Below are 63,489 nucleotides of genomic sequence, written 5' to 3'. Positions count from 1 at the left end.
ATCCCTTAAGTTTAATTAATCTCTTTTAGTCACAAAACTAATTACCAATTAATTCTTGACTAATATTAATTAACCAATATGATTTCTCCTAAAATATATTATTCTCATAATATATTAATAAATCATATTTAATCCTTTCTCTCCATAATTCATCCTATCAAGTTGCTTTGGTGAAGGCAACCCAAAAGGACCATGCACCATCGGGTCAAGTACATACCAAAATAGTTATGGACTTAGACACTAATCCAACAATCCATTCACAAATTAAGGTCATCCTCTAGATTAGAAAATGGATAAATCCATTGGAATGAATAATGTATTTTGACCATTTTGTTTCTAGCTCTCCCAAAATCTGCACATGGGTTGAACCTGTTTTATGATCTTTGATTCAGGTGTGCAATAACAAGGCAAGAAGATACTTGATATGAGTAAAAAGAAAGCAATCATATTTTTTGAGAAGTTTCTAGATGTTGACACGTTGACACTTAGGTTATTACATAATTTGTTGGTGCTTGATCCAATGGATCAATCACTTGTTGAATAAGTATGTTCTATGAATCATCTATCATTTTTGTTAAATTGTTAATTTAAGTTTCTTCTGCTGAGTGTATTTATGTCATTTTTTAGGTATTAGGGGATGATTACTTCAATGGAAAAGGGCCATATTGTTAGAGTAGAAAAGGAAAAAATGTTTGAACAGTGTCAATGTAAGTTCCTCTCATTATTAATACGATTAACTTATCATTTCATAAGAAATTATGATAATTTTGTTGGTCTAACAGTTCCACATAAGAGGCCAGAGGCAGAAGGCAGAGGACGAAGCGAATGTAGAGGACAAAAAAAATTTCTTTGAATTGTACACAACGTATTTCTAGTAATATTTGTGAAATTTGTTATAACACAATACATAAAATAAAAATAAAATAAAAAAAAAACCCCGACCTGGGGCAAAACCCGGGCTTTCTTACTAGTTTTTGATTATTTCGTAATTAATTATTACTATTTCAAATTAATATATTAATCATATAATATATTAATAAATCATTTATTTCAATTTTTAATTAATTTATTAATCATATAATATATTAACAAATCAGTTTTTCTCTCTAAAAGTCATTTTATACGGTTACTGATTATGAGGGTAATCCAAAAAAGATTTTGCTTATAATTTAAGAATATATTAATTTAATTACTATCTTAGATACTTTAACCCAACACTCTTTTGATTAACTGTATAGTCCAAATGAGTGATACTTAACATACATGTTGTCATCAATTGGACGATCCAAATGAGCGGTGTTTAGAATATGTGATTTCATCGACCGGACGGTCCAAACAAGCGATGTTTAGCATATATACTTTCATTATTGTTAGGCAAATTGCTTTTGTCTTAATGCTTCTTTTTCTGCATATATGTTGTTTACTTTCAAACCTACTTTTTAAAAGTTTTTGGGGGTTGTGTATTGGTCAAGGGAAGTGTAAGTACCTTGGCCTACAAGGTGTTGCTCCCAGCTATTAGTTACTAGGCTTTCCAAGTCTAAACCACATATTTTGACAATTAGCGCAGTGATAATGTTTGAGAATGTTGTAGATTTTAGAAAGCCACAAGTGGTTTATTTATTGCTTATGTTATGATGTTTGATTTGATGCGCAATCATAATCTTTCTTTTGGAACATTTTAAACTTTGTTTGTTTATAGGGAAATCTTCGGAAAAGTCTTAATATTTCATTATAATTTACAAAAAGTCCCAAACTAAATTTGGTTTATGAAAAAGTCCCGATAACCGGAAAAAATGACGATTTGACCCTTTTTTTTTTTTCCAGTTTATCGGTTTCAATAAAGTCTTACTATTTTACCATAATTTTCATTAAAGTCCCATTATTTTACAATAATTTGGGACTTATTCGTAAATTATGGAAAAATAATGAGACTTTATTAAAACCGGGTAAGTAATGAAACCGGTCAACTGGAAAATAGGACCAAATCGCCATTTTTACCGGTAATTGAGACTTTTTCGTAAACAAATTTTAGTTTGAGATTTTTTCGTAAATTAAAGTAAAATATTGAGACTTTTCCGGAGATTTTCCTTGTTTATATGTAATACATGGAGACTTTATTTTTACAAGTGTATTGTATTTAATGTTTTGATATGACATTTATAATTTCTCAAACCGTTTGACCTATATGAAGGGTGTTTTAGGAGACAATCACAATCGAGGGGAGAGGACGAGAGGACGTCCGAGAATAAAATGAGCTAGATAGTGTAAGACATGACCTTAGATATGATACAACTAAGACTTAAGATCAGGGTAGCATAGTAGTATTTAGGTAGTTTAGGGTGTAGCTCTCTTTTCTTTGTTTGGGCTATAGATATGATAGGCGATTTTGGCAAAAGTAGTTGTTAGTTAGAAGCGGGTAGCGGTTAGCTGGTAGCGTGTAGCGTGTAGCGTGTAGCAGGTAGCTGGTAGCGGGAAGCTGTAGCTTTTATTTGTTATATGAATGTTTGGCAAAAGTAGCTGGAAGCTTTTGAAATATATAAAATTATATAAAAGGACAACCGATTAAAAATAAATAAATATATAAATATATTTTTAAGGGTAATTAGGGAAATTGATTTCAAAAGCTCAAGAGCTTTTTGTTAAACGCTACATAAAGTAGCTTTTAGAATCAGAGCGTTTTGTTAAAGCTAAAAGCTAAACTTTCGTACTACCAAACGAAGTTTTTTGTTTAAATTAGAGCGTTTTATCAAAAACTAAAAGCTAGAAGCTCCGAAACACTTCCAAAAGCTCCGTGCCAAACACGTACGATATTTTATCATGTTTTTCTTACGGAGCCTTGCCCCACTTTACGTACAAATTTATTTTAGCTCAATGTGAGAGCTTTTATCATTCTTATTTTTATTTATTTTTTTGTTTATGTATTTGTACCTTTTTTTTTTCTTTTTGACGGAAGTTTTTTACAAACGTAGTTTCATCACCATATGGTAGGAGTTGTCTGACTATCCTACATCTCCCTTACGCCTTTCTTATGAGACTCATATAGTGTTCATGTTGACCTGTAATTACTTTTTTATTCTCTACAAAAGTAAAAAACATATTGTTACAACAATAATCTATCTTCAATTAAAATGATTTAAGATGTATACATTAATACTACACGTTAAACGGGTTTCGACTTAAACGATAGCCCAAATGAAGCTGGGCCAAAACAATTCACAATATGTGAATATGACACATGATATCAAAAAAGACACGAGACCATTTTATTTCGATATATCATCCATAAATACATGGAATAAAATTTTGCATGTTACATATATATCACCATCTTACCTTGAAAACCTTACATTCATGTATTTAGATTCTTGCTTTTGGTTGGGTAAACATGCCTCGGAATCATCAACATACAAACTGAGCGAGGATTAAAACAGGTAAATATAACAAGGTGGAATGAAGAACACCACCACGTCATGCAAAAGTTAACTACGTCGTTGGATAACATGATGATTTTGAATCATTTGATCATAGTCGATGAGTGAGGTAAGGATAAGTTGCGCCGGGACCGGCGACAGGCCCAAAAAATAGCGTCGTGAACCACCCAGCCTGAAGCTGTTCTTCCCGTTCCAACATGATTCGTTTCTCTTCTTCCACGATCTTATCGTACAACTTCTTGCTCATATACACCATCACCGCTTCCACACCTTCCGCCACCACCTCCGGAGGAGGATCCATCAACGGATTATGGTCAACTACGAGTCTGTTTAGATTCACGAGACGAGCGAATGTGATTGGAAGTTCGCTGATTTGGTTGTTGCAGACGTCCAGTTCCCTAAGGCTGGTTAGATTTCCGATTGAATCCGGGAGGTATGTAAGGTCGTTGAAGTTGCTACCGATGTTAATGATCTCCAGTTTTGTTAACTTTCCGATGGAGGATGGGAGACCTTTGAGCTCGTTGAAGTGTACATCTAGAATCTGAAGAGATACCATTTCGCCGATGGAGGTTGGAAGGGTGCGCAACTTGTTCAAAGGCATCATAAGCTTTTTTAGATTCACCAGTTCATACCCGATGTTGGCGGGGAGATACGAGATCTTGTTGAAACTTGCATCGAATTCTACCAATGATCTGAATTCAATTAATCAACAACATTAACTAGTTTGTGAGTTTAGAATGATGCAGAGGGAGGGAAGAACAGAAATTAAATTTGGTTATATTTACCTGCATTTACAAAGTCCATCGGGCAATGAAGTGAGCTTGTTCCTCGATACATTTAAGATCTGCAACTTCTTTAGCGATCTGATGGCATCTGGTAGTGATTCAAATAGATTAGCAGAAACATCAAGTGCCTCGAGATTCGTGAGTCCTGCAACTGAATCTGGAATGGCCTGTTTCGATACAAAAAAGTTAATTAGAGCAGAATCGAGAAAGCTGAAAGATATCTGTGATTTGATTCCTTTAGATCGATCTGAAGATGATTGGAATAAGAAATAATAGAATGTTAGAAGACGAACCATAAGTTTATTGGAGGATAGGTTAAGGGAAACCAATGTACGAAGCTTCCCGAAGGCTTCAGGGATGAAGGGCAACCGGCGACGAGACAAATCAATCCGTTCGACACCGTTAATTAACGCATCCTGAAGAATATCAGCCATCTCCTCCTTAACCTCCTCGGCGATGGTCGGAAGCATGGAAGAAGCCCTCCGGTCAAGGACGTTTAACTTTCCTGCCGCCTTAGCCGTCTCATAAAGCTTCTGAAGCCTCCTCTCGGCTACAATCAACAAATTGGCATAGCTGTCATGCATCTCATCCAACGAGATCAGGGCCCTGAACATCTGTTTCTCCCTCTTTACCGCTTTCCTCCTCGATTCCACCTCCTCAACGCCGCCTTCGGCCATCGCGATCTCGTCCAACTGCTGAGCGAAGGGCGAATCCATCTCATGAAGTTTCACCCTAGCGGAATCAACAGCCTCGGGGTCGGGACGCTCGCCAAGAGTTTTGAGGACGGACCGAATCTGAGAGACCTCGACGACGACCGAACGGATGGTGGCGAGGATGTCATCGTCCGTAAGTTGAGCCACACGTTCGGCGAGTTCGGTGTAGGATTCACGTTCGGAGAGTTCGGAATAGGTTTCCGGTAAATAAGACGCCCGGATTTGTTTTTCATTCTCAAGCTCCTGCAATTGCCGGCGTTTGAAACTAGGAATTTTTGTCATAACATAAGAAAGAATTCGCATCTTCCTTGGGCTTGGATTCGGATCCATGGCGCTAACGCTAAGCTAATTCAAAAGATAAATATATATGATTCAGAGAGATGAATGAACGTGACGCAGGCCTGATCGATCTAGCTTCTAGTTATTGATTATATGTTGATCGGTGCGTCACGTATGTCTCATCCGAACGGGAGAATCAGAGAAAGAAGGAAGCCAACAAATAATCGAAGGCCGATGACAACGGCATTATGACCATGATTGCATCAATTTGAAGATAACTTTTTGCAACCATGGCTTCCATATTTTCAGGTCATCTTTTCGAACATTTTCATTCATTCATTCATTCTATGGTAGTAATAGAATTTACATTTTTTTTTTTAAAAAGAAAAAGAAAATTGGAATAATTCTTACACTAGTTTTAAGTTACATTAAAATTTAACCAACCGAAATATACATTTTTTAAAATAATAACGAAATATAATGAAAGCATGCATCGTATAATTTGCGTATAACAATGGAAAATAATAGATTAGTATTGTTTGGTATAGATGTCCGTTTGATCATAGATAAAAACGGCTTGTATATATGATCGTAATTGCAACGAGATTTTAAATGATTCTTGATCTTTTCATTGAAATTTTAGGATATAATATCAAGAATTATACGATAAGGGTGCAACACCCACTTTGGGATAATTCTTTTATTTAATCTCTCTTCTAATAAAAGAATCTCTAGCATGCCACATGTCTGTTTTTTACCCTCTTCTTTGCCAGGTGGCACTTTCTCCTAAGCTCTGACTCTTATTCCCGCCCATTCCATCAACCAAGTTAAATCCCTAAATATCAGCTTCTTTTTTCCTACCTTTCCAAACTCATACGAGTTTCCAACTTGATGAGGAGAAATCAACTATTGATCACCGAGATTTCTGGGTTGATTAGCTGGAAAAGGCTAGATATACGCTCTAATTTTCTACAATTTTTCTTTTTGTTCGCAATTTTTTTTCCTGGTGTTCAACCCTTCCGATAATCTTTCCCTTGTCGTGGCTGATTTTTGGTTCAATAAGTAATAATTATTAGGCGAAGAAGGTTAATCACCACCAGGCCCCTTCTGTGCATCGAGTCATCGTCCTCCATCTCCCATATTGCTCCTTTATCCTCACCAAAAACTGATTATCTTCCTCCTCACCAGCGACTTAATGCTCATCCGTTAATGTATCTGCTTATAGCTCTACCTTCTGTGCTATATCACCACGAGATGAAGGCTCTCAAAGCATCATTACTTTGCTTCTTCTACTTTCAATTCTCTCATTTTCTACACTCACCATAAAAACCATGTTTTTATTTCTCTCTCGCGATCTATCCCTTTCTCTTTATCTATCTATCTATGCATAGAACACACATCACTGACATTACATGTATCTAACTTTACCGCTAACAAGGCAAGAGCATCTCTCTTTCATTCTAACTAACAACTATTTCATAACACATGCCAGCTGTTCGATAATTTTCCCAAATGAAATCTTTCATGTATGTGTTATCGCAAAAAATGCTATCTTTGCCTCCTTTAGTGTTTCTCTTTAACCTATTATTGTATGTATGTGTGGAAACTGTGAAAGTTGATTATCTGAGCAACTATTGAGTAATGACAATGAGCATATTTTGTGAGGACTTGGAATTAGATGTCTAATTATTTTTACTTTTAACATATATAACATGTACGTATACAATGTAAAACTAGAAATATGTATTTCTTTGGACAGCTGAAATCATGGATTCATGAAATTTACAAATAAATGTAGTTTAACTTAAACAACTTTTATGGGATAATCACTATAATAACCAAAATCATAGGCTTTTCATGGAAGAACATTTATCACATGATATCTATAAGGCTTACAAAATGGATTTAGTGAAATTCTTTTATTTTGTTCATTTCTTAAAAATGGTCCATGTTATGGTAAATCACATATTACTAGCAAATATTGTGAACGTGTGAATTTTGAATATTTTTTTTACGAAATTACATAGTTCAGCCAACCTCTATGGAATAAAAGTCTAGAAACTTCTTTTTTACGATAAGTATCTTTTCTTGCAAATTAATATGGTTGTTGGTATAAATACATGTTTTCTTTATATTCTTTTGACATTAATTTTATATTGATTTTGCGAAAAACTAACATATTTGATATTAATGATTTTTAAATAACGTGAAGCATTGGAGTCGTAACTTCCAGCTAATGGATGAAGACGAGTCTCTTGAATATAAAGCTGGAATAAACAGTGGAAGTCTTCCTATTCAAATTAAAAAGTCAAGAAGCAAACTGCACATCAATTTTGCTATTGACTGTTAAATATTACAATATTAGTTGACTTTATAATTATATTTTAATATATGTTTATTACAATAAATTAATTTATATTTTGCCATATACTAATTTTCATTTATTTCATTGATTGTGGTTGTTTTATTTTATAATCAGATTTATATTTTATTATAATATCATAATTTTTTTCATTAATTTACACATAAATAATGTCTCATGTATCTTAAAAAAAATCATATATTTATTTGAAACAATCATGATAAAGTTACATAACAATTACATAACTCTGCTACTTAATAATTTTTGAAAAAGATTAATTAATAATTAAGAATTTTAGCTATCAAAATTCGTTTAGTTTTTAACCGTGGTTCCCACGGGTTATAACCTAGTTAAACTAATTACGATTTAGTTAGAAACGAAATTGAATTTTGAAACTAATATATAGATGAAGACGAGTCTCTTGAATATAAAGCTGGAATAAACAGTGGAAGTCTTCCTATTCAAATTAAAAAGTCAAGAAGCAAACTGCACATCAATTTTGCACTTGACTGTTAAATATTACAATATTAGTTGACTTTATAATTATATTTTAATATATGTTTATTACAATAAATTAATTTATATTTTGCCATATACTAATTTTCATTTATTTCATTGATTGTGGTTGTTTTATTTTATAATCAGATTTATATTTTATTATAATATCATAATTTTTTTCATTAATTTACACATAAATAATGTCTCATGTATCTTAAAAAAAATCATATATTTGTTTGAAACAATCATGATAAAGTTACATAACAATTACATAACTCTGCTACTTAATAATTTTTGAAAAAGATTAATTAATAATTAAGAATTTTAGCTATCAAAATTCGTTTAGTTTTTAACCGTGGTTCCCACGAGCTATAACCTAGTTAAACTAATTACGATTTAGTTAGAAACGAAATTGAATTTTGAAACTAATATATAGATGCCTTATGATTTAGAAGAAGTGGGTAAGAGAATGTGCTAAGATTAATTTTTGACTTTCACTAGGTTGGACTATACTTGCAATATAATTTCAAATCTGGTTTCAATTGTGGGTTAGGAGATGTATTATGTTAAGACTTAATATGTTAAGAAAATCATTGCTCTAGTATCCATAGAAGATTAAAGACTTTTGGCGGCGATCCATTTAGCGGCAACATCTAACTTTCGCGTTAGATATCGCCGTTAAAGTTGGCAGTCGCTGCTAAAGGTAAAAACTCACGATTCGCGTCAAAAGCATTATTTAACCCTTATATGTCGATATGGGCCTAATACAACTGCTAGAAATGAAAATCGCTTATACTATTGCGGCGACGTCAATGGCGGCAACAATCGTCGCTGCTAATGCTCGAAAAAAATGCGATATAAGTTCCTTCTAGAAGGTGTCGCCACTAAAACCTAACGTCGATACTAAAACGCTAGCGTCACCGCTATGCTTTGCGCATATATACATTTCTCTTTTCCACTTTCCTATAGTCTGTCCACCCTTTTGCTCTCCTGATTTCCTGCCAAAGTGCAACTAAGACGATCGATTACCACCAGTGGCATGCTCTATCACCGGCGACGACAAGGTCGTAATCACCAGCGGCAGATTTTTCATTCCGATAATGATGACGGAAATGTCCTTCTCTTCCCTTTTTTATTTCTCTTCTCTCCAGTGACCATTTACCGAGTTGAGTGTTTGCTTTTGTGTATTAAGAAATTTTGACCTTTAAGCTCGAGTTGTCACCACTGCCGCCACCGTTGTCGGATTTTCTGCCACCACGGCACCCCCACAACACCACCACCATTCTGATTTCGTTCCACCACAAGTTCTATTCCATTTCATGAAGTATTTTCATCTAGTTCTTCATATTGTATGAATTATGTATGTATGTAATGTGTATGATGTATGTATATGAAATAGTATGCATAAATGTATGTAATGTGTGTATATATGTATGTATAAATGTATATGTTTACCTTGAAAAAAGAAAATATGTATGCTATAATGAAATAGTACAATGTTATAATAGAAAATGACTAAAAAAAGTAGGATTATATAATGTATATGAAAAATATGTAGGATGTATGTTTAAGTGTATTTGTATGAATATGTATGTATGTATTGATGGGAACATCACTTAACTTTTAAGGGCTTATTTGGAAAGTACAATGGTATAATGGAAAAACGATAAAAAGTAGATTGCCATAATGCATATTCAATATGTGTAGGATGTATGTTTAAGCATATTTGTATTTATATGTATGTATGTACTGATTAGAACATCACTTAACTTTTAAGGGCTTATTTGGAAAGCACAATGTCATAATGGACAGAATGAAAAAAAAAAATAGGATGTTGTAATGGAAAGTATATTTGTACGTATATGCAATATGTGTAGGATGTATGTTTAAGTGTGTGTATATATATATATATATATATATATATATATATATATATATATATATATATGTGTGTGTGTGTGTGTGTGTGTGTATGTACGTATTGATTGGAACATCACTTAACTTTTAATGGCTTGTTTGGAAAGTACAATGCTATAATGAAAAAAATGAAAAAAAAAGTAGTATGATTTAGGGGTAGGATCTCACAATCATATTCAGGATCCTCAATATCCCTGAAGTCGCAGTATCCTTAAACATATATCAGGGTCCTGATTGTTATCACTAATATTTCCAAACGCTTATAACATCTATATTCTTCTTTCTTTTTTACCATGTGCAAACTTAGTCAACACAAGACTCATTCTCAACGGAGAATCACTTCAACCAAGCTTAAGACCCGAGAATACAAAGCCAAACAAGATGCAAATGTTTGTTCAAGGAGGATCCTGGAAAATCAGACATCTTGTTATTCAACTTAGACTATAAATAACACCTGTAAATTGCACACCACATACACTATTAACTCCATCATTACACTTGTATTCGTATTATCTTCATCATCTCTGTAATCTCATATTAAAATAAAAAAAAAAAACAACAAGGCAGCTGATCATTATCACCCTAAGGTTTTATGACGGAGATCCTATAAAGAATCAAGGTTTTATGACGGAGATCCATCATTACACTTGTCTCACTTTGATCAGTACTCTATGTTTGCATTATTCTAACACCACGACCTCTCATACAATTTGGTTGAATTACATTTGATCAATTTTTGGCCAAAACAATTTGGCACCCATTGTGGGGCCGTGGTGTACACAATCGTTAGATTATCATGTCTATCCAACCAATCTTATCGTTTTCCTCCATTTCTCTCATTTCCTCTAAAAACCTTCCACCACCTCCAGGCGGAGATCCCAGAAAAGCTTCTGAGGCACCGAAGAAAAACACTTCTTCGGTCGCTACCCAATGATTTCAGGATCCTCCTGTACTGATTTCCAATAATGAGCTCTTTGCTATGATGAAGAGATTGGAACAACAAGTCACTGAGCAGCAGGAGGACAACAGGACAGCACTCAAGGAAACGGACAGAATGAGGGCGAAGATCCACAAACCCTAAGAAGCAGCACCCTCGATCTTGCAACCCAAGATCCTAAGATTTGACAATACATGATCATTAGGAAATTGTTGTGAGATAGGATCCTCAACACTGACCCCAGCTCCCGCTTAGGGTGCATCTCCAAAACAAGGATCCTAGTAACTTTGTGAATAATAATACTTTTAATACTAACTCCATGGATATTGATGTAGGGATAAGCCCGATCATAGCCAATGAACTTCAGCAGTTAAGGTAGATAATCTCAAGTGTGCCCGGGGTGGTGCAACCTATACCGGAAGTTTCCCCAACGAGCCACATGATCTCAAGATTTACTCTAGTGATTACTGATATTGAAGTCCCAAAGCAGTTACAAACTCCCAACATGAAGCCTTATGATAAGACTACGGACCTAAAGAACATGTGGCACAATACAGGGAAAGAATGGAGATCATCCCCATTCTCACACATTTGAAGGAAGGTTGCCTATGCAAGGGTTTTGGTTCGACCCTCACAAGATCAACCTTGAAATGGCTACTAAATGTTCCTCCTTACTCGATTACTTTATTTGCATATTTAGTTAATATTTTTAGCAACCAATTTTCTTGTAGCAGAACATTTGAAAAGATCACTAGTGATCTTTATCGTGTGCTTCATGATCCTAAGGAATCGCTCAGGGATTTCATGAACAGGTTTGGAAGGGAAGCTCAGGGATATGGGAACCGCCATAGAAGCCTTCAAAATGGGCTTAAAGAAGGAGTCTCCTTTCTACGAAGACCTTGTAATGACTCCATGCAAAAGAATGGATGAAGTAAGGAGCAGAGCACTGAGGTTCATAGGGCTCAAAGAAGACAAGGAGATCCAAAAAAAAGCAACCCATATGATAACCCCAATAGGAAGGCCGATTCCTCGGTCCAAAGATTCTATAAATCCAAACCTTATTCCAAATTTGATCATGATAGGGTCCATGCCCTTGAAGATGAAAGGGAGAAAGAAGAATTTCCTAAGATCACTAACTATTATTTTTTATGGATATTTCAGGTTTAATATTTGCTATGCAGGATCTTGGCAACAAAGCAATATAGCCAAGAAAGGGAGAGAAGTCTACCGCCTAGAAAGATAAGTCCAAATTGTGTGCATAGCATGAGGACTTCGGTCACATTACGGAAGATTGCATAGCCCTCCGAAAGGAGATCAAGTACCTACTTAGCAAGGGTTACCTCAAGGAGATCCTTGGAAGAAGAAAATAAAGATCCAAAGAAAAGGATCATGATCCTCATAATATCCTAGAGGAACCAGGATCCCCTCATGTGGACGCCAAGGTAATCAATGTGATCTCTAAAGGATGTAATATTAGTGGTACCTCTTATTCTGCAGCAAAAAGACATGTCAAAGTGTCAAAAACGGAGAAAGAAAAAAGGCCTCAGAAGAATACATCGATCACAAACGATAAGGAGATTACCTTTAACGAAACTGATAGAACAGACGTCCAAGATCCCCACCACGATGCACTGGGTTCACCTTTTACATCGCCAACCATTTTGTCAGAAGGATCCCTAGTCAACATTATACTCCTGGATGCTTTAAAAAGGATGAACATCCCAGAAGCCAAAATAGTCAAAAGATCCACAATACTAATAGGATTTAGAGGCGAAACAAAGCATACGGTCGGTGAGATAAAACTACTTATCTACATAGATGTAGTAAACTCTATGTAATGTTTTTTGTGTAATTGTCACAAATAGGTCGTAGAGGGATGGTACTAGTGCTAGAAAACCTTTCGTTTCGAGGTGCAATATTTCTACCGACTCCCAAATTTACTTGTGCTCAATCTGCCTATTTTCCCTGAGGGAGAGTGTTGTAGATTTTGCACGTTTTCATAATGGGTCAATTACTGAACTGGAATCTTTTTCAGATGACCAATCAATTGGGTATCTCGAATTTGCATGCGCTTAATTAGCCTATTTTCTTGATGTTGGGGCAAGATATATTCGTCATCTGAGAGATACTAATGTGGATCTGCATGCCAATAAGAAAGACTTGTGTGGTCGTCTAGCTTCTTTGGAATGTAATGCAAGTACTTTTGATAAAAAAAACAAAACAAAAAAAAAACCAGGGTTACTTGCGTCAAACAAAGCGGTAGTGGAGGAGCGGGTAGCGAACATGGAGTAGAAAGGGGATGAGATTATGCAGAAGAATGAAGCTTTGAGCATTCGTGTTGAGATTCTAGAGAGGAAGTTGTTGGAGAATGATAAAATTTTCATTAATACAAAAGAATTTGCAGCAAAATTAGAATGTCATCTTAAATGGGTTGTGAATAAGGGTGCAGTGAGAATTATGGATAAGGTTATCGAGCTTCTCAAATTTATTCATGGCATTGGTCTTATCAAGAATATATGTTGGATTGTCGGGGAAGAATCGGGTCGGGAAAGTGTTAAGAGGGGAGTTGTTGTTGGGACATTTCACATTGGTGCAACTAGTTCTTCTTTGAGCCATGTTGGTGAGGTTACAAATTATATTTATGCATTTGTTTCCTGTGATTATGCAACCTTACTGCACTTGGGAGAATTGGATGTTGACGTCCTGAGGGAGTTATGCATTTATGAAGATAATGTTGATAGAGGTATCAATGGTGTAGTTGAGATTACAGGCTTGGATGATGACGATGGCAAAGGAGGAAGATTTGTTGCGTGATAGGTTTGTTCAATTGTGTTACCCTTTTTGGGTGGGAAGATGATAATATCATGAAAACTTTTGTGTTTTCTATCTATCTTTCTTTTGTTATTGTTTTCTTTTGGGATCCCTGTGTGGCTGTGTAATTTCTATAGGGCTTTCGGCCCATGAACAATTTGTTTTCCTTTTTTTGTCAAGTGGTTGCTTGCTTTATTTTATATATTGATGCATTGTTCCTTTTGTTATTGTCTAGTACTATTGAATTACTCCCTGCTTGTTTAGAATAGTTTCCAGTTGGAGCTATAGTTTTTCCTTTGTCCCTCTCTTTCTTTTTTTAGTTTATTTATTTCTTGATGTAGAGAAGCTTGTCGTTGTTTAGTGTTGGATTGCGTAGCTAAAAAATTCTTCGCAAAGGTTGCAATCCTTTCAACCATGTCGAGACGGGGCTGAGTAATCTACCACCGTGAAGAGTTGAGATGAGAAGCCAAGCAACTTGTGGTATAGGTTGCAATCCTTTCAACCATGTCATGATAGGGTTGAGCAGCCTAACAACTCGTGGTAAAGGTTGCAATCCATTCAATCATGTAGAGACGGGGCTGAGCAGTCTGCTATCATGGAGAGTTTAGCTGAGAAGCCAAGAAACTCGTGGTAAAGGTTGCAATTCTTTCAACCATGTCGAGACGGGGCTGAGCAGCATGTCGTCATGGAGAGTTGAGTTGAAAATCCAAACATGTGCATGCATAAAAATGAAAAAAGAGATTTTTGGTAAAAGAAAAGAAATTAGGTGATCAATGTAATAGGGATGCTTGCATAAAATACTAAATAAGCGAAGTCGTTGCAAAATGGTGTAGTATGGGTATTTCCACTTCTTAGAGTTGTCTTCTCTTTGTTGCATTCTTCCTCTTCTCCTCCAATTTTTTAAAAGACTTTTTTATGATCATGGATGTTCCATGTGCAAGGAATTTGTCTTCCTTATAAGGTATCTAACTCATAAGATCCGTTATGATGTGCTTCGACTATTCTGTATGGACCATCCCATGTTTGGCCTAGCTTGACTTGCGGTACACTATGGCTAATTTCATTTGCTCACATCACCAAGTCTCATACTTTAATTACTCGTTTATGTACACGTTTGTTGTAATAGTTTTTTGTCTACATCTTGTATAATGTTTGACGGAGTTGTGCTATTTCTTTCTTCTCTTTTGAGAAGTCGAGGTTGTGGAGGAGATCACTGTCTAATGTGTCCTTGTTGAATTTTGTGACTCGCATAGATCCAATTAATAGCTCTGGTGGGAGTACTACTTATGTCCCATACATCCGGATGAAAGGTGTTTCTTTGGTATTGGTCCGTGAGGTAGTCCGGTAGGACCATAACACATTGGGGAGCTCCTCGACCCAGTTGCCTTTTGCTTTGCCTAACTGCTTTTTGATTATGCTCACCAGGGTTATATTTGATACTTTTATTTAATATGGAAGCTACTAAGTTGTATTTTCAACCCATGCTCTATTATATCCCTATCAACTCCCACCATATAATATGGTTTTCACATTAAAACATGTGGATATTTATGGAGTAATACTATCAGTTTTCCTCTTGTTGTCTTAAGGAGTGTTGTCCCGGTACACACTAGGGATGAAAGTGGGTCCAAACCCAGACCGGATGGACCCGGACCCGGAAAACCCGGAACCGGTTAACGAGATTTTCTAGAACCGGAAACCGGACCGGTATATAGGAACCGGGTACGGTTCCGGGTAAAGTGGGTCTAGAACCGAAAAACCCGAAAACATCAAAGTGGGTAGGTTGGAACCGGATAAAGTGGGTTTAGAACCGGAAAACCCGGAAAAAGCGGAATTTTTTGGTAATTACTTACTACTTAGTAGGTTAAACTTCGAAATTTTTCATATTTATATCCCGACTTTGGGTGACTATAACTCATTGAATATGAAACCAAAATTAACAAAATTATAGTCTAAAATCATGTACAAACTCTAAAATACACTTTGGAAATAACCGCATGTCAATCTTACTTTAAACGAATGATATTTTCATGTGTTAAAATTTTCACATAATACAAAGTACAAAAACAAATAGCTGAAAAGTTGAAAATTTTCAGTTTTGATATCCCGACTTCGGAGGGCTGTAAATCATTGAATGTTAAACCAAAAATAACAAAATTATAGTCTAAACTCATGTACAAACTGTAAACTACAATTTGGAAAAAACCACATGTCAATCCGACTTCAAACGAATTAGATATGCATGTTTTAAAACTTTCACCGAATACAAAAAAACTAAAAACTAAAAACTTCCAACTTTGATATCTCAACTTTGGAGGACTATAACTTAATGAATATAATACTAGAAATGGCAAATTTATAGTCTAAAATCATGTACAAACTCTAAACTACATGTTGGAAAAAACCGCATGTCAATCGGAGTTGAAATGGATGAGATATGCATCTTTTAAACGTTTCACAAAAACCGGTTCCAGCCCTAAAAGTGGTTCCGGTTCCAAACATCGGTTCCGGTTTTTAGACCCGGTTTACCCGGACCCGATGGACCCAAACTCGGATTACCCGGAACCCGAATAAAGCCAATTTTTAAACCCGGAACCAGAACCGATTCTATATATTCCGATTCTAACGGTTCCGGTTCCAGTCTGATTTTGGTTTCGGTCCGGTTTTCCGGTTCTAAATCTCATCCCTAGTATACACCGTTGCTCTGGGTGACTAGCATTGATGATCTCCTTTTCTTTGGGTGTTTCCTCATGCGGACACTTGACTCCTTTGGTTATGTCTAATGCCTCCATAATCTAATAGCATTTGTGTCGTGTTGGTGTTGTGGCGACCACTGTTGTTGGGTCATCTGTTGTGTTGAATTTGACTAGTCCATGCAATGTCGACGTTATAGTTCTGAATTTAAGCAGTGTTGTCCTACCCAAGATAACATTGTGTTCTGTTGGGTGTCGAATTACAACGAATTCTAATAGTACTATTTTCTTCGACTTCCCGTCATGACTTTGTAGTGAAAAGGTAATTTCATTGTTCCTAATGGCCATATGTTGTGACCCGTGAATCCTGTTAGTCTTCATGCTGATGGGTGGAGTTCTTTCCATGCCCTGGACAACTATCTGAAGCAATACTCGTAGATAATGTCGGTTAAGCTTCCTATATCAATATAGACTCTATGAATTTTTGTATCGCATATGTATCCCTAAATGATAAGCGGGTCATCGCTACTCCAGTTATTTGGTATTGGGGCATTAATCAAGAAGCTAAGATTCATCATATTCTTGATCAGGTCTTCACTATTTTTGGCTTGTTTTCTGTTGTATTGCCTTGACTAGATGGCCAGTATCTCTTGAGTTTTCTCTTTCACTGCCTAGTTATCTCGATTTTGTCTTCGTGGTGTCTTGTTTTCATCTAGCTTGTTGCGGAGGTTTCATGCTATTTTTGTGATGTTTCTTTTCTCATCTATCTCCCATCGAAGCATAGTACACTCACATGTGTCATGCATTGTGCTTCAATGATACTCACAATACATTGATCTTCTTCCAGAATGTTTCTCCTATTGCATGTCGGCAACCTCATATACTTATGTTCTCCGCGTTCTTATATCATCTTTGTGATATGGTTGGTATCTTCACGACAACCTGGCTGCCTGGAACGTTTGTCGTTGATGGATACCATGACCATAGTTACTGGGTGATCAAGGTAACATGATTAGGGGCTGGATATTGCTTTGAGATATGCTTGTTTATCTGTCGTTCCCTCTTCCTGCCTTAGGTATCTTTCAACTCGCTCTTTAATCTCATGATGCGTTTAAGGTGGCCTTCCCAAAAACTTCATAGATAATTCTCCTAGCAACAGTCCCCACGTAAATGCTCCAACAACCATGCTTTCGTCTTCAAGGTTTGCTTTGGTGAATTGTTGAAAATATTCATTAACCGATTTGCCCCTCCTTTTGTTTACATCTAATGATAGTGTGATTTTCCCTTTTGCAGCTTCATAATTGCATGAAGTTTGTAAGGACAACATACTTCAATTATGTGAAGTTGTTGATGCTTCATGGTGCTAATGTTTTGAACCAAGTCCCCATGTTGCCATCAAGTGTCGTGGTGAAGTAAATGCACCAGAATTTCTCGTCTAACTTGAGCGATGTCATTATCCATTCATATATATCGATGTGGTTGTTTGGATCGGTCGTTCTGTCTTACGTTTTCAACGTCATTAATTTATAGGTGTTTGGTATTTCATAATACAATAGACCCGGTGTGAAAGGGGAGCTTACACTTCTTCCTACCATGTTTTGATAGGGGAAGGGTTCTTGGAGTGACGTAAACGGTCGGGTGTATGTGTATGAAAGGCTCTACAAAGGGGTATGGGTTTATATATGGAGTATGATGAAGATGTGTTTAGAATTGATGTCTTTATTGTTAAAGACATGTTTTCCATAGGTGTTATTAGTGAGTTTTGTGGAGTAAAGAGTGGCGGCATTGGTGTCGTTAACGGCGGGTTTTGAGGTTGTATTGGAAATTGATCGGCGTTCCTCCCGTGACCAGTGTGCTATGAGGGATGACGATATCGTTCAAGTTTTGACTTGCCAAAGGTTTTTACAGCTCATTCGTCGGAGGAAAAAGTGGTGGCGTCAGGACATGTGTTAACCAGGGCATCCAAATTTTGCTTAATGAATTTATGGATGTTGTTGGAATGTTTGGTTGATCTGATGTTGGTGTCAAGACCGGAGCCGGTACTTGTTCTAGTGGTTGCATAGGGTGGATTTGGCTTTGAATGACTCCACTTCCTTCACCGGTTTCTACCATTGCTACCGTTCAGAAAAGTGATTTGTGTGGATTTTGTTCTTCGTTGTACACAACAAATGGCGCCAATGATGTAATGGCAATCCTAGAGCGCTAACCTCGAGCTTGAATGTCGGAACCGGAACCTCTAGTTACACACAATGTCAGTCGCTTCCTGGGAGGGGGCTACAATGATCTAGTCAATAAGTGAGCGGAGAAGATGAGTATAGGAGAGAATGTCTGAGAAGCGATCCTCGCACCTAAGTTATCTGTGTCCTTATATAGTTAGGGTTTTTAGGGTAACTAATTGTAAGGACCACTATGAGGACCACCTGAACATATTTTTCAGGTCAAAGAGGCCCAGATTCGACCAGTTGTCCTGTGACTGATCGTCAAGGGCGTTGATTGGTGTTGAGGGGATCTCCGTTAGCGTCATGGACATTCCCTCGTGCTGGCGTCTTCTCTCGTGCTCTAATTATTTGGTCTACGTGTCGACTAAGTAACCCATCGGTCCTAAACCGGTTTGTTGTTTGGTTATTTGTATGGATGTTAGGCACGTTTTTCGTCTCTAAGACAAGCCGGCCTAGACAGTAACTTGAGAGAACCTCCTGGCTGGGAAATATAGCAAAGCATATCTTGAGCGATATGGTTGGGTCTCGTTGTTGTCCTTGTTGCGTCGCGACGTATCCACAGGTATACATCATTAATATATATGCTAGATATACATAGTATACTTATATATTTATGTGCTAGATAAACCTTGCAAGTTAACAAGGTTAAATTAGACCTTGCAAAACCTTTCAAGTTAGACCTTGTAACTTGACAATGTTGAGAATCCAACATTAACAAAGTTAAATTGAACCTTACAACTTGATAATGTTGAGAACTGAAACTTGCAACTTGACAAGATTAAGAAATTAACTTTGCAACTTGACAAGATAGAATTGGACCTTACAACTTCAGAAAGTTGAATTGGACCGCTTATTGGTTCGACACAATACATCGATCCAATCCGGCAAGCCGGATTAGCCTAACGATGTTATGATTTTGATCTTGCAAAACATAAGACGATCGCCATCGATGTATAGTTTTACGATCGCTACCCTCGATGTATAGTTTTAGGAAAATCAAATTGATTCCTACTTTATTCTTGTATTTTATCCTCCTATCTATTCATTGATCGTCAAATATAATCCATTAAGTTTTTTCTTTGTATTGCCAAATGTAATCCATTAAGTTTTTTTCCTTGTATTATCCTATGACACGTGTCATACTTCGGTGAGTAGGAAGAACAATAGGAAGATTTGGTAGATTTGGTTGGATGATATTTAACTTCTCATAGTTTTATCATTTATGATATAGTTATATATAGCTTATAACGTATGTTAATTTGAGGATCCACCACCTTATTCATCAAATCACTATTCTTAATCAACTGTCCCACGGATCTATATCATCAAATAACAGTCCAAGGTTATCTCTTTCGTCACGTTGTGTTGCTCCCTGCTGTCTATTACTTTCCTTGTGCTTTTGGGAATCATAACTATAAATTCAAAAGGATTATGATCGTGTTTATTCTTATCATTGAATTTTCTCCATCCATATTAGTGCAAAACCATTTATAAAAAATATATATACCAATAAATACAACGTTGATAATTAATTTCCATCAAAATTGTGGGAGCCTGACTCTTATAATCAACTTGTTCCAAGAGAATGACGCCATGATCATTCCATCCTGGAGCAATAAAATCGACGAAGATATATAGATCGAAAAGGGATAGAAAATTTACTCAGATTAATTGAAAAAGACTGAACTTATTACCTTGGAAATTAAAGAAGCCTCATATCGCCATTAACACTGGTAGAACATCATGGATGTCCGTGAAGAGTATAGAAATTCGTAGTGTAGTAAGAAAAGAAAACAAGGTTAACGAACTGTTTGGAACCCTAGCAGCTTCAATTAAACTCCAGGCATAGATGGTATAAAAATTAATAAATAAAACAACCATCAATCTCACAAAATAATATATGGATTTCAATCTTATAATAGCATCTACTTGAGTCCAGTAATCCTTCTTGTTTTTCTAGTATCTAAACCATATTTTACACTAGGGATTTGTTGATCACGTTATCTACCGGCAAAAGGAGGGTTAGCAACCGGAAAACCATGGAACTTGAAGGCTGAGAACGGACGTTGTTGCGTAATTGCGTTATAATTGGCTACAACTGGACCCCGCAGCGGTGTTGCGACAGGAAAATCGAAAAGCGAAGCAGCAGATGAAACAGGAGAAATTGTCTTCAACGAATCGATGGGGAAAAGAACAGCTCTGATCTTCACATCTGGAGAAACTCGATCGTACTCCTCTAATACAGCTGCGAGATCTTCATCGCCAGTAATAGACACCAACACGTCGAGATCTTCGGTCGGCAGCTTACACTTCAGTTTGACGGAAAATCCACACGCCTCCCAGAACTTCACGATCAGCTCTGCGTACGTGACAAAACGGTCGACGGCGAGAACTCTGGTATGGCCACCGACGTAACGAAGCTTGCCGTCTATCTTACGTGGCTGAATCTTGCCGCCGTAGCTATAGAGAAACTTGATGGTCGTCGACGACGACTTATCGTTGGAATCCGTTATGCGAGTCATGGTTTTTGAGGGAGAGAAGAAGATCCTAGAAGAAGTGCTGGAGGATCTTCAGGGGTTGGCCGTATATGTAGCTCGTATTTATAGTGCAGGGGTTTTTATCTATTTATTTATATTTTCCATTTGATAAGTAAATCTTTAGGATATATTTTTGGAGATATCTGTTAAAAAGATAACAAAACAGACTCCGAGTATAACTAAATAATCATATGTTATTTAGGTTAGTGTCATTAAAACTTTAATTAATTATGTGTTTTGAACTTCTTTGGTGTTTAATTATTTTTTTGTGTATGTGTATGGCAAACTACTATATTTGTTACTCTTAATTAAATTATTTTATCCAATTTTACAAGTACAAAGCTTCATTTTTTGCATGTATGATGTTAGGTATGTCAAAAATAATCGAAACCCGAACTACTCGTGCAACCCTTTCAGATGTCGGGTATATTAGGTTGGGTTAACCCGGTACTCATTTCGATATTTGGATCACTAGATTTTTATTAGGTTGGGCATAAGTTATGTATTTGGGGTTTTAGTTATACTCGAATACCCAATTTTTTTTAAAGGTGGTCAGTTAAATAATATCCACTTATTCATGCTTCTCGTTCTTAGTTCTTACCCGTTTTCTATTTTCTCTACTTGATGATCACATCGTCTGAGAAGAAAACTCTTCGCTTCTTTTTCTTCCTTCTAACCCTACGAAGTCAAAAGATTATCACTCATTACCGCCACGAACTCAAGAAGATCTTGACATCTCGTCGCCACTCACCAGTCCTCGTCACCACCACCACCAACACGCATTGTGATTTAAGTGCTTGTCTTCTAGTTTCAAAGTAAGTGGGTTGTTTTTTGGTTAATTTCTTGTTGCTTGATTTTTTTTTATTTTTCTTTTTTTTTTTTTTTTAATTTTTGTGTGGGGAGAGGGGTGTTTCAGTTTGGAAATTTGGTTAGCTTGTCTTTGGTGTTTCTACTATGATTTATTCAGTTTCTAGTTTACCATGTGTGGGTTTATGAACTTGAGTTCTTATTACAAAGTTTCCGTGTCACATGAGTGTTCTTGGTTACACTTCCGTTTGATTTTCCACTATAAATGTAACTTCATAACTCAAAATAAATATATCGAACCATGTGCTAGTACAGTGCTACAACCAAATTAACAATACACTTCAAAAGATTGCAATAAATGCCCTTTCATATTATTTTGGAGTGGTTGAATTCTTGAAGGTCGTTTCACTCTTATATGTTCTTTTCTGTTTTAATTGTTGCATCGGTAGATAAACTTCTTGTTGTTTTTTTTAATTATTGCATGGCTAGCCAATCTTATAATTCGTGTTAGTGTATATATATATATATATATATATATATATATATATATATATATATATATATATATATATATATATATATATATATATATATATATATATATATATATATATATATATAGGTTCAGATTCATTTGAAATCATTCTAATTTTGTGAGACCGTGAGACCAAATCTAAAAATAATTTTAATATGCAAAATAAATGGAAAAATCCAAAAATTCTTTTTTTAAATATTATTCTCGGAACTTGAATTAACTAAAAAAAATAAAAAAAAAATTCCGTTTTTTTTTTTTGAAAAATACGTAAAATATTCTAATAGAATATTACACTGACATATTCTAAAAAATAATTTTAAAATGCAGAATAAATGGAAAAATCTAAAAATTTATTTTTTAAATATTATTTTCGGAACTTGAATTAACTAAAAAAATAAAAATAAATTCCATTTTTTTTAAAATACGTGAATATTCTAATAGAATATTACACTGACATATTCTAAAAAATAATTTTAAAATGCAGAATAAATGGAAAAATCTAAAAATTCTTTTTTTAAATATTATTTTCGGAACTTGAATTAACTAAAAAAATTTAAAAAAAAATTAAAAAAATAAAAATAAATTCCATTTTTTTTTGAAAAATACGTGAAATATTCTAATAGAATATTACACTGTACATATTCTAAAAAATAATTTTAAAATGCAAAATAAATGGAAAAATCCAAAAATTCTTTTTTTAAATATTATTTTCGGAACTTGAATTAACTAAAAAAAATTAAAAAATGCGTCTCACGGTCTCATAAAATATAGGTGGTCTCAAATGAACCTAACCCTATATATATATATATATATATATATATATATATATATATATATATATATATATATATATATATATAGGGTTGAAATCGGTTGAAACTCAAAGTTTCCCGAGAATCCGAGAACTAAATGTGAAGCGTTGAATTAAAACTAATTCATTAAGGACATGATCGTTATCTTACCAATCTCATTTAATGTTTAATTTTTTGTGTTATTTAATATATTAATATAAATATCGAAAAATTAACAAAATAACTCAAAATTTCGGATTTATTTTTTAAAAAAAATAATTTTCGATTTTTTTAAAAAATAGAGATTTTTTAATTTTTTTCAAAAAATATTAATTTTTCAAAAAAAATGAAAAAAATAATTTTTTAAAAACTGTATTTTTTTTTTCAAAAAAAATGCATTTAAAAAAAAGCTGCATTTTTTGTAGAAAAAAATTGTATTTTTTTTTCAAAAAAACTGCATTTTTTTTTTGAAAAACAGCATTTATAAATAATAAAAAACTACGATTTTTATCATAGAGTGCAATTTTTTCCAAAAGTGCATTTTTTTAACAAAAAAATCAACGTTTTAGGTGCGTATATGCATATTTCTTATACTATAATATTTTAAAGTAAATTATAAAAAATCTCATTTTTATTAATCAATCTATAAACATAATACAAGTATTTTATTCGATACAAAACAAAATATAAAAACTACAAAGATTCTCATAGTTATCATTTTTTTCATATCAAGATTTCCATATTTTCTTCAATTTATCACTTTTCACCTCTTCAATATTTTCAACAAATTCTTCAAAACCTACAAGAAATTTTTTTTAAAAAATTGATTAATGCAAGAACACTCAGAAAAATGCACAAGTATATATCATGTAATATTCACATGTGATTATATCATGTAAGATTCAAATGTGATTATATAGACGTAATTCATATGTGAATTACTTGTAATTTACATTTAAATCACATGTAATTCATATTTGATTCACTTGTGATCTACATGTGAATCACATGTTATTCACATGTGAATTACATGTTATTTACATGTGAATCACATGTAATTCATATGTGTTTCAATCGTGATTTACATGTGAATCACATGTGATTCATATGTAAATTACCTGTGATTTACATCTGATTCATATGTAAATTACCTGTGATTAAATGTGAATCACATGTGATTCATACGTGAATTACTTGTGATTTACATGTGAATCACTACATATTTATGGTCTTGCTTCCAATTAATTACTAAAATATTATGCCAAATCTCACAAATAACATATGAAGATATCCACTCAAATATCATAATATAAATTATTAAATTATCATAGGTCGGGTTCATAAGATTCCAAAAAAATGCAGTAAAAAACGAAGATTGAAAATTTTGTCCCATCAACACCGATCCAAATACAATGCATGTCAAATCCCCCTTTTAATAATTTCTGTCTTGACTAGATTGTGCCTGATGCAAAAAGGCATTGACCATTAGGCTGTGTCCCTGAGGATTCGACCCTGCTTCCCTGTGCTATATTTTTAGTGCGAGCAGCAGTGATAATTTATTTGCTTAATACGTGTGCGACAGCGTGTTAACAAATTGGCGCCGTTGCTGGGGACACGGTGCTTTCTAATAGTTTTATGCCAAGAATTTTCGTTCAGGTACACCTTTAGTTTTTTATCCAGAAATCGAGCGAACTGCAAGGAAACTGAAGAAAGAAGCAGCAAGAAAAAAACAATCAGCTGGTCTCTTTGGTTCATCATCTTCCATACCCCCAGAAACCTCCACACCACAAGGCACTCCCTTGTGGAACGAATCAGATCCGTTTTTTCCGAAAGTACCCCCATCTTCTCCTCAAAACAACTCATATAAAACTTACTCCCCACCCTTTTCGTTAAAACTGAAACCACAGACTCTTCAGAAACCGAATCTGAAGACTTAGTTATGAGTGGAGACGAAGCAGAAAAGACCCTTAGAGAGTGGGCCACTCAAGAGGTCAACCAACAGCCCCTTTGCATTACGTTTCCAGAAGCCCAGAACTTCGAACTTAAATCTGGGCTGATTCATCTTCTTCCCACTTTCAAAGGATTGGAAAACAAAGACCCACATAAATTCCTCAAGGAATTTCATGTGGTTTGTTCAGGAATGAAGCCTCATGTTGTCACAGAAGACCAGATAAAGTTAAAGGCATTCCCCTTTTCGCTTCAAGATTCTGCAAGAGAATGGTGGTATGAACTCCCATCAGGTTCCATCACCACTTGGACAGAACTCGCAAAGTTGTTTTTAGAGAAATACTTTCCAGAAACGCGAGTCTCTAGTCTCAGAAGAGAAATCCTTGGTATCAAACAAGGAAAAGGAGAAGCTTTACATACCTACTGGGAGAGATTCAAGAAGTTGTTGGTCTGTTGCCCCCAACATGGAATTAGTGATTACCAGCTCTATAATTGTTTCTGTGAAGGTATAACACCCATGGAAAGACGGCTTATAAATGCTTCCGGTGGTGGTTCTTTGGGTGACATGACCCCAACTGAAATAAGAGAGTTGATTGAGAAGCTGGCGATCGAGTCTAAACATTCCGGGATGAAGACGAGTGGTATCCAGATCAGCCAAGAGGGGTCAAGGAAGTCAGCAATGTTCATCTGGAAGCTCAGATATCTGAATTGACAAAAATTGTTATGCTCTTGACTAAAGAAAAAGCAGTTGCAAAGAAACAATGTGGGATTTGCTTAAAGACTGATCACCCTACAGATATGTGCCCAATATTGCAAGAGGATACAGTTGCAGTCAAAGTTGTCGGGGTCTACCAACAGAATTTTCAAAATAATTATCACCAGAAACAACAATTTCAGCCTCTACCCGGATTTCAGCAGTAGCAAAATTTTCAGCAGCCAGGCTTTCAGCAAAACTTTCAGCAGCAAAAATTCCAGAATCAGAATTACCAGAATCAAAACACACATCAGCAACCCAGTAGTTCCAGCATGGCCTTAGAAGATATAGTAAAGAGTCTTGCCACGAGCACCTAATCAGTCCAGACCGAAACTAGAGCTAGTATCAAGAATCTGGAGCAACAGGTGTCTCAACTTTCCACTTCTGTGGGTCATCTGGAGTCTCAAGGAAAGTTACCAGGGCATACCGAAAATAATCCAAAGCACAATGTGAGTGCTATTTCCTTGAGAAGCAGAAATACATATGAAGGCCCAAGCTCATCTGAACCAGAAAACAAAGATGAAAAAGAGTTCGAAGAGGTTCTGATAGAAGAAGGAGATGTGGAAGGGATAGAAAAAGAAGCTGAAGCTGAAGAGTTTGAAGAGGTGTTGGTTGAAGAAGAATCTGAAAAGCTGGAAGAAAAAGAAACTCCAACACTACCCAAGCCAATTCTAAAGGAGTACAAGCCATTACCTCCATTCCCATTAAGACTGAAGAGTACGAAGCGCGAAAGAGATGATGAAGATATTATGGAAATTCTTCGCAAGGTTGAGGTAAATATCCTACTTTTAGATATTATCCAACATATCCCTCACTATGCTAAGTTTCTTAAAATTTTGTGCAAATCAAAGAAAAAAATGAAATTTAATGAGATTGTAAAAGCTGGTGAAAATATCTCTTCTATTTTACAAAAGTCATGCTTGACTTAGGAGCTTCAGTTAATGTCCTCCCGTTTTCTATTTTTGAAAAATTAAAATTGGGATCTTTGCAAAAAAACTAGGACAATTATACAGTTGGCTGACCACTCAACGGTACACCCAAAAGGTGTATTGGAGGATGTTCTTGTTCAGGTGGATAATTTGATTTTTTTCCCGCTGATTTTTACATTTTGGACATTGGAAACTTGGATAGTTTAGATACAAATTCTATTATTTTGGGAAGACATTTTATGAAAACTGCAAAAACAAAAATTGATGTTTTTGCTGGTACACTTTCAATGGAGTTTGATGAGGAAGTTGTGAACTTTAAAATTAAAAATGATGATTTTCCTTCTAAAAATATTTATGTCAGTTATATGGGTACCAACAGTCCTTTTTCTGAGGACTATTGTGATTTTTCTAATGGTTTTGTGCAAGATTTATTTTTAGACAGGAAACTAGATAATTATACATTAAAGGAGCTGAACATAGATAAGCTTGGGGAAGATGAGAAAAATGTGATTTCTGACATGAAGCTAAAAAAGAAAAAGAAGAAGTTGGGTGCTGTCAAGAAGAATGGAAAAAGAAAACGGCTCAAAAATCTAAAATTTGAGTCATTTGATAAAAATTTGGAGTTTTTCCCGATTGTTGAACAAGTCCCAGATCCACCCATATTGCCATATTTGAAGGGATCTGGAGTTACAAGAAAAAGAGTTGTTCGTAAATCTGGTTGGGTAAAGTCGAGCCAACGACTTTAAAAATAGGCAGCTTTCCGGGAGGCAACCTGATGAGTAGTTTTTAGTTTTTTATGCTTTCAATAAAGAGATGATCGCAGTTCCAAGCAAGCTTGGGGAAATCAGAGGATCAACAGAGTTGCTGAAAATTTTTCGTCAACATTCATCGTCAAAATAAGAATTTCTGCAATCTATCAGGTACATTCATTCCTAGCTACAAACTTTTGTTTTCATATTCTTTATTGAGTTGTTCATTCCTCTCTGAGCATTGAGGACAATGCATCATTTTAAGCTTGGGGAGGGGGTTAGTGTAAAATTTTGCATTTTTATTCAAAATTTTAATTTTTAAGTTTTTTTAGTTAAATTTTTCAAAATTTTATTTTTACATTTTATTTTCTGCATTGCATTTGCATATAAAAAATTCGAAAATCCAAAAAAATGTTTTATTTTCTATTTTTATTTTTCTGCATTCATAATAAAAAACCCAAAAAGATTTTAGTTCTAGTTATTTTTATTTTTATTTTCTGCATTCCAAAAAAAAATCTTTAAAAAAATATTTTACATGAGATGAGGATGTTTTTACATTCGATAGCTCTGTTAAGATGAAATGTGATAGTTACTGAAAATAACAGTCTCATTACACTCAATTTTAAGAATTATATTTTCAAGTGCTTTAAATGTTTTCAATATGAACCAACATATGAGTCCGATAATTTTTACAATGGAAGTGTGAGATGGAAAAACGAACAGTGTTTTGAAAATAATTTCCTTGAATGCCTTAAAAAGAACCTAGATTAGATAACCTTTATCATTCCTTGAAGTACTGAACCCTATAGTTTATACGCCTTTTGAGGTTGGGAGGGAACTCTTGTTATACCCACAAAATAGTTATCATTTTTGAAGTATTGAAGATATGGAGGGCCTCAAAGTAAAATTCGCGTCCAGTCAATATATATATATATATATATATATATATATATATATATATATATATATATATATATGTTAGAAGTGATATATCAAGCAACTTGAAGAAATCTGCAATTCAAAGTCAAATACAAGTCAAGTTCAAGTCAAAATCAAGAAGCAAGCAAGTTAAATCTAAAGAGTTGATCAAGACGAAGAAGATGTGTAGTATAATGAGATTGATCCCTCGATAATGGAATCATAGGGGTAAGCTTGGATTTTCTGTCCATAATGGAGCTTACCGCGTTTACTGGACGAGTTCGGAAAAAAAGGAGGGGTTGGTCAAGCTAAGTTTTTATAAACGAATTTTCGTGAAATTGTTTTTAAAAATACACTGTTTTCACAAATTAAATTCAGTGTAAAAATTATTTGCTCAATCTTGGTTTAACTTATTAAATATAACTGTGAATCATTAATATAAAGTATTGAGACTGTTGTCTAGGTAGTGATTTCATTGGAGCTTCCTCGTTGTGAAATCTGATCATGTGACAAAAAAAGAGTGAAGTACATTAGTTTAAGTTTTCATTTTATTTTATTTTAAGTTACTTTTAGGTCATCTACATCTTTCCATATGTTTATAATGTTATATCATTTTTCTTACTTGAGGGCAAGTAAGGTTCAAGCTTGGGGAGATTTGTTAGATGCCATTTTATGCATCTTATAGGGTAGTTTTCATTATCATTTTACCATCATATTTTGTACATTTTCATGTCATTTAGATAAATAATGTTCAGCTCATGTATTTCGTTAGAATTCTCGTACTGCTCTTGTTTTATGTTGATTTCAGATAGTTCGAGTGGAGCAGTGCTTTGGGAGCAGTTGGATGCGTGTTTGGAGCTTAAAATGGAGCTTGGAACTTCTGGAGTATGTTGAGGAATGTTTGGTAGATGCTTTGGTCAAGAAACATTCAATTGAATTGATCACACGAAGATAGAATATACAATATCAAAGTTTAAGGATGTTGCTGGCAGCTTTGACCCCCTGTCAGTATTTTGACCATATCTCGAGAACCGTAACTCCGATTGACGCGATTCAAAATGATCTAAAAAATAGACGAAATTTTAGACGTCATAGGCACAACCTGCGATCGCAGGTTTTCTCCTTGCGATCGCAGGTGACCTTTTTGCGATCGCAAGTTTGGTCGCAGGTTGCCTTCGAGGTTCTTTTGTGCCCAAAATTCATCCAGAAGTGAAAACTCAAAACCTGCGATCGCAGGTTGTCTCCTTGTGATCGCAGGTTGGCCAAAAAGTGTCAAAATAGCATCCTACTTCATTAAAACGGCATCAGATGTATTTATTTCAAAACCTGCTATCGCAGGTTGTCCCCTTGCGATCGCAGGTGCGTCATTTTTGCTGCTAGACGTATAAAAAGACCCTGATAGCCTTCCAGTAACCTAAGTTGGAAATTCCAAAGGTATCAGACGACGAAAATTTTGGAGGCGTTTCTTCTCAGATTTCATCAATTTCTGAAGATCTGAAGACTGTGGATCATCTCCTTCAAGTAGATTAGTAAGATTAGTTGCTTGATGTATCTTTTTATCTGTTTTGATCAGATTTTGGCCATGTCTGGCTAAACCCTAGTTTTCAGTTTTGCATAAGACAAGTACTTTTCATGTGATTGATCATTAGATTTGGTTTCTGATTTGTGTTTCTATCTAGATTCTTCAGTTTTGTTCTTAATGAATGTTTGATTTTGATTCTTGTTAGTTTGATCACCTAGCTAGGGTTTTATCCTTCTAGTTAATCAGTTAATAGAATCCGTAATTGTTCTAATTAACTGGTAATAAGTAACAAGTAATAAATCGGTTTCGTGTTTGGGATTTGACTTTATTATAAACTGAAAAATCATATCTATACGTTTCCGAGCTTGTGAGAAGTATTGGGTATTGCTAGGAATTTTACAAAGAACTTAAAGCAATTTTTCTGATTTAATTAAGAGCTTGTTTAATTGAACAGTAAAAAGTTAGGGTTAATTGAAGAGCCTGCTTTTATTAACTAATTTAGGTAAAAGAGAAATTACTAGAGCTTGTTAGTTTTTCTCAGTACCAGCTTAGATAGAATGCATCTCTAATAATCATATATGGATCAGTTACATGATTAGGAAAGTCGCAGCAGAACTGAAATCGTTTTTTATATTGATTTTCGTTTAGTTTAATATCACTGAAATTTTAGTTTTTAGTTTAATTCAAATCCCCCTTTTAAAAATTTATGTCTTGACTAGATTGTGCCTGATGCAAAAAGGCATTGACCATTAGACTGTGTCCTTGAGGATTTGACCCTGCTTCCCTGTGCTATATTTTTAGTGCAAGAAGCAGTGATAATTTATTTGCTTAATACGCGTGCGACAGCATGTTAACAATTATCCTTTTGGAACTAAGATTGGTGCTACTTTTTGCTTCTGTTTGTGGGAGTGAAACAGCTATTCCAAGCTCATAAACCCCAGTACAAGAAGAACAATTTGGAAGATTGTGATTCCTGTATCTCTCGCCTTCTTTACTCAACAAATAATCCCCTGATCACGAGGCCCAATTAGGACCTGGAAATTAATGTACATAAATATTATTGAAATTGTTTTGGAGTTCAAAGTTCATTCAGGAATTCTGGAAATCAAATGTAAAAGAATCAAGAACTCAGATCATTGCGCCTTTGTTCTTCATATCAAAAAGCACACACAATCATATGGAACTGAGAACAACCTTTGTTGATGAATAACTCAATTTAAAAATTGAAATCAAAGTAAAATAGTTTCCTAATTGTTGCATGTTATCCGACCTTCTTCGAAAGGTAATTATAAATATGGAAGAATCGATGACGCCAATCACCTACCATTGTTTAATCGTATCCAAAATAAACAAAAAAATGATAAATGGAAGAATTAAACTAAATCGGAGTTGAGAACAATCTGCGATTGTAAATAATTACAATTTGAAAATTAAAATTCAAGGTAAAAAACAGTTTCAAAATTGTTGCTCGCAATCCAGATCTAAAGAAAACTAATAGAACGAGACAGTTACCTTCCGTTGCGGGAAAGCAGAATCATGTTTGGTGTGCTCACAGTCCTCTATGTTCAACAACGGCACTGTGGAGGCAACGTCACTGATGGTTCTCCACATCGCGCTCCCCCTCGCAGTCGTCGGAACTGCCTGTTATACGACAATGAACAGGTCTCGGGTTCTTAAGATTCCAAAATCACTTTCATCTTCGTTTTCTTTTGTAAAGTTGCAAGGTCGCCATGAGGTGTGAGGACAAGATGTGAATCGTGTCAAAGCTGAACAATTACAGGATATCAAAAATCCGTCGTTGATTGCGATATCAGAAAACACCGTTGGGGGAGGAGGAAGATCGGAGAGAGAGGCATAAAGATAGGTTTTGACGATTTAGTGTGATCAGGGGATATAAATTATCTTATCCCTAAAATGCCCAATGATTTGTTTCAATCGTATACCCCCGCATCATTTTCTTTTAATTATTTACAAAATTGTCATAAAACATTTCAACATTTTATTATTTTGATCTGACGGTCCTTATTTAGCTCCCGGGTTCTTAGGAAAGTTTGAGTTCTCAAATGATCATTCATATATATATATATATATATATATATATATATATATATATATATATATATATATATATATATATATATATATATATATATATATACTAGCCGTTTACCCGCGCAAAGCGGCGGACGACAAATAGTTTGTTTCGACAATTAATTTCTTTTCGATGGAGAATGATTATTTTCAATTCAATCATTAGTTTGTTTTAAGAAACATGTCATATTAAAAATAAAGAAAATTCATGAAATGACCAAATTATAGGATGTTGAGTATTTATTTAGATGAACAAAGATCTGGTCAAAACCTTGGAAGAGAAGATTTATAGGAGTTTGTTTAAATTTTAATATTATTTTATTAGTGATTGGTTGTACAATTAGCTTAATGATTTGGACGTCTTAAAAAAATATTATTATTTTATTCAATCTAATTTTAGAAATAGTGGGTTTTGTTTTATAAGATAGTAAAGATATATATATATATATATATATATATATATATATATATATATATATATATAATTGTTGTTGTTTTCTCTTTTACTTGTTGCTTTTTTCTTAACTGTTGTATTGTATTGTTTTCAGAAACAAACAAGTATATCGAAGATGAGACGATTAACCTTGAACGCCCAACCAATGATCCAATTACAAAAGCAAGATGGATGAATATATTTTGTGAAGCTTTAAACATTTTTAAAATGTGTCTGAAACTTGGATACGTTTTGAATTGGGTTATGATTTATGATTTTTACTAATTTGTTATATTTTGACATTTGTTGTTTAGCTGGGTTGTATTAAAAAAATAGTCTAATTTTTTCATCATCAATAGTTTATTTAGTGATTATACGCTCTAACTAAAGCCATAGAAAACTAGAAATGACAATTGTCAACCAAAAGCTACTTCATAATGACCAGCTGCCACTTCATGATGCTCGGACTAATTTAAAAAAAATGGTATTCACACCCAAATTAATCACTTTTTTGGGAAACAGCAAACGAATTAATTGGAAGCCTACTCGTAATATTTCAACGAGTACCCTAAGTTTGAGCTCCATTACAGGGCAACCCCAGCCCCCATAAGGATTTTCAAGGAAAAATTCTCCACACGTGTCACCACAAGAGGTAGTTTAAGGAAATCGAACTCTCAACCTCACGCCCCACATGGGTATAAAATCTGGTGTATCAACCCAGCTAGGCTGGACATCACTTGCCAAAGTTAATCACTTGAAACTTGAAAAATATAGAAATAAAAAAAAATGTGTTCACACCAAAATTAATCACTTGAAACTTGAAAATGTTAGAAATCATTTTTCTTACACCCAAATGTAATAAAAATTTAATCAGTAAGATATAAGTAATTTTCGGGTATATCCGAAAAAACCTGACCAGAACCAAAACTCAAACTACCCGAACCCGAAGACCCAAATTGCAATATAGGTCGGATATCATTTATTATTATTTTAAGAAAAAACCTGAAATACCTGAAACTCAAAAGTTATACCCGATCCACATGCTTATTTGAAGCCAATGACGATGGCATCCGCATAGATATTTATTAAATCTTTTTTTTAAAATAAAAATTTATCTTCATGTATTTATGTTTTTTTGTTAGACTTAAAAGTTATTATTAAATTTTATTTTCAACTTCTAATAAAATTCTAGTGGAAATTCAGGTTTTTTTCGTTATAATGTGTCGTTTGTCTTTACCTTTACCTTTGAAACAAATTCACAATGTCCATATAGAGCCTAAATTTGATTGATCGTCCTTTTTAATATATGTGCAACCACTTTTTTTCTAAGTCCTATAAATTTGTTATCAAGTTTCACCTTAAATTTGTTGATACGAGTGACACCTTACACATATTTGGGTAGGAAAGCTATGTGGTTTCACTATTTCGTTCTTCGTAAACATGTCTAAGAACAAAAAACATCTCAAAGTTCAATCTTAGATTTCTAAAATTGATGGCTTTAAAGATTTCTGAACCAATAGATTTGACGATGTATTGAAGGAATAAGAAAAACTATTTCTAAAATGATAGATTTGAAGATACGTTGAAGGGATATTTTATCAAGTTCACATATATGTATTTAAGAGATTTAGTGTTTTGAATCGCTGAGTAGGTTCATGTTGGGTATTAATATGCAACCTCGACAAATACAAGGACAATGATACACACGATTATGCTAAAACATCTATTATAACATTTATATTAAAAAACTTATTTACCAGTTATAAATCATATAAAAAATACAAAATAACATATATTTGATATACAAAAACACTATTATTCAAAGATTCAACAAAACAGTTTTTTTTTTAATTCTTAGTATATGTATCACAAATATCTTCAAACACATTGATGTTTTTTTACGAGCAAAACTTACTTATATACTACTAATATAAGTTGCAAAGTTATAAATTAAAAGAAAATAGAAAGTCATTAGTCATTACGAATTAATAATCATGAGTTAAAAACTATTGAGTTGAAAGTACTATATATAGATAAATTAGAAAACTCTTGAGTTGTATTGAGATTTCAAATGAATGTGGTTCTTAGGAATATATCGTTGTTATTATAGTTTAAAGTTATTGGTGATGTATACCATTAATTGATAATTTTATAAATCGTTTAACGTTGTGTAAAGTATACATCAAATGTGTATGATCTATATATAACAAATATCAAAAAGTACGTAAAAAATAAACATTACAACTTTTAATAACATAAAGTAAAACATATAGTATAACATTTGTGTTAGGTCCAGTTTAGTGTTGCGTCCTTTGGGCTCGTTAGCTAGTCCAAGTTTTATCTCCGGTATGGGCCTGTCCATCCGTGAGTTTTGTTTAGGGTTTATTATATATAGATGCTTGCATGCATTCTTAACGTAAGATTGATAGAGATTTGAAAGCGTACAAGTTCTTATCTTTTGTAACCCTAGAATCCTCTACAGCGGAAGTTCTTCATCGAGCTTTGTTGAGGATTGAGTTAATCAAATCATTCGACACATTCAGATCCATACTTGTGTATTTTACATTACTGTTTCTATTTTATTTATTTACATGTTACAAAGATCTAATCAATCAAAGAGTTTTGAACTCATCAATTGGTATCAGAGCAGGAGGCTGTGTAATTCATACACGTCTTTTCTGTGAAAGAAGCAATTAGGGTTATTCCGCATTAACTGATATTTATTGAGCCGTCACTCCATAATTGACGTATCTCTTTATTTATTCATTTGCCCTAATATTACATATTACAAGTCTGATCTTTCAAACAGGTTAAACGATCAAGCATGGACGATTCTCAATCTAATCCTATCAACATCTCAAACAGCATTGGATCAACGACGAAGATTCCTATTCTATACACCCAAGATTACGAAGTTTGGGCTCATCATTTTGAAGACTATGTCATCGGATCTGAAGATAATGGGTATCTTATTTGGGAAGCCATTGTGTCTGGACCATTTGCTCACTCAGGAACATCTAAAATCATTAAAACTCAAAAAGAGTATAATGATCTGTTAAAAGATGTAAAAGACGTTGCTCAAGACGAAAAGGAAAAGTTTCAGTGCAACATTAAAGCATTGAGACTGATCCGATTCACTCTTCAATCTGATACATTTAGGTTGGTAAGTTCCTGTAGTACCGCTAAAGAAATCTGGGATAGGTTGCGAGAGCTATATTCCACAGATGAAGATTTGGAGCATTCTATTCAGACCTTGCTTTTGTCTGAGTTTGGTGAATTTAAGCAGAATTCTGATGAAAATGTCACTCAGACGTTTGATCGCTTCAATCATCTTCTTAGCAAGATGATCAAACATGATATAGAAAGGAAGTTGATTGAACAGAAGGTCACCTTTTTGAATGACCTAAGATCTGAATGGAGAGCTGTCGTGTCTACAGTTAAAGCTCATGAGCAGTTCAAGTCATATTCATTGGCAAAGCTGGTGGAAATTCTGAAATCCCAAGAAAAGATTATCATGCAAGAAAAGAATGTGGTCTCAAGTTTGGGGTCCTTGGCCCTCCTATCAAAAGGCAAGAATGCAGTGGAAGACGAAGATCTGAACCTAGAGGACTATGATCTTACGTCTATCCAGTCCCAAGAGGTTCATCAAGAAGAGGTTTCCTACCAATAAAAACAGAAATTGGCAGGGAAGCTATAGTTCTGAAAAGGTAAGGGAGGAGCCGAAGACAGAGGAACCAAAGAAAGAGGCGAAAGTTGAAGGAGATTCTGGCGTTAGCTGCTATTACTGTGGAGGAAAGAACCATTATGCTAAAGATTGTGTTCTGAAGAAAATGGCAGAGAAAGATGAGGAAAAAGATGAAGAGGCTGTCTTGATGAAAAAGCTGGAAGAGATCAAGAGGAAGAAAGCTGCCACTAACCCTTCTATGAATGCTCTTATTGTACAGGGTTCGGCAGAGGGTGACAAATTCGGTGGCGTGCAGGTATGGTCAACCGACTCAGAGGATGATGAAGTGAGAAAGCCTTCACATGGAAAGGCATATGTTGCAAGAGGTGCCGAAAGCAGTGGAAAGTGTTTTGTGGTGACTGATGTATCTCACATAAGGGGATACAATACTGATGGTGGAAAAGAGGACACCAAGGAGTGAGAGGACTTATGCTTCACAGCAAAACCTCTCAGTGTGCAGATCAATGAGCTTGATGAGTTGATCAAGAAGGTACAATCTCTCTTTATTTCATTCAAAGTCCCACAGAAATCATATGAAAAAGAATTAAATAGCCTAAATTCAAAAATCTCAAATCTGGATAGTTGTTTAACTCAAACAAGGGTCACCAATTCTAACCTAACTGACCAAATAAGCAGGGTGTCTTCCAAGAGTGAGGAGCGAACGATGTGGATAGAGCAAAAAGAGTCGGAGCTGATAAAGTCTAAGGATGAAAACATTTATTTACAAAGAGACAATTTAAAACTTTTAAAACAGAGAAATGTTTTTTGTTTGATTGCTAAACGACTTTATGCTAACATCACTCAACTATATCTGAATTGTGAAATAGGGCAGAAAATTCATCGCATGATTTTACCCTTCCTTGAGTTTAAGGAGGATGAAATCGATGCTGAAGCATATAACTGCAAAAGTGTTGTATCATCTGATGATGTGAATCCCACTTACATGTATGGTCTGGACAAAATAGAATCTCTCATAAATTCCAAGGACCATAAGGACATGCTGAAAAACCTTTTGGATGAAAACGATAAGCTGAAACTAAGGACTGAAACTATACAAAAATTTGACTCGTTAAGTGCCAATTTAAGTTCAGAAAATAAAATTGATGTTGAAAACGCATCTGAACGTAATGAGGACGATGATATGAGTGAAATCTCTGTAGAGGATGTAGTCGACTGATCTGAGTTTGTCAAGAGCGAACCTGAAAACCACAAAAATCTTATTTCTGAAAATTATGTGGAGTTCGCTCGTATGTCCCAAAATAAGTCCCCGATTCTTGAAGAAAAGGTTGTTGTGTACCAAAAGGTGAGAACAACACCAAATCAGGTGTACAAGGTCACAGGAGTAACCGAGCATCAAACAGCCGAACTCACTGCCATAGTGAATGAAGATAACGCAGATGGTTGTGATGAGTTTTTCTGGTCTGCTCCTATAGATAATGCCGACGAAACTGTTGGTCTGTCAGAGCGGACGTCCTAGAAAACCAAAGGCAGATATGTACCAGAGCCACTAAACAAGCCTGACAACTTCGACGTGCCAAGCACTAGTGGTACAAAAGAAGTTCCTATAGAATAAGTCACTTCCACAAGCGAAACATCATCTGTGAAAAATGAACCGACTGACAAGAAGCAGAAACAAAAGGCTAACAGCCAAAACAAGTGAAAGATCAAAAGCAGCAGAGGAATCTGAGATACAAAAAGAACCTCTCAGAGCGAAAGCAGTTTTGGCGATCTCAAAACGCCCATTTCTCCTATCACGATAAGAATTCAAAGCAAGAGAAAAAGGATTTCAGGCCACATGAGGAACATAACCGAAAGGACAGGTTCGGTTCAGAGAGCAACAACAACCGAAAGGACAGGTTCGGTTCAAACAGCAACCGAAAGGACAGGTTCGGTCCCGAAAGCAATAGCTAACGAACGTCCAGGTTCGATCCTTCCAATGACCAAAAACAAAAGGGTCATATCGAACCGCAAGTCAAAAGAAATTCCCATTCTAATTCTTCTAGTTCTGAATTCTTTTCTAAACCCAATTCTGTTCCTGCTCCACATTCTAAATCATCAACGAACCTGAAAGGAAAATCAAAGATTTCCTCTGTCCAGGAAGACCGAAAGAAGTCTAAAGCCCAAACACCAAAACCTGAAACCAAACCTATTGTTACTAATACTAACAAAATCAAAGTGTTTACCATTAAAAGAAAAGATGAAACAACATTAATAAAAAGAACATATCTTATTGATGTTTCTCTTACTAATCCTGTTCCTGTGAAAGGCTCACGTGGACCCAAGAAACTTTGGGTTCCTAAATCTGCTTAATTTTTGCAGGTTATAAGTGACGAGCAGTTCGACGAAGAATGGTACATTGACAGTGGCTGCTCACGTCACATGACAGGGAGGAAGGAAGAGCTAAGAGAGTTTCGATCTCTTCAGAATGGTGGAAATGTCAAGTTCGGCAACAATTCTTATGGAACGATAAAGGGTTATGGGATGATAACCAATGGAGACTTCACAATAAGAAAGGTGGCATATGTTGAAGGTCTACAGCATAATCTCATCAGTGTGTCTCAACCGGTAGGAGGCACCGGTCTCAAAGTTTCATTTGATGATGAAGGTTCAGAAATCATAGAGAAGAAATCAAAAAGGGTAATTCTCAAATCAGAACGCAAAAGAGAAATGTTTCCTCTCAATCTCAAACCAATCAAAGGAAATCCAGCTATATGCCTATTATCCAAAGCTCATTCTGACGAAAGTTGGTTGTGGCACCGAAGGCTCTCACATCTCAACTTCAAGGACATCAACAAGCTTGTCACAGGAGGTCATGTTCGGGGTCTCCCATTGCTCAAGTTTGATCGAGAACATTTATGTGTTGCGTGTGAAATAGGGAAGCAGAGTCGTCAAAGTCACCCATCCATTATAAACACAAAAGTTGTTGAACCACTTGAGTTGCTTCACATTGACTTGTGTGGTCCATCATCTATCGAAAGCATTGGCGGTAGGAAGTATATTCTTGTTATTGTTGATGATTCCTCACGTTTTACATGGGTGTTCTTTCTGAAGCACAAATCTGAGGCTACTCCTAAGCTAAAGATGTTTATTAAGCAGGTTGAAGTGCAACTGAGAAAAGTCGTTCGAAACATCAGGAGCGATAATGGACTGGAGTTCAAGAATAAAGAATTTGAAGACTTTTTGGCAGAAAAAGGAACCAGTCACAACTTCTCAGCTCCTTATACGCCTCAACAGAACGGAATTGTCGAAAGACGAAACCGATCCTTGTGTGAGGCGGCCCGAACGATGCTAAGTTTTGCTTCTCTTCCTTTATATTTATGGGCTGACGCTATTGTTGCAGCATGTTTCACACAGAATAGGTCTTATCTCAACAAGCGCTTTTCTCTTACTCCCTATGAGATCATTAATAACAGAAAGCCGAACGTAAAATTCTTCCATGTGTTCGGCTCACGATGCTTCATCTTCAACTCCAAAGAACATCGTAACAAGTTTGACGTTAAAGCTGATGAAGGAATTTTTTTGGGATATTCTCTTACTTCAAAAGCTTATTGGGTCTTAAATAAGCACTCTAGGAAGATCGAAGAAACATATTATGTGACTTTCGATGATAACTACGTTAAAAAGCTAAAGGCTACTGAAGAAGCAATTGGAGAGATTTTTACTCAAACTGGTCAAGTTACGGCTTCGATTGCTAATCTGTTCGATCAGTTTGTGGAACTATTCAATGAACCTGAAAAAACTACTCTCTCGGAGGCCAAGTCAGCAGATAACAGGGTCGACCATCTGAAGCAAATTGTCGAAGAAGCAGCCAAATGAATGGGTGAAGGAGAACAAGTTTCAAACGAACCTCCTAAGCATGGTGCTTCAGTTGAGGGGGAGAATCCATCTTCATCAAAACAACCGAGCTCACAAGTTGAGGGGGAGAATTCTATTCCAGTTCCACCCGAAAGCTCAACTGCACCCGAAAGCCCTTCAGACCCCGAAAGCTCAACAACACCAGAAAGTCCTGTAGCACCAGAAAGTCCAGCTACACCTGAAAGCTCATCAGTCGAGGGGGAGAATGCCGATATGTTCTGTGACGACGATAGTCAATCTGAATTGGAAGAAATGGTGAATGTTGAATTAGATCCATCCTATGATCCAAATTACCCTCCTCTCGTTAAGTGGACCAGAGATCATCCTGTATCCCAGGTAGTGGGTAATGTCTCTGAAAAGGTCCTGACCCGATCTCAACTGAAGGCAAAGAAAACATCTCTTTTCTCCAAAGTAGAGTTCTGCATGTATAATTCTTTCGTCTCAAAAGTTGAACCGCAGACAGTAAATACTGCTCTTGATCACTCTGACTGGGTTCAAACTATGCAAGATGAACTCAACGAGTTCGAAAGAAATAAGGTTTGGCGCCTCATTCCAACTCCTAAAGATGCCTCAGTTGTTGGTCTCAAATGGGTATTCAGAAATAAACGGACAAGGAGGGCAATGTGATTCGAAACAAAGCTCTTCTCGTGGTAAAAGGATACTGCCAGGAGGAAGGAATTGATTATGAGGAAACTTTTGCTCCGGTAGCGAGGCTGGAATCTGTTCGAATATTTATGGCCTATGTTGCACACAAGAACTTTGAGGTCTACCAAATGGACGTGAAATGTGCCTTTCTGAATGGAGAACTTGAAGAAACAGTTTACGTGGAGCAACCTCCTGTATTTGTTAATGAAAAGTACCCCAATCACTGTTATATTCTGGACAAGGCGGTTTACGGTCTGAAGCAAGTACCTAGGGCATGGTATGAAACGCTAACCAAGTTTTTAAAGATGTCAAAATTCAAACAAGGTTCGGTTGACCCAACCTTCTTTCATAAGAAGGAAGGTAACCACCTTATGATTGTTCAAATCTATGTCGATGATATCATCTTTGGCTCAACGAATGTTAGCTTAACAGCTGAATTCAGAAAGCTGATGGAGACTAAATTTGAAATGAGCTCAATGGGTCCGATTAACTTTTTCCTTGGTTTAAATATTAGACAGGGACCCGAAGGCATCTTTATCAACCAGGAAGCTTACACCAAGACTCTTATTGCTAAATTTGGCATGATGGGAGACTCAAAGGTTAAAGTTCCAATGGCATTCGGCACCAAGCTCACACCATCCTTGGAAAAACCGGCAGTCGATATTACGTTATATCGCCAGATGATTGGTTCTTTGACGTACCTCACAGCTAGCAGGCCTGATATAATGTTTTCTGTGTGTTACTGTGCTAGATTTCAGGCGAATCCTCGTGAACCACATATGCTTGCAGTAAAACACATACTCCGGTATCTGAAACGAACCACCTCTCTCGGTTTATGGTATCCATCAAACTCAGGTTTCTTTGTTCAAGCCTACTCAGATGCAGACCTTGGAGGTTGTGGTTTAGACAGGAAAAGCACCACTGGAGGCTGCCAATTCCTAGACGGGAAGTTGGTTAGCTGGCAATCAAAGAAACAAACATGTGTATCTCTGTCTACAGTCGAAGCAGAATACATCACAGCTGCCTCCTGTACATCTCAAGTGATTTGGATCCAAAGCCAGCTCCGGGACTATGGACTCAATATGAAAAAGATCCCACTATATTGCGATTCAGAAAGTGCAATTAGTATCTGTCATAACCCAGTGCAACATTCCAAGACCAAGCATATAGCACTGAGGTATCACTTTATTAAGGATCATGTGGAAGATGGGAACGTCGAAATTCACTTTGTTCGAACCACTGATCAACTGGCTGACATCTTCACCAAAGCTCTTCCTGAAGCATCTTTCAATAAAATTCTACAAGGGCTAGGTATGATGGAATCAGAGTCAGTACCAAAGACTACTTCTCAAAATTAAAAGTTGGAAGCAAAATAGACCGAACGCTCGGGTTCGGGTCTTGTTCTGGTATACCAAAATGAACCGAACGCTCGGGTTCGGTCCTATCATCTGATCTTAGCTTATCACTCAAAGGTAGTTTCTTTGGTTGTAAACCTTTTGTATCATTTTCTCAAATTCATTTCACTTATTTTCAAAGTTCTTTTCTTTTTCAAACTTATTTTTTTGCAACCGAAATAGACCGAACGCTCGGGTTTGGTTCCAATTTTTTTTTGTGTCTTTAAATTAGAAAAAAAATTCCAAAAATATTTTTTTTTCTTATTTTCTTTTCGTGAATTCAAAAACTCCAAAAATATTTTTTATTATTTTTTCTATTATTTTGTTTTGTTTTGTGTCTTATCTTTTTGTGTGTCTATTTGTGGGGAAATCATTTCACTAGTTAAGTGTCCCTAGAAGCATGCTGTTGTATGTGTCCAAAGCCTCACCTGATTCTAAATAATAGCCTTACTGACTTGGTACATACAAACCTTGTCTTCCCAATTAGGCTTTCATATTTATTCTAATCATGAGCTACCTGACTCTCTTCTCACATGAGATAAGAGTTTTCTGCTAGGTCCTTACTTTAACAGCAGAGGTACTTTGGTTTCTTTACACCATCTACACTACTTTTCTCCATCTCATTGGCTTCACAAATGTAACCCTTGAGACTCTCAGAAAGTACCACTAAGGTTTATGGTTACACAATTTTTGTGTTTATGATCTTAGCTTCGTGCCACTACGAACTAAGTGAAACCCACAATTCAATACCTACTATGAATTGACGGTGATCAATCATCTTTGCTCTAGCTATAACTAATGAATTGACGGACTTATCCATGGGGATGGTAAGTAAAATCTCTAATTTCCTTTTGAGTGATTCCTATGAAATTGTTAAGTCCTATAACATTTCTTCCCTTGGAATCCAGTTTTAAATTTTATTTGAGACTTTACATAAACTATTTTAACTAGCCACTTAAATTATTTCAAACCTACTTGTTCAACAGACTGCATTGGTCTCACAAGTACTTCGTTCGATTTCTGTCTTATATCAAGATCAGGAATTCTGAATTGAAGCGACAGCCACCCAAATTAGCCTGATTAAAAGAAGCCTTTCAACACTTCTCAATAAGTGTTTGATCGTTATTCAACGGGAAACCACACAAACACTTTAAAGTCTCTCTTGACTTTGAAGGAAGAGATTCGTGCCCGGGATCCTTTGTTTCGTGTCTTTACTGACATCACAAAATCCCTCATATGTGTTGCTTTATTTCTTTTTCTTTTACACACTAAGCACGAAAATCTTTTTGATTTTCCAAAATTTTGGTTTCATTAGTTACAAGGCATAATTTCAAATAGGATTTGCAGTTATAAGGGAGTTGTGGTTAATATTGATCCACGTGGTCAATTTTGCTTAAGGATGACGTTTAATCTAAAAGGAAAAGATGCTGACTCAGGCGGGAGTCCAATCGATTTGATTTTCAAATGGCGCTTGACAGCCAGGCGTGCGAAGAGGAACCGTTTCGTTTAAAAACGGCGCCTGATGGGAAGGCGTGTGAATCGGGACTAACACTCTCTCTCATGCGTAATCATCGGTGATACCAACTTTCACGCTTCAATCACTTCTGAAAAACCCTTCGTATTTCCCTCGAAGATTTGGGACAGATTCTTCTCTCTCCTCTACCCACAGTATAAAAGGTAACGTAAACCATTGTTTAACTCTTTACTGCACCCATATTTTCAGAGAGCAAGAAAACCTTCAAGTATTCTACTGTTCATCATCTCTCCCATCTTCTTCATAACAATGGCGGATTCATCATCAGTTCATGCCACTTCCCACATCCTCCCGATTCGTCCCCAGCAGAGTTTGATTATCGATCTTACTCCTCAGGTCTATGATGCTTTCATGTTCCCGATACTTGAATGCCTCAAGTACTCGTCAATTGCTCCTGCTCTCACCAAAGTTGAAGCAGTTCCTATGGAGTTCTTATCTCATATTTTCGCCACTGCTCATTACGACAAGGCAGTCGACAGGATCTTCTTTGACGTGCTTGATCACAAGGCGTCCATCTCCAAGCAGAGGTTTTGCTCAATTTTAGGGTTTGAACCTGATTCAACTAGGGTTAACCCTGAATCGATTCCGGTGGGTCACATGTTCTCTATGTTCTACAACATGGGGTATACTAAGGTGCTGACAACAGTTACGAAGTTCAAGAAATCATGTCTGCCTCCTCAGTGGAATGGGTTGTTTACAGTGCTGTTCAAGGGGATGTCTGAACGCAGTGCTGGATCAGACGGAGCAAGTCGTCTGTTCATTACGATTCTGTACGGGATCTACAACGGTATCAACTTGGACTACGGGTCGGTCCTTTGGCAACAACTCATTCAGAGTCTGTCTTCTACATCTCGGCATTCCGAGATTTCCTATGCTCGATTTTGGACTCTCATTACAAAATAGGTGATGGACAAGTACCAAGTTCCCATTGTTGCTGGTTCTCCAATGTCTTCGATTGGTACTTTCCATACCACGAAGATCATTGTCTCCGATGCCTCAAAATTTCAATTCATTGGCTCTATTCCTAAGACGATGTATGGAGATGTTCCTGCCGACAGTCGGATCATTCGAACCTACAAGGAGTTTCGACGCTCTGGTCCGAGAGAGCTTACTCTTGAAATGCTCAAGTCCATCCATAAAGCTGACAAGCCTGCGCCAAGGGGAAAGAAAACTGACAAAGGCAAAGACAAGCAAGTTGGTAAGGGAGCGAAAGGCCCTTCTCCCAAGAAGCGTAAAACTACACATACTATTCAGTCTCCTCCGCTGAAGAAGAGAAAAACTCAACCAAGGTGAAAGCTGATAATCGCTTCCTCCTCAAGCGAATCTGAGGAAGAGAATTCTGCCTCTGACGGATCTCCTCGTGGTAACACTCCACCACGATCGCCTTCTCCTGAGGTTCACTTTTCCACTTCTCCAATCTCTTCTCCACCTATTACCATTCCCATTTCCATTCCCCTCATAACCTCCACCACTCAAATACCATCCACCTCCATCCCAGTACCCTCTCCCATCTTTACCGAAGCAACCACCACCACTGCAGAAGTAAGAACCAATGTATCTGATACAGGGGTTCCTACTTACGCACCCAAACCCCCACCAACTACCGAACATACAACCCAACCCGAAACTACTACAACTACCGAACCTCCACCCTCACCATCACCATCATCTCCTGCTCAGGCAGCAGAGGACGAAGAACCATTCCTCGGCGGGGAGGATATGACATTTGATTCAGTCTATTACAGTCCGTTTCAGGTATAGAGTGACGACGATGATGATGCTCCCGTTACCAAGAGGCATCTCAAGGAGCTTCACGATAAATTGATTCGCTCATCGCCTCCTCTTCTTCATCTCAGTCTACCCTCTCTGAAGCTGCCATTCAGAAACTTGTTGATGCTTTTTCCAAAGCTCATCAAGTCTCTCTAGACTCAGCCATTGCAGCCATTGATGCCTCAACCAAAGCCTGTGAGGCAGCGACCGAAAAAGTCGATAAACTATTCACTGATGCTTCTTCTCTGTTACAATCTTTACAGGAATCTACTGAGGCCGCCAAAACGAAGCTGGAACCCATTGTCAACCAGCTGGCTACCTCAGTTGCATCAGAACTGAAGTCTTTTGCTTCTCTTCGTCAGACTCTCTCAGACGACAATTCAGCGTTTAAGGCGACGATTGAAGAACGATTGACTAAGCTCCATGAGGACCTTGCTGCTGAAAACTCACTCATGGACGCTCTTGCCAGAAACACCGCCACTTTGAAGGTCAAGAGTCTTCAACTCTCCAATTCTCAAAAGGAGATTGAGTCTCTTCGATCTGAAAGAGAGGTGATTTCATCGTGTGTTTCGGATGTCCACGCATCCATTTCAAACATCCTGGACGCACATGACCCGATACTCAACTATTCTGTGAGGCGTACTCTTGCAGAAAAACTTGCTCCTTCCCTTTCTCTCCTGAGCAAGATTGAAGGGCTCCTTGATTTCGTGTCCATTCTGAAACAAGGGGGAGAAAAAGAAAATGTGTCTCAACCGCCTCCTACTTCAACAGCAACCAAAACAACCGAACCTCCTCCTACAGGCCAAGCCTCAGGTTCGGGTGTTAAAGACAAGGGCAAGCAAATTGCTGAGGAGAGCGATGATAAAGATAAGGAGACCATTGCCGACCTTCTGAAGAAGCATGGTCGAGATAAAGATGCTGACATCTACGCTCGTGTGGCTAGAGAGGATGAAGAAGCCAAAAGAAGACAGAAAGAAGCTCACGACCTTCTCGAGAGCAGGAAAACTCTTTTTCCTCCTTAGACTCTTGAGAAGTTGCTGAAAGAAGCCATAGAAACTCCAAGCATCTTGTGGCTAGAACCGGTGATCTCTCTTGATCGTGACAATACTATCGATTCTCAGTTCGACATGCCACTGACCCGAAAGGCGTTCGTATTCCATGCCTTTGACAACATCGCTGAGTTCCCTCATCCTCATCCAAAGGTTGACAGGGACTTAGTCGATTTCTATCTGAGGGCCGCTCAACCACAGTACCAAACATGGAGCGCTCAGAAGATTGTCAATGTTCGGGTTCTAAAGCCGTATAAGGAAGGAAACTTTACCAACGTTCGGTTTAAGGTGCTGAGAGGATCTGCCAAGACTGAACATGCCATCTCGCTTGCTGATCTTCCCAACTTGAATCCACACGACTGGATCATCTTGCACAACATCCTTCTTACTAACGAAGCAGAATATGGTCCGATCATCGACCACTTCAAGAGGATGCTTGTTTGTTACATTATGGAAGTCGCCAAGATGGATCAGGAGATAGCGAATGTATTCAAGAAAAAGCCTACCATATCTCCTGTTGGCTCAGCAAGTGACCTAAACATGATGCAGATGGGAAAGATAGACCCGAAGAGAAACTCCGTTATGTTTACCTGAAACGAAGGCCAAAAATGCATGTTCGCTTTGGCAGACAAACATCTCTATACCACTGCATGTCTGGAACATGTCTTAGGGATCATTCATCGATGCAAGCAGAATTCGGCGGATGACAAGAAGTACTTTGATGATATGGTTCAATGGTACATTCGCTTCAGACAGACTATTCTTGCACTTATCGCTCGTCTATTTGATACAACCAAGAAGGTTCCAGCAGTTGGTCCAAGCAAGAAGAAATGATAGTCTCGCTCCAAATTGACGCAAAGGGGGAGATTGTTAGGTCCAGTTTAGTGTTGCGTCCTTTGGGCTCGTTAGCTAGTCTAAGTTTTGTCTCCGGTATGGGCATGTCCATCCGTGAGTTTTTTTTAGGGTTTATTATATATAGATGCTTGCATGCATTCTTAACGTAAGATTGATAGAGATTTGAAAGCGTACAAGTTCTTATATTTTGTAACCCTCTACAGCGGAAGTTCTTCATCGAGCTCTACTGAGGATTGAGTTAATCAAATCATTCGACACATTCAGATCCATACTTGTGTATTTTACATTACTGTTTCTGTTTTATTTATTTACCTGTTACAAAGATCTAATCGATCAAAGAGTTTTGAACTCATCAATTTGTATTAAAAAAAACTAGATGAGTTTCCCACGCGTTGCGTAGGTTAGAAGGCACGTTATTCTTAATTTGTTGTCATAGTAATTAACTAAAGTGTGTTGCTATTTCTTATAGTTAATTGCTTGCAGATATGGTCAAATCAACAACTAAAAATGGAGATCGGAAAAAAATTGAAATTTGTGTCGTACTTCATGTTAGAAGCTTACAAATGGTATACGCCTACACACTAGAATTAGAGTAAAATACAAAATTATAATCCTTGATTATTATAGCCTTTAACGCAATGAATTCATATATTATCGTTTGAACCCAATATGCGGACTTCAAAATTTTTCCATGAGCCTCTACATAAAGCCACTTTTGCCATCGGGGGATTGCACCAACTTCATGTTCTGTTGGCCAACCTGGTCAAGGATCAAATACATCCACCTGAATCATCCCCTGGTCCAGATAACTTCAATGGTCATTTTTTCAGTCTTGTTGGTATATTAAAACGTTTGTTGATTTTTTTTCTATATGTTTATTCATGTTAGATAATTCATTAGTTGTTTTTTATAAACAAGATGATAAATGTTAAATGCAGGAAACAACAATGAAATTTTATTTATTTATCAATTATAAAAAGGAAAGACAATACCTTATTTATACTAAAACACCTTATTTATACTAAAACGGATGGTATCCTAGACTAACTCAGATATGGCTTAGAGGAAAAGTTTCCATAAAATTCCTAAAATGCCCCTGAGGGCTAATTCCTGAATTACGCCAACAAATGCCCCTTCGGTCAGCCCCAAATCAGTAAATTTTTACCATAAGACAATAAATAAAGATAAATTCAATGGTTTGTGATGGCAAACCCATCAAATCCAATCTTTAAAATGCTTATTTGAGTTATTAGACAACTTCGTTTCTCTTGTAATTTTTTTTGGTGCTTTTGTTTTATTTAGGGTTCTATTATATCGTTGCAAATTTCTACTCTGGTGTTGGAGTGGAATCAAAGATTTTAGAAAAACAATTACAAAGTACTTGTAGATGTAGTTGTTGGCACCCAATCCTTCCTTGGTCTGGCTCCTAAAAAATCTTTATATGTGAATTTCCAGGTCCCCATTTCGTTGTTGAGCATCTACGTGAAAAGTCCATCAAGTTAATATGCACAGGTAAATCAAAAATAAACAATTTGAAAAGGAACCACTGACAAACCGGGGAAAATCAGGAAAAAGCCAAAATAAAATTAATTAAAAAATAAAAAACAAATTAAGAGATTATATTACCTTTTTGTTAAATTGACACACAGGTGAATGTTTAACTATCTCTCATGGAGATCGAACAGTTACTCGATATTCAAAGAGGCAGAAACCCAAAATTATGAAACTATGAATATATGAATTACTTAATCAATGTGTAACGGTTTGGTATCAAGTACCCAAAGAAAAAATATAGCAGAGCCTTGACAATGTTTATGTACTCTCCTTTCAAGAAACTCATAATGGCATTTTTCTACCAACTTTTAAAGTTCATGCATTCAAATTAAGGTCAAGTAAGATTATTTTGATTGTGTTATAATGAAATATCAAATTTTCACATGAAATGTTTAATATTTATTGTATCTAAACACAACTTTGTGTAAAAAACTACAACATTTGAGCTGGGAAATAGGAATCGAAGAGAGAGATTGAGATTTTTATAGGATAATCAAAAAAAGATGTCTTTGTATGTGCGGTTATTACTTATTACCATGAGCTTCTTGTTCATTTCAAATTTCTCCTTGAAATATTCCCAAAGTTAGTAATCAATAAAAAGCATCCCAAAACAGCTACATAAATCTAACTTCAAATTAGACAATTCAGTTCTTTAATATTACATGTAAAAACAAAATAAACTTGGTTAAAATTGAAAACCTGATTGGCTTATATTGGTGGCAGGAGTTCCACAACACAACGATCCATACATGAAAAACATAAAGTCTCATAACCCCTATATATGTAATGATCAAATATCACAATAGTTTTAAAACATGCAAATATCTGACCCATAGTGATCATTATTTGTACCTTACTTAATCTGCTTTGAAACAGAAAAGAAAATAATAATTATTTTATTACTTAATGAATCAATGTTAAAAAATACTACAAAAGAATATGTTATAGAATATTAAAATATTGATACCTTGAAAGGATGAAGAACTAAAGAATATGGGCTTGTACCCTAGATTGATGCACATAGACGTGATACTACTGGATGAATGTGAAAATACCTACAAATATGATTTAATAGTAGAAGATATAATTAAAAAAAATTAGAAAACAAAAAATGGTACCTGGTGTGCTAGATAACAGACAATGTAAATCATCAAATTTTCATTATGTTTTGTGAGTTCTTCTAATCGGTTGAAGAGTGGCATCCCAAGTTACACCAAGAGAATCTAATTCACCTCGAACGTTTTGTTCAAGAAGATGTTGAGGTATACAAATATCATTAGCAAACATGGTAAATATATTAAGAAATTTAATGCTTTATTGTTAATATATAAAACAATAGTAGATCTCAAGTTAACTGTGCACCATAGCCAACAATGAATTTGACACCTCCCTCCAATTTCTGATACTTTCTCTCCAATTTCTTATTACACAAAAAGTTTAATTGTGCACCTTTTGAGTGACAAAGGAATATAAAACCTAAACACACTCTTTCAAGTATTGCAAACTTTTATTGTCTGATAGACATTTGCATGTATGACTGAGGTGTAGATCTGAAGCTCTCTCTCATCAAAGCCGGTTTGAAACAGTAGTATCAATCTGCTTCTTAGCTATATTCTAAACTACATATAGTTCCTTCTTGTTTTCTCCACATGTAATAACCATGGTTATGTACATTTTCTCCTAATAAGTTATAGTTTATTAATAACTGATAATTGGTCAAAAAAATATATATTCTTTATACCAGATTTAACCATTATAGTTTTTTGTATAAATATTTTTTTGTTTTGATCGTATTCCCAGTTAAGCAGTAATCAAAAATTTGACTTGTGTTGATAACAACAAGAGTTGGTTTACAATTCACCTTCTTTCAAAACATTTATATGTGTATATTCTTTATACTAGATAAATCCACCAAAAACTTTAGAAAATGATATTTTTTTCATTTTTAGTGCATTTGGTTTAGCTGGGCATTTCTACAAACAGGTAGTAGGCATGGACACAAAGCGATACGTACACATGGAAACTGGAAACAGTAAGTTGATATGAAGAATGGGAAAAGTAATCGATTCTATTATGAACATATACCAAAATACACATAGATATACCAACATAAACACGCGTATACAAACATATACCAAAATTTAACCTTCATTTGTTTAGAAAATTGAAGTGAAACGAACCTGAAATCAAATGTTGGTGTTGCAGTTGTGGTAGTTACCGAAGGAATGGTTAGTCGTTAGAGAAGGAGAAGGCAAGGGCGCTAGGTGTTTAGTATACCCTTAAACTTGCAGTTAAAAATGATTTTCTTGGTCTGAAGAGAAAAAGAAAGAGAAAAATGGAGGATAATTTTAAGCAATCTGATTTCAAACGTTTCTATTAACTTTGAGTAGTTGTTTCATCGTCTAAGCAAACAAAAACAGAAAAAAGTTAAAGAAAAATGAACTTGTAACTGTGGGGTGCGAAGGTCACCGGTCGAAGGCTTCACATGGGAGTCGACGACATACGGCGGAGAGCGGGGGAGGATTCGCTTACCCGGGTTACTGTTGAAAAGCCCTAAAACAAAACACGTATCAACCAAACACGATTGAGGGTTCACCTGGCTTATGGTGGTGGTCATTTGACGGTGAGTAACAGAAGAGCCATTGTAAGCTAATAGTGGTGGTGATTCTGACAAATCTTTTATCCAAATTTTTTACTACCAGTGACGGGTGACGATCCTTCTGTCTGATGTTTTCTTCGAGAGATTGGAGAGATATGGATCGAGGTAGGGCTTTTCTGTAGATGGGAGAACCTCTTCTTTTGATCGGAAGTCAATTGGAAAACAATGACAACAATCGATTGGGTGGAAAAACGGTGAAGATAACAGGAGGAAACGAGGGACGAAGAGAGGGAACAAATTGATAGATCGAAAGAGAGAGACAAAAGGAATGTCATTGAAAAAACGAGTGGAAAACAATTACAACAATTGAAATATGATTGGCTGGAAAAAAGGTGGGGAAAATACGTGACAAATACGTGTGGACAAAAATTATAGAAAATGACATAAAGTGCCCACAAGAGAAATGCATGGCAAGAAAGCCAAAACAAGAAAGAACAACATAAACAAAGGACCATTTTTGCCAAAAACGCACATATTTCACTATTCTTAAGCGTTGTCCAATTTTAATATATATATATATATATATATATATATATATATATATATATATATATATATATATAACGAATAACAAAAAGTATGAAGAAAATAAACACAATGAGTTTTAATAATATAAAAACGTTATAAAATATGATCAAATAACAAGATAAATTATAAAGTAAAGAAAGATATGAGAGTGGAGAGAACTTTTATTTCAATACTTGTGATGAAATCATCAACTTTCTAATACATATGGTTCACTATTTATACAACCAAAATAAGATGAAAGATGAATGCACATTATGATGGTGCATTATTACACTCATAAAACACATTGAAATGGTTGTTACTAATGCTAAATAATGATAGAGAGTTATGGACGAAATAGGGAATCCAATGGTCATTCACAAACTAATATTTCATAACACTACCCCTTGACTGACAGTTGTATAACGCCTCTTTAAAAACTCAATAGGTAAAACATCATGGGAAAAATCATTTATTAAGGAAAAGGAGTACGTGATTAATAATATTGGAAACAATTGCCTCGTTAAAAACCTTGCGAATAAAACCCAGTGGGAAAAACATAGCTAAGGAAAATAGTACAATATATTTCCAAATCCCTCTGATCAGCACATCACTTGATTTCCTTGAAGCGTCGCATAGCAATGTTTCATACCATATTTTCAAATTTGGATGTCGGAAGTCTTTAGTGAACTAATCGAGAATGTTGTTACTTGATTGAATTTTCTGGATGTTGATGTCACACTCTTTTTGAAGATCATAAGTGAAAAAGAACTTGGGTGATATATGCTTGGTTCTATCTCCTTTGATAAATCCTTCCTTGAATGGAGCTATAAAATCGTATTATCTTCATATAGTATGATTGAAACATCTCTGTTAGAAGTTAGACCACAATTCTTGCGAATATGTTGAGTTAACTTTCTGAACCAAATACATTCATGACTTTCCTTATGAATTGCTATAATCTATGTATGGTTAGAATAAGCAGAACTAAAGTTTGTTTAACATAATGTCAAGAAATTTTCTTACCTCCACAACTAAATAAATAACCTGTTTGAGTTCGACCTTTGTGGATCAGATAAATATCCAGCATCTGCATAACCAATTAACTTCACATTTGATGAATTTGATTAGTATAAATTCATATCGTCTATACCTCAAAGATACCAAAGAATGTGTTTGACTCTATTCCAGTGTCTTCTTGTTGGACAAGAACTATATCTTGCTAATAAGTTTACGACAAAAGATTTATCAAGTCTTGTATTACTAGTTACTAGTAAGATATATTAATGCACCAATAGCACTAAAATATGGTTCTTCAGGAACAAGAAGATATTCATGTTTTTATGATGTTGAAATTGGTCCTTTTTGGCATCTAGGTGCCTTTTCACCGTCGGGTTACTCACGGATGTGAGTTATTCCTATAAAACATTTTAATCACTTTTTCTAGATATTAATGTACTAAAACTCCATTTTTGTGTGCTCAATTTGAAGACCCAAACAAAATTTCATCTTACCAAGATCATGCATTTCAAAATTTCTTTAAAATAAGAAGTGGCTTTTTCCAATTCTTTAGGAGTTCCAACTATGTTCAAATCATCTACAATAACATCAATTATGATAAATTCTTATCTGGATCTTTTTATGAATACACATGGGCTTAATGGATCATTTTTATATCACTCTTTCAACAGAAATCTACTTAAACAATTGAAGCATATATGGCCAAATTGTTTCAATCTATACAAAGATTTATTTAAATTTTACCGAATATACTTCACGAGAATTAGAAGTTTGTGCTTCTGGCACCTTAAACCCTTATGGGATTTACATATATATATATATATATATATATATATATATATATATATATATATATATATATATATATCATTCTTAAGTGAACCATATAAATAGGCGGTAACTACATCCATCAAACGCATCTCTAGTTTTTCATGTGTTGCCAAACTTATTAGATAACGGAATATAATTGCATCAACCATAGGAGAGTATGTTTCTTCATAATCAATTTTCGGCCTTTGGGTAAAACCTTGTGTAACAAGTCTTGCTTTATATCTCACAACTTCTTTTTTCTCGTTTCTTTTGCGTACAAATATACATTTGTGTCCCACTGTTCTTATTATGTTTGGTGTACGGACTATAGGTTCAAAAACTTTTCGTTGAGTAAGAGAATTAATCTCTTTATTTATTTCATCTTTCCATTTTGGCCAATATTTTATATTCATACATTTCTCAATAGATTTAGGTTTAAGATCCTCATTTTATTTATAATCGCGCGCGAAACATGATATGAAAAATTATCGTCGACGTCTGTCTTGTTTTGGCTCCATCTTATTCCTGTCATGACATAGTTTATTGAGATCTCTTCATTTTCATAATTTTTAGGTACCTTAGTTTCTTTTGTTATGTCATTGGGCTCTTCTAGAGCTTCATTAATCTTTTCAAGAGATTCTGTTTTCTCTTTTGGACCATCAATTATGTTTGCTCCCTTTCATTTTCGAAATTTTTATCTTTGGAACCGATTGGTCTTCCACGCTTCAAGTGTGCCTTAAATTCATTTGTAGTTGTATTTTTTTTCCTTCTAGGATATCAATTCTAAGTAGAGCATTTACAGCTGGTACATGAGACTTTGGTACTCTCTTAGGGTCAGTAAATGCATCTAGCAATTGATTTGCTATATTTTGTAAATGAATAATCATTTTTATTTCAAGTTCACATTGACTTGAATGAGGATCTAAAACTAAAAGTGATAATTCCTTTCAAGATATTTTATTTTCCATCTTCTTTATTTCTCCCACTAATGTTGGAAAATATGATTCATCAAAACAATAATCATCAAATATAGCAGTCAATAAATCTCCAGTTGATGGTTTTAAATATTTTACTATAGATGGAGATTCATATCCAACATAAATTCTCATTCTTCTTTAAGGAGCCATTTTTGTTTGGTGAGGTAGAGAAATGGGTACATAAATTGTATATTCAAACATCCTTAGATGGTAATATATTTGGTTCCTAACCGCAAACCAGTTGAATAGGGGAGAACTAATGATAACTAGTTGGCATTATGCATATAAGTGATGTTGCATATAAAATTGCATGCCTCAAGTCAATGTAGGAAGTTTAGAATGCGTTAGTAATGGTCTTGCAATTAATTGAATGCATTTGATTAATGAATCAGTTAGACCATTTTGTGTATGAACATGTGTAACAGGATGTTCAATCCAATCGACATGCAATAATCATTAATAGCTTGCAATGAAAATTTTGCATTGTCAAGTCAAATTTTCTTAATTGGGTAATCTGGGAAATGTGCCCTTATGCTGATTATTTATGCAATTAATCTTGTAAAAACCAAGTTACAACTAGACAAGAAGCACACATGTAACCATCTAGTTGACTCATCAATTAAAACCATAAAAATATCTAAATGGTCCACATGGTGGTGAAATTGGTCCACATATATCCCTTTGAATTATTTCTAAAACCTAAGACTTTAATGCCCAACTTTGTTCAATAATAGATTGGAAATTAATTTTCCTTGAGAGCATGCAACACAAGACAATTCATTAGCTTGAAAAATCTTCTGGTTTTTCAAGGAATGACCACTTGAACTTTCAATTATTTTGCGCATCATAATTGATCCGGGATGGCCCAACCAGTCATGCCAAACTTTGAAGTTGTTATCATACCTTTTATTTTCAATAGCATGATATTCAGTCATTCTAGTATTTGTATAATACAATTTGGAGGACAATGCAGGTAATTTTTCCAAAAGACTTTTTCTTACCCGAAGCATTTTTGTAATATTGAGATACTCTTTATCACCATCATTGGTTGTTTAAACATGATATCTGTTGGACCGAATATCCTTAAAGTAGGGATGAAAGTGGGTCCAAACCCGGACCGGATGGACCCGGACCCGGAAAACCCGAAACCGTTTAACGATATTTTTTAGAACCGGAAACCGGACCGGTATATAGGAACTGGTTTGGTTCGATTCCGGATAAAGTGGGTCTAGAACCGAAAAACCCGGAAATATGAAAGTGGGTAAGGTAGAACCGGGTCAAATGGGTTTAGAACCGGAAAACCCGGATTTTTTTATTACCTCAATCGCATAATCTTTCAACCGTTATAAAAAATTTAACAAACAAAAAAATTACATTTAGGTTATTAGGTTATTGATGACATTGATTTATTTTTTTAAAAAAAAAAGTAAATAGATATAACAATATTGGTTTAAAAAAATGACATTTAGGTCATTGTGATATTAGTTAATAGTTACGTTCATATTGGACTATTGGATAAGGCACTTCATAGTTCATATTGAGGAAATGATTTTGGAGAAGGCACTGTACGCTGATACTATTATTATTATTATTATTATTATTATTATTATTATTATTATTATTATTTTAAGAAATTATGTATTTGACTATTGAATAATTTATTTTGGGTTGTGTGTTTTAATTTAAGATATCTGGAAATTCTAAATTGTTAGTTATTTATTTATTTGCAACCACATTAACTTGTCTTTTTGTATCTTTGACCTTGAAGGCTTCAACTTTGAAAATTTGAACATAAAAGCAAGAGATAATTTTTTTGACATTAGCAATCTTTTAATTTTCATGTTTTGTCAACATCTCACAACTTCTCATTATAAATAGGCCCTTCCACCTCTACATTTTCACTTAACTTATTATTCTCTAAGTTGAAGGTTTTGAGTTGTTTTTTCTTTTCAAGAACATTCATGGAGGCTAACCTCCCAATTCAAGTATGTTTCTTTTTAATTTTATGCAAATATGCATTTAAAGTAATTGACTAATTTACGTCTTTATGCTGAAGCTTTAAGGAATCTGGGTCATGATCTGGAGGATGTTGCTAAGCAGGCGAGCTTATTAGATTTTACAGTATTGTACTTAAGTTTTTCTTATTATAGTATTTATTAATGATTATCACATGGCATCTTAGGTACATAATTTGACATTTAATTTGGAACTCTAATCACTTAACGATATCATATCATCATATATATCATATCTGCCTTGTCTTAAAATTTAAAATCATGTAGATGAAGAAAGACAAGTATTTAATCAACAACCATTGAACATTCACAATCAAGTTTCACAGAGATCTAGAATTCGCATATGCAAGAATTATGGGATTCGAAGTTAAACCTTTCAGGTGAGATAGGATATAGTTTATAATTCTCATAAAATCTTACTTTTTGGAGGTTAATTATTAATTAACATTTTTTGTGTTTTTTTGGTCAATGTTAAGCATCAATATGATGGTGAATGGAACCAATATACTCGCTTGACAACCTGCAACCTTCATGCCAAAAAACTGGTTGCCAGAGCCCAGAGTTGATGCACCACAAGAAAATGAAGAAAAAAACCAGATCATCTTCACTTGCGATGTGATACTTTGATCTAGGTCTTCAGATATATATAAAGTTATCAAGATTAGGATCTCAAATCCTTTATGTTTTCCAAGATCATTGTTAACAATCGATGAATATCAAAATATAAATATCTTATTTATGCAGTACGCATTGTAACTTGACAACTTACTTGTGTAGCTTCATTGTTATCTACCCAGTTGTCCACCATTGGTCTTTAATTGATTGTAGGAGATTCATTTGAATTTCAATTGGGAATGACTGTAGGAGATTGATTTGATGATCGTCGACCTGAATGATGAACTGAGGATTAGTATCGGCGTAAGTCGACTGAGGCTTGGGCTTTAGTATCGGCGCAAATCGAGTGAGGAACTGAATGATGAACTGAGGTTTAGTGTCGCCGCAAATCGAGTGAGGAACTGAATGATGATCGTCAACCTGATTTGATGATCCTCTGTGATCGGTGGCTTTTTTTTCTTTTCTCCGATCGACGAACATTGAGGGCACGGGGAAAAGAAACTAATCGTATTCCGGTTCACAGTAAACATATTTCATATACCGGTTCCACATCTAAATCGGTTCTTTGGTCCACTAAACCCCGACCCGGTCCATTTAGCCTGGTTCCGGTTTTTTAAACAAATCTGGTTAAAAAACCCGGATTAACCAGACCCGTTAGACCCATACCCGAAATACCCGGAACCCGGATAAGATTAATTTAGAAACCCAATACCCAGACTGTTTAAGCATTTTCCGGTTATACCGGTTCCGATTCCGGTCCGATTCCGGTTCCGGTCCGGTTTTTCGGTTCTAAATCTCATCCCTACCTTAAAGCTTAATAAATTTCTTGGTGATTTTGATGAAAATAATGCATCATCAATTGTAATTATTGTCCATTGTGGTAATATTATATTCGCTCTTCCGGAGCCTTCAATCATTTTTGCATTACCTATTATTGTGTTAACATTTGCTTCTCCAATTCATAAATAACCAAAATATTTTTTATTATTAAAAATGTTATGTGTTCTTGCACTGTCTGCAAGACATATATCTTTCTTCTTTTTTTGCGAATATCCATATTTCTCTTCAATAAATAAATAAAACATAAGAAACATTTGACTTAGAGAGATAAAGTCATATTTTATTACTTTAAGAAGATTGTGATGACATCATTTCTCATTAAACGAATATGTCATAAAAACATAATAAATGAGATGAAACAAAACTATTATATATTATTTTTTCCATCACCATCAATAGCACCACTTGTCCCTTCTGCGTAGATAAGATAATTCGCAACATCCAAATGTGCCATTTTTTGTTGATCTTCGTGAAAATCATTTGGAATAAATTTGTTTCGATATTTTATATTTCTTTATATTTTAGAGAAGCTTGCTAAAGATTAACATAATGTTTTGGTAAGTGGTATGTACAATACCAATGACCGGTCATTCCACATCGATGACAAACATTTTCAACTTTTTTTTGCCTTGACCAATTTTATCATTAGGATGTGGGTTTTTGTAATTTTCCAACTTCTGGTGGTTACTTGTAATATTGTTATTTTTATGATAATTGTGATAACCCCTATGACCTCAGTTAGACCCATGACTATTATGATTATATGATGTTGCATTCACTTCAGGAAATGCACTGGAACCGGTGGGGATTGATTGATGATTTTTCATCAATAATTCATTGTTTTGTTTAGCCACAAGAAGACATGAGATTAACTCATATTTTTTTAAACCTTTCTCACGATATTGTTGTTGCAGGAGCATGTTAGTGACATGAAAAGTAAAGAAAGTTTTTTCTAGCACAGTTTTCCATAGTGAAAATAGTAATCAAAATAAAGACTTGTATGTTAAGGAAGTGTTAGTTAATAAATTCCATAAAATAAGTTGTAAGCATTGTACATGTAAACTTATAAAAAATATATACCTGAAAATGACAAGAACAATATGGGATTAGAGCTCTATGGTAGAGTCGTGCTGATAATGTGTTATAAAATATGATCAAATAACAAGATAAATTATAAAGTAAAGAAAGATATGAGAGTGGAGAGAACTTTTATTTCAATACTTGTGATGAAATCGTCAACTTTCTAACACATATGGATCACTATTTATACAACCAAAATAAGATGAAAGATGAATACACATTATGATGGTGCATTATTATACTCATAAAACACATTGAAATGGTTGTTACTAATGCTAAATAATGATAGAGAGTTATGAGAGAAATGGGGAATCCAATGGTCATTCACAAACTAATATTTCATAACAAAAAACACTAAAACATCTATTATAATATTTGTATTAAAAACCCATATTTAACACTTACAAAACAATGAATCATATATAAAAGTGTACATAAATCAAGATACATTTGATATATATAAATACTGTTATCCAAATATTCAACAAAATATACAAAAATCAATATACATTTGATATATAGAAACACTATTATATAAAGATTCAACAAAACTAATTTTTAACTCTTTATATTTGAATCACAAATCTCTTCAAACACATGAATCTTTTATGTGAGCCAAACTTACTTATATACTACTAACTAGTTTATAACCCGCGGAAACCATGGTTACAACATTAGTTAAAATTTCAAGTAAAAACTTAAAATTATTAATCAATTCTTTAAAAAAATGATCAATTAAGAGATATTTCTTCAGTTATACAAAATTATAATTGTTGATTTAAATAAATATGTGATCTTATAATCTTTATTAATTTTATTTTAATTTTTATTCTAATGTTATTAATTTAATGTAATTAGAATGAAAATTTTAAATTTTAAATTTTAAAATTTAAAATTTGAAATGAAACATCAATAGGTTGACAAGTGGCATGACATTAATTAGGAGGCCTAATAAGGTGACACATGACAAAAGGAGATTAAACTTGTTCTTTTATTAGAATAGGGAGATATAAGTTATAAAGTTACAAATAAGAGGAAAGTAAAAAATAATTAGTCATTACTTATTAATAACCATAAGTTAAAAACTTTTGAGTTGTAAATACTAAATGTATATAAATTAGAAAACTCTCAAGTTGTGGTGAGAGTTTCAAATGAATGTGATGCTTGGAAATATGTCTCTTTTATTAGATACTAGGCGAATGCCCGCGCGTTGCGCAGAAGCAACTATATAGCTGACATTTTTACAAATATATGTTTTTTTAAATAAAACAATAATGTTGTCAAATTTGATATAATAATTCGTATGTTACGTTGATATAATATACTGATTATTTTGAATTATATGATAATATATAAATCTATTAAAATTACATAATCTTAATCTTTTGAATGACATCTACCCGTGGGTTACTCATGAATGAAATTAAATATAATATATGGTTTAGTGCTATTTATAGTTTTTGTTATTGTTAATTAATTTTTTAAAATTTATTTGTTTAACTTTTTAATTTCTGTCATTGTAATTATTTAAAACATCAAATAATTTTTTATTTTATTTTAAAGGTAACAATATAATCATTTATATAGAGTTATTTTTTTAACTATTGTTATTATAAGTTATTTTATGCTGCTTATTTGAAAACTTTTAACGATTATAAAAATATCCTTAGGAAATATTTTAGTTAAATTGATATTACAATTGAATTTTTGCATTTAGCACTATAATTTATCACTTTTAACTATTCACAAAATATTCTTTGGGTTTTTTAAGTGGAACTGAAATTTATATCGTAGTTGACCCTGTAATGTTATATTTAAATTAAAACTTCAAGTATTTTGTCCAACCCTTTCAAAAGTTGTAGCTTTAAACTGATAATGGTTTACATACAACAACATATTAAATCTAATAAATTAAGTATAATATGTTAAAAGTTAAAGACATAAGTTTATAAGTAGAAGTAAAAATATTATTTTAATAATGAAATTTAGTTTATTTATGATTATACTTTAGGTTTGATACTTATTTAACCTTATTATCTATCTTATAATCATTATCATAAATTCACTACAATTTATCCCTTTTAACTATTTACAAAACATTTTTTCGGTTGTGTAAGTTGAATTAAAATTTATATTTAAGTTGATCATGTAAGGTTATATTTATATTAACAATTTAAGTATTTTATACAAAATTTTCAAACAACAATATTTTAGACCTAATAAAATATGTATAATATGTTAAAAGTTAAAAATATAACTTTATAAGTATAAGAAAATATATTCTTTTAATATTGAGATTTAGTTTATATATGATTATACTTTAGGTTTATATTTATTTAACCTTATTAACCAACTTATAATCATTATTAGAAAGAAATTGAAAAGTCATGGGAGTTTCAAATGAATGTGGTGAAAGAAAAAATAATGAGAGTTTCAAATGTATTTTATACAAAATTTTCAAACAACAATATATTAGACCTAATAAAATATGTATAATATGTTAAAAGTCAAAAATATAACTTTATAAGTATAAGAAAATATATTCTTTTAATATTGAGATTTATTTTATATATGATTACACTTTAGGTTTATATTTATTTAACCTTATTAACCCACTTATAATCATTATTAGAAAGAAATTGAAAAGTCATGGGAGTTTCAAATGAATGTGGTGAAAGAAAAAATGAATGAGAGTTTCAAATGAATGTGATGAAAGGAAAAATGCTTCCTTTATAAGTACATAATGATGATAATGATTACTAGACGAATTGTCACGCGTTGTGTAGCGTAGGCTAAAAATATGTTGTTAAAATGTTGAAAATATATGTTTAAAATGGTTATGTTATTGACATTAACTTTGACATAATATTTTGAACAATATTATTCATCGACGTCAACCCACCTTCCTCATTAATAATTAAAATTATATATAATTATCTATTTAATATTATTTTTAACGATTGTTATGATTCATTAATTTAAATTTTTACTTATGCGATTATTTTCTAATTTCAATAGATGTTCATATAAAATACAATTTATTTGTTGTTAACGCTAAATAATTTATAAATTGATGTTATTATCATTTAAAATTATCGTTGTTTAGTTTTAAACAACTTATTATTATTAATAAGTTAAAGAAGACTTTTAAGAAACACTTAATATTACTATTAAAATGTGAAACATACACTAAATAATAAACTGATAAGATAGACAATTTGCATTTCAAAAGATACTTACATTGATAATATGGCATATCCATTAGTTTTATAATATGATTTTATTATTTATAATTATTGTTCATTAATTTTAAAACCACTTAATATTATTATTAAATGAAATAAAACTTTTAAAATACACTTATTATTATAATTAAAATGTTAAACATATACTAAAAGTATAAAGGGATAAGATAGACAATTTGCATTTTAAAAAAGACTTACATGGATACTATGGATAATATTGCATATCCATGATTTTTAATTAATTATTACTTTGAAGCAAGACAAACACACAAACATATATACAATATTTAATTAAATATTATCTATATCACTTTCCATAACATATGATCGATAACATGAATCTAATCTAATTTACATTAAAGTTTCAACCACAATATACAATGACTGTCTTAAAAGAATACTTAAACCAAGAAAAAAAATTAGTATATAACAAACTTACAAATTAAAAACTTTAACATAATAACGTGGCTCAAAAAATAATCCAAAGCTCTCAAACCAACACAAAACCTTTAAACTTGTTTTCTTTGTGAATTTTGTATGTGATTTGTATTTGTGTGTCTACTCAAAGAGAATGACATTTTTATAGTAAACTATCCATTAATTGTTTATTAAACATATTATATAAGTTATAAAACCTTTCATGATGTGTGATTAATTACTTTGAATGTGAAAAAGTGTGGGGG

The 63,489-nt window shown here is 34.5% G+C and overlaps 2 protein-coding genes and 1 non-coding gene across 3 annotated transcripts; all 3 read right to left on the bottom strand.

Moving 5' to 3' along the window:
- Positions 1-3,241: 3,241 nt before the first annotated feature.
- Positions 3,242-5,540, bottom strand: LOC145102544 (plant intracellular Ras-group-related LRR protein 9-like). The gene is made up of 3 exons (XM_079039963.1): positions 4,510-5,540; positions 4,217-4,383; positions 3,242-4,123 (listed from the first exon to the last, which is right to left on the bottom strand). Exons 1-3 carry the CDS (start codon positions 5,257-5,259, stop codon positions 3,523-3,525), a joined length of 1,518 nt encoding a protein of 505 aa, XP_078896089.1. The 5' UTR covers positions 5,260-5,540; the 3' UTR covers positions 3,242-3,522.
- Positions 5,541-20,645: 15,105 nt separating this feature from the next.
- On the bottom strand, positions 20,646-21,167 carry LOC145098803 (RAF-like serine/threonine-protein kinase PRAF). Its single transcript, XM_079036407.1, has one exon. It carries the CDS (start codon positions 21,165-21,167, stop codon positions 20,646-20,648), a length of 522 nt encoding a protein of 173 aa, XP_078892533.1.
- Positions 21,168-25,626: 4,459 nt separating this feature from the next.
- LOC145103635 (small nucleolar RNA R71) lies at positions 25,627-25,733 on the bottom strand. Its single transcript, XR_013706715.1, has one exon. It is a non-coding gene; the product is annotated as a small nucleolar RNA R71 (small nucleolar RNA).
- Positions 25,734-63,489: the final 37,756 nt, after the last annotated feature.

The sequence above is a fragment of the Lactuca serriola genome, chromosome 4, assembly GCF_051521515.1.
Source record: "Lactuca serriola cultivar US96UC23 chromosome 4, Lser_US96UC23_V15, whole genome shotgun sequence".
Lineage (NCBI taxonomy): Eukaryota > Viridiplantae > Streptophyta > Magnoliopsida > Asterales > Asteraceae > Lactuca > Lactuca serriola.
This window is presented reverse-complemented; position numbering and strand designations above follow the sequence as displayed.

Excerpts from the sequence above, each read along its gene's own strand:
- LOC145102544 (XM_079039963.1), bottom strand. The coding sequence starts at position 5,259 with ATGGATCCGAATCCAAGCCCAAGGAAGATGCGAATTCTTTCTTATGTT. Across the intron at positions 4,384-4,509 it reads TATCCTCCAATAAACTTATG|GCCATTCCAGATTCAGTTGC; the intron begins GTTCGTCTTCTA and ends GTATCGAAACAG. Across the intron at positions 4,124-4,216 it reads GATGGACTTTGTAAATGCAG|ATCATTGGTAGAATTCGATG; the intron begins GTAAATATAACC and ends AATTGAATTCAG.
- LOC145098803 (XM_079036407.1), bottom strand. The coding sequence starts at position 21,167 with ATGACTCGCATAACGGATTCCAACGATAAGTCGTCGTCGACGACCATC.